We start from the raw sequence: 67681 nt of genomic DNA, 5'->3' as shown, positions 1-67681 counted from the left end.
ATTTACGAAAAAAATCGCAAAATACGATCATTACAAAAAAAACACATTCGAACACTTTTCGGATGTTCGTGGATTAGTAAATGTGCCCCTAAGAATCCAATTCAGAACTCTAGGGTGTAGTTTTCATGTCTGTGCTGGATTTGCATGATTAACTGTGCTACAAAACCTGTATGTCAACTAAACAAACCTAAAATGAGTGGCAGTCAGAGGCATGAACCATGTACAGGATCTCTTATCCAGAAAGCTCGGGACCTGAGGTCTTCTGGATAAGGGATCTTTCTGTAATTTGTATCTCTATACCTTAAGTCCACTTAAAGATTACTTAAACATTTAATTAACACAATAGGCTTGATTTGCCCCTGATATGATTGATAATATCTTAGTTGGGATCAAGTACCAAGGTACTGATTTATTATTACAGAGAAAAGGAAATAATTTCTTAAAATTATAATCATTTGTTTAAAATGGAGTCTATGGCAAATAGCCTTTCCGTAATTCAGAACTTTCTGGATAATGGATCCCATACCTGTACTACAGTCACTCATCCCAAATCTCTGGCTATCTGAGGCACACACATATCAGCCTATTGAATTAGTGACTCGATGTAGATGAAGAGTCCTGTATGTAATTTACCAATATGCCCAGAAGGAATGTTCTTGTTATGCAGTGATAAATTACATTATGTCCTGATGCTTTACTGCCTGTCAATGGTTATATATTTATTTTTCATTTTTTGCATAAAAAGGCAATGTCCACACACACACACCAGATATGTTTATCCATGGTTTCTTTAGAAAAATTGGTCTTGATCATTTGCATTTGCTTTATAGAACCAATAAATAAATTTTGTGGCATTTTAATTCAAAGGGGTGTTTTAAGCAGAGATTTATGCTCTAACTCTTAATTTAGGTGACCAGCAGTGACAAAATAGTGTTATCATTAGTTTTCTTTGGTGCACTTCACACTCAAGATCATACTGTTGCCCCTTTTAAACCCATCCTTCTAGAACATGTCTGGCTCTGCATCAAACCTTTGGTCCAACTTGGCTTTAATTTTAGAACTGCTTTGCCACTGAGCACTACCCGTGTTTACCTGGTTGTACCGCTCAGATGTGCATTATAGGGATGTGCAAGTCGACAGATTGCCAACCCTACCCAATGTTCCACAATTCCTTATACATCTGCGATCAGCCCACCCACCACTATCACCAAAGGGAGTGGGGAGGGGGTCAACATGAGTTTATAAATAAATGTGTCAATGGCTTTGACTAGGACTGTTCATCAGTAGGGCCTTCTCCTGACTGGCATTTTACAGGTCTAGACTGTAAAACACCTGCTGGGGCTGGTATTCTAAATTTACCGGTAATGTACTTGCTAGTAAATTTGTACACCCTTTTCTTGTGGAGCTGACACACCCATATAATTTAAGAAACTATAGAAGAGGTGCATATTTAAAGAAGCAGTTCACCTTCACAAAAATTATTTTTTTAATTATTTACAACAAATGATGACTATTTTCTCTTTTTTTTTTAACATTTAATTTTTAAAAATAAGTTGTAGTACATTTCTTAGTAGCTAATGTTTCAGTCACTTCTGGGCATGCACCATGAGTATTACCGAGGTCTGTCAAAGAGATACTGTCATAAACTTATACATTAATTGCTTAAACTAATAAACATGAGGGGAGGAAATTAATTTGTTTTAAAATGTACATTTTAGAAAGGTGGTTAAACGGCAGAACCCCTAAAGTTGCCAGGGGTGGCAAAAAAAACTGCTCCTGGTAACTTTAAAACCAGAAACATGGCTATTCTATTGCAGAGGGTATAGTTGCTCTCCCTGTGCAGGTATGGGACCTGGAGTGCTCTGGATAAGGGATCTTTAATTTATTTTGCCATACCTTATGTCTACTAAAAAATAATTGAAACATTAATTAAACTTAATTAGATTGTTTTGCCTCAAGTAAGCATTAATCTTATCTTAGTTGGGATCAAGTACAAGCCACTTAAAAGTAAAAAAAAAAAAAAAAAATCAACTTTTTTAATTATTTGCTTATAATGGAGTCTGTAGGAGATGGCCTTCCCATAATTCGGCACTTTCTGGATAAAGGGTTTCCAGATAACAGATCCCATACCTGGGCTAGCGATTCAGCCCCCCCGACCCCCTTCAGTGCTGGAAAGGTAAGTGTGGGGAGGTGGCATTGGGTTGACATCTTAAAAGCCATCTTTTGGTGGCACAAGATGTAGAATGGATCCTGGGGTTAAATAAAATAGAGATTAAAAAAGTTATTTTTTGTGTACTATTTAAAACAATGATTTTTCTGCAGGTGAACTTTAAATCCAAGTATGCTTAAAAATGAGCAACTAACACAATAGCATTAGTCTTTAAGACAATTAAAAAATATAGTATGGTAAATCTATATTTCATGCCTATATACATTCAGAACCATTGCATATCAGGGAGTCACAGTATGAATTTTGCACTGGATTAAAATCTATCTTGAATAGCACTGCTCTTGGGTACAAAGCAACTGGCTTGTGATGCAAGCCCAGACACTCCGTGCGCATGAATAGTGTGGGCTACAGGGCATTTCAGGGGATGCTCATATGCCATGCATTGAGAGCGAGGGAAAACTTTGTGTTTCATTCCAGGAGCACAGGGGCTACATCTTGGGGTGCAACTAGTGGGGCAAAGTGCGGAAACGGCGCTTAGAGTGATGCAACATAATAAGACCTGCAGACTTTTCTCCATAATTTTAATTGGAAATGGTTTCAGGCACTTATATGCTTTCTATTCTTTCTAGAATTTTTTGTAAGCCAGGAGTAAATTTACTAGCTGGGTGCCATAGTTGTAACAGTTGTTGTCGTGTGGGAATTTGTTAATTTTAAAGACAAAATGCTGGAGTGCTGTACAATTGTGTTAGGTAGTATGTTTAACCAAAAGCCCTCCAAACCTGTTCTAGCACCTTATAACCACTTATACAGGATCAGTTTTCGCAGACTCCACTTCTTTAATAAAGCCTCAATCGTGTTTCTATACCTTGGTTACCTGGAACTGTTGGATCGGGAAACACATAGACAGTACCAAATAATGCGTATCACATGTTAGAACTCAACACAATACTGAAAACAATACTGATCTTTGTATCATGTTTTCTTGCACTGCAATCTGTTCAAGCTGTCATTCCTGAAAAATAGTCATTCTGTCTTATAACTACCTGTAATAAAGCCAATTTATTATCAGACTTGCCGATATCAGCCTTGTTATTTACTTCCTGCTGACAGGCCTTATAAATTTTATATAGCAGCACATGGAAAACATTGGATTAAAAGAAAAACCACAAATCTAAGAGGCAGAAATGGGACTTTTGGATGGAAAAAAAGGCCGTAAAGCAAACTGAATTAAGATTTTTGTACAATGGGGTATAGGGTTCAGCTCATGTGGTGTTCTTGTGTTTTGCTGACCTCATGTGGCCCATTTCTACTACTACACTTTACTGATAAAAAAAAAAATATTTTTTTTGGGGGCCCTTTCCTGAATAGGAAAGGGCCCTTCAGGCCACTGCAAGGTTGCAAAATAATAGTCTTCTTTTGCTAAGATCAACTGCAAATTGTCTCAGAACATCACTTTCTACATCATAAATTCTAAGAGGTGAACTTTCCTTTTAATTAAACAAAGAATGAAGACATTTGTTGATTGTGTAACTAATCATCCCTCAAGTTAATGCGTGCTAAAACCATCTTTGGTTGACATTTCAGCTGTGGGTCTTTTGGGGTAAGTACATCCCAGTTTTGCACACTGGTTACTGTTTTATGCTAATCAGATGATGCTTGTGGCAATCCAGTGTTACTTTGGCATAATTGTCCTACTAAAAGATGAATTGTAATAGACTGTAATAGATTATTTTGTATTTGTCCTTGTATTTTGCATTATCCTTTCTTCCTTCTAGTCTAACAAGTTGTTTAGACTCTGCTGATGAAAAGCTGCCCTAAAGAAAGATGCGATCACCTCAGCACTTCTCTCAAATAAGCATGTGTCTTCTGTGGTATTCCATGCCATCTTGGGCCGTGTAGCAGCCCCCTGTCAGATCCAGGAGCCCTCAAGTGTTGCCTGCCTGCCTTTACCTTGGTATGTCTCTCAAACACACTTTTTACACTAACACACTATACAGGGGTATATTTATCATGCTGTGTAAAAAGTGCAGTGAAGCATTACTGGGGATGTTGCCCAGGGCAACCAATCAGCAGATTTCAACAATTAGAGAACCAAAGCAAATCATCTGATTGGATGCTATGAGCAACATCACTGGTAATGCATTACTCCACTTTTTACACAACATGATAAATATACCCCATAGACACATTTAAAAATACAATCTATTTACTTTTGTATTGTATTATTTTTACTTAATAGAGAAATTATTTTGCCTATACAGTGAAATTGTGATTTTGATTTTTTTTTTGTCTTTGCTTTAGTATTTTTTTTTTTTTTTTTTGTGAGTTGTTTTATTGCATTTCTTGTTCTGTATGCACTATTTTCATTTTGTGGGCATGCTGGGACACTAATTACTATCAAACAAGGCACGTTATACTTGCCCTTCATTGCCATCTCAACCTGTGTGTGTCAATTTGAGTGTATATTATCAGCCCAAACATTCAAGCATATGTAAGCTTCTGATAGCAACAATCTGTGTGTTTTAATTTATCATTAGGACACACATTTGTGTGATAAATTGCTTCACTTGACTCAACTCAACTTGTTTAGCAATGATTTGTCTCTGAAGCCTTGCAGTCTATAAAAGCTACACTGGTGCTAATGCTGTTACTGACACTGTGCGCATTGTTGCGCAGAAGTGATGCCTTCTCAACTGAAAAACGTTTGCCATCATTTTTATGCAATTCATGCAAATTGTGTTGGATCACATGAAACTTGGGTTGGATACAACTAACATTCTTTTGCATTGGAATTTTTTGAAAAATTATATTTTCTTTTGTAATTCAAAAAATGGCAATTTGCACCTGAAACTTGCCCTATGACCTGCATTTGTAAATGAGGCTTCAGGAATCAAAGGATGTGCAGAACTGTGCTTTTTTGGCAATTGTATGTATTGATAAATGTGAATGGAAAGGGTTAAGATGTGGTTTTTATAAACTTGCATAGAAAGTGGGTGTAACCACTAATAAAGTGCATACATATAACCATGTAAAATAGAAGTGCTTTTGTTTTAATACCCTTGGGTTCAAATATGTCAATAACTGCTTGAAAACTGTGCTCTACCCAGACCTTATGCCAGCTTCCGGTTTAGACTCTTCAGTATGTGGCTCTGGGCTGCTGGCCCTGATACACTTCACTAACACAACAGAGTTACTTAAAGGATATAAAGTAACTAAAATATAATGTGCTGCTGCCCTGCACTGGTAAAAGTTGTGTGTTTACTTCAGAAAGTCTACTATAATTTATATAAATAAGCTGCTATGTAGCCATGGAGGCAGCCATTCAAAGGAGAAAAGGCACAGGCACATAGCAGATAACAGATAAGTTCTGTAGAATACAATAGTGTTTTATCTGTTATCTGCTATGTGCCTGTGCCTTTTCTCCTTTTTTCCAGCTTGAATGGCTGCCCCCATGGCTACACAGCAGCTTATTATATAAATTATAGTAGTGTTACTGTAGCAAACACACCAGTTTTACCAGTGCAGGGCAACAGTGCATTATATTTTTATTACTTTAAAGCGCTTTCATTTCTTGGTGTTACTGTTCCTTTAAAGTGCAGTGAATATGCAAAGGGTGGGTGGGGCTTAGCGATGTCACAGGCAGTCAGTTCCTGCTCTACTCCCTCCTCCCCCCCACCCCCCCAGCAGCACAAGCAGAGAGACACAGAAGGAGGGAGGGGTTTTCCCTGCTACTGCTGAGTAAAGCCTTTCCTGTGGGAGACTGATGGACACTCCCCATGTTTCTTTTGGCTCTAGCTTCAGCCAGACTTCAGAGGTTGTCTCTGCAGCTCTCTTATAATAGAGGTTTTGAAAGTATTCTACCTCCTAAAACTGCCTTCTTTCTGCATCATGTCACATTTTGAGGGAGTATGAATATTATAACTGAATATGAACTTTATATAAAATGTATCCTTTAATAGAACAAGGCAAGCTTTTAAAAATGATGGTATTTTATTTCCATTATGGAGTGGAGACACTAGGATCAGAGGCATGATATGGAGAACAGTGGGAACCTGGAACCTGCATATGCACAGAAAGCAAGGGTAACTGGAAAAGCCCACTCGAAGTAAATAACAGTCATAACTACCATGCAAGTGTTATTATCCTCGATTACTCTGTTCCATGGCCCTATAATCTGTCTTGGTTGCTCTGGTGTTTTAGTCTTCATCCCATTAATTATCATGTATTCCTTAGCTCTGTAAATAAACGGTTGTACACTGAACACACAGTTTGCATACAATACGTTTAACCTTTACAAGAAGTATAGAGGGCCCTGATCAATAGAGTTAACTATCCTGTACATGTTATTTCACATGTAGTTATACCATGATGCCTGATCTTTTAATGTCTTTACTTGCACTTGTTCTCTATATAGCATGTTTGTGTTACCTGCAATGACACCTTACTTGGAAGAGATTCCACAGACAGCCTGGGGTTGCATTATGGCAGTGGGTTTAGGTTCACACAGAGAGGGACATTTATGAAGAATGAACAATATACAGTTTTCTTTTGTTTGTGACATCTGAATTTGTATAATTAGATTTTCCTTCCATTTATATTGCTATTTAGTATACAAGCATAATTACTTGGGGGAAACCAGGAAGTTTTCCAATTTTTACTCGCATATTTGCTAAACCTTTATTAACAACTTAATCTCCTCCTGGTACACCTGAAGGAAAATGTAATGCCTGAAAATAAAATGTACTGAACCAAATGGAAAACAGAGTGCACATATAAAGCTGTACTATTAGCAAAAGTTGTGTGAATAAAATACATTTATGTTTGTGCGAGCCCTGTAGGCAAATGGAATAGGGAAGACAGGTTTTTGTAAGTGGAACACAAATTCAGGGATACACTGTATGGTGAGGCTGCACACTTGAATTTCCAGACCTCCTTTTTTACCATATTGGAAGTGTCCAGTCTTGTGTGCGAGAGAGAGAACCTCCCCAGACAGCCTGAAATGCCTTCACTGTGACTTCTCAGGTTCGCAGAGAGAGGGACATTGTTAATATGATGTGGAGTCTGTTTATTAGTGTTAGAACATGTTCTTAGTTTTCCTGAAGTCCTGTTTCCATTCCTTACATGCCTATTCTGTATTTTTCTCTTTTTGAACTCTTGTCCATTATTCATTGTGTTCTCTTTCTAGATCTGGCCCATACAGCAGGCATTGTGATAGCCACTAATGGTAAGAATTTACACTATGGAGCCCATTTATCAATGTATGATTTCCAAGTTTTCTGACTTTCGGATCGACAATACGATATTATCGTGACTAATACGTTTTTTTCGTAAGCATTTTCGTGACCTTTGCGATCATCAGAAATTATCGTATCTAATCCGAATTTTACCTATTTCAGGATTCGAACTCGTACTTTGCAGAATCCGTCTCTAAGTCATATCTATAGACACAATTTACCCAATACCCTGTTTTTCAGGGTTGGTTGGTTTCTACCAAATGTTAAATTCCTGACAGCCTATGAATGGGAGGTAGAAGGGGCAGTTTCATTATGCCTACTATGGTAATGCATTCATGTGTAGAACGTGTAAATTCTAGAGCTTGTTTTGTTACCTTTTGCATACCTGGTTCAGTGCCACCTCAGTTTTTACTATACTTGAGAAGTCTTTCCATGTGTGCTACAGAGAGTCTCCACAGACAGCCTGGACTTTCCTAACTGTAATTTTTCAGGTTCTGTTAATAGTGCAATTCTGAGATGGATAAAACCGCTTTGGTCCAAGAGGAGTTAACTGCATAATTTCCTGCCTGGTACAGGAATGGTTAACAAAAGGTACTTGTCAGCAGCAGAGTGACCACATGGCAGTGAGAAGGGGGAGGGTCATTTGCAACTGAGAAGCTGAGACAAAGGAAAGCATGTCTGTTGAACATGATACCCTTATATACTGCCTTATGAATCTATCTTCATTGCAAATATGTTCTCCATGAGGCTGAGGTGAGTCTTTGTTCCTGGACAGGAAAACGGATATTACGTAGAGTGGATATTGAGGGAGGAATATGCTTTATAAAGACTTGCTAAGGCTAGCTCTCTCTCTTGGAATCTGGACAGTAAAGGACACACTACTTCACTGGTAGTATATTGAACTCTGGTAACACAAAGGGATAGTTTAGGAATAGTTAGTATGCTTTAAAACTATGATAAGAAGTTGTTTCATATGCGTTATCCAATAATGTATTAATTATGTTTTTGTTTTGCCTTTTTAATAAATTAGTGGTTGTAGGAAGCAAGAACTGTGAACTCCGTTTTTACCCTCAATTATAATTTAATATAACATTTTAACAATTAAATAACAGGTTTGCAGAGACAGGGATATATGTAAGGAATCTATTCTGCTTGTTTTTTTTGCTGCTGGTTTTTGTGACAATCTTCCATTTATTTTGCTTTACAGTATAGGGGCATAATGACTTCTTAAAACCTCTTGCTATTGCCCCATTTTTATTCATCAATCACCTTCCTAAATAAATAGATCTGTTTGGGAATTCATGGCTCATCTGACAGCGCAGTAATAAAATATACAGAGCCAAATGAACAGAAAGCAATGCAGATATAGAACTTTACTTTCAAAGAGATTCTATAGGAGTGCGAAAATGTTTGATCTTGGGAGATGTAACAGGGCAAAGCGCCCCAGAGGAATAGAGTTTAAGTGGAAGGCATTTATGTTGGAGTAAGCTCTAGACAAATAAAACAGAAAAAAAACACATCTGTGCTGTGATATGCAAGATATATAGGTAATCAAATCTGCGGTTTTAAAGGTGACATTTTTGTTACATGAGCTGCTTAACAGGTAAATTGAAAGTTTTTTTAGGAACAGAGGAGAGCTGAAAATGGATGGTGTGTATGCAAGCCTAAGTAATAGAGATGTGGAAGATCAGTAAGACTGTAAGCCAGGCCACACTGACCACCTTTGTTAACCACCTTTCTTTTTTTGGTATTTTAAAGTACATAGGGGTCATTTACAATTTCCATAATTACAAGTTCATGAGGACTAATCAGATCTCATTCAGGTAGCAGGTTTGCCCCAGGGAAGGGTTGTACTGTGCAGCTCACAATGGATAACAAATCAGGCGTACTCTAAAGGTGGCCATACACGAGGCGATTTCGCTCGTTGTGCGATGGACGATTATATCGACAAACGATCGTATGGCGATCGAGTTCCCATACGATATGCCATCCACGGGCAACGATAATTCGGGAAAGATTTTATCGCATCATTATCGTAAAATACCTACGATCGTACATCTACGTACGATCGATGTCGTTGCCATTATCGTAAAATACCTACGATCGTACATCTACGTACGATCGATGTCGTTGCCATTATCGTAAAATACCTACGATCGTACATCTACGTACGATCGATGTCGTTGCTGGCAATCGTGACATGCGCAGAGAACAATCGTTGAAAGACAAATGTCTGACACTCACACCAACTGGCAGATTTTATCGTTAAACGACCAAAATTTTTAAACCTGGCCGATCGATTTTGGGGACGATAATGTCTGCTCGTTTAGTGGGCCGACGATCGTTCGTACACCACCAACTATACGATAACTTAACGATAGCATCGGATCGTTCGGGAATCGGTCGTTTGTAAGTAAAAAATCGGTCCGTGTATGGCCACCTTAAGGCAGGGGTCCCCAACAGCCGGGCCGCGGACTGCATGGGACTGGGCCGCTGACGTTACCACGAGCAGCAAGCGCCGCCCAATTCAGGACGTGAATGAGCGCGCCATGCAACTGGATTCATAACCGAACGCGCCGCACATAGAGGCGCGATTGAACACGCCGTACATGCAAGGCCGCGCATTCATGTTCCCATCATCTCACTCATCATTTTCCTGGTAGTAACTGGTCCTTGGTGCCAAAAAGGTTGGGGACCCCTGCTCTAAGGGATCATGTCCCTTTTTTGAAAGGAGACCAAATACAACCCCAACTTTAATAGTCTTTTCTCATAAGTGATTGTTCTATGCCTTTTACTAGTTTCACTAGTTGCATGTCATTGCACTTTCTCCAGCTCATTATTATCCTTCTTAAGGACTGGAGCCCAAAACTGTACTGCATACTTATTGTGAGGCCTTACCAGAGATCTATAAAGAGGCAAAATTTTTCCTCCGTCTTTGTTGCTTTAGTTGCCACGGAGTGATGCCTAACCTAGGCTAGGGTTGCAAAGACTATTACCCAGAAAAACTCCTAGATCCTTCTTAAAGGGCTAGTTCACTTTCAAACCAAAAATTTTACAGTTGATTTTGGGCACATATGAAGCATTTCACTAATTTAAAATCAACGGTTTCAGAATAAAATAACCTGCAAAATGCAACTCAACTGCATTAAAATATCTGGGATCAGCAACGCTGCTCCATTGTCCTTTTTCCTCCTCTTCAGTGCGGATTACATGATTTGCATTGTGGGCTCAGCCTGCCAGATCTGTTGGACGTTGGATCATGCGCTTGAAGCAACTTGTACGCATTTTGTTCTGAAGGTGAACCACCCCTTTAAGAAGGCCCCCAGCACACAGTCGTTCACAGTATAAATCGCATTTGTTACTTTTATACAAGTGTGTAACTTTGCATTTTTTTTTCAACATTGAATCTCATTTTCCAATTAAATTGGTAACCAGTTTAATTTAGTCAAATATCTCTGCACCATGATTTAAGCCCCCTTATCCTGTCACTCGCAGTAACAGGTCTGCCACGCACTGTTGGTAATTTGCACCCAAAACCCAACTGAAATGCATAGAATCATTTCCCAAATGTCATCCTTGAAACACATTTCATGAAACTTTTGCACAAGCTAGCAGTAATAAATTAAAAAGCAAAGAGCCTTGTGGTACTGCACTAACAACACTGGTACAATTTAAAAAAAAAAAAAAAAAAGTTCCATTTAGCACAAATCTTTTTGTAATCTATCCTTAAGCCAGTTCTCTATCCACGTACAAATATTGTGTTCCTTAAAGGACAAGGAAAGGCAAAGTCACTTGGTGGTGCCAAAATGTTAGGCACCCCAAAGTGACTTTAATCGCTTACCTTGTACCCTGGGCTGGTGCCCCTGTTGGGAGAGAACAGCACCAGCCCGGGGTAGCTGCAGCGCTTCCTCCTTCCGCCTTCGTTTTACAATGACTAAACAACAGGCGCATGCGACGTAGAGTGAAAAGCCGAATTCTCTGTTAAAGTTCAGCTTTTCACTCTACTGCACATGCGCGCGAACAGGAAGGAGGAAGCGTTCTAGCTACCCTGGGCTGGTGCTGTTCTCTCCCAACAGGGGCACCAGCCCAGGGTAAAAGGTAGGTGATTCAAGTCACTTGGGGGTGCCTAACATTTTGGCACCCCCAAGTGACTTTGCCTTTCCTTCTTTCTTGGTGCCCCTGTTAGGAGAAAAAAGCACCAGCCCAGGGTACTTGTAGTGAGCGCTTCCTTCTTCCTTTTTCGTCTGCCGGCGAAATCCGTGGGCCGGCACATGCGCAGTAGAGTAAAAAGCCGACTTTCTTGTTTAAGTTTGGCTTTTCACTCTACTGCGCGCGCAAGCGAATAGGAAGTAGGAAGCGCTCGCTGCTACCCCGGGCTGGTGCTGTTCTCTTCGTACAGGGGCACCAGCCCGGGGTAAAAGGTAAGCGATCTAAGTCACTTGGGGGTGCCTAACATTTTGGCACCCCCAAGTGACTTAGCCTTTCCTTCTTCTTTAATGTAATTTGTAACCTGTTTGGTACTGTATCAGATGCTTTAGCAAAATCCACTGCCACCCCTAGGTGTCTGCTCCACGTCTTCATAGAAGGTATCCATGCTGAATTTTACAAAAAAAGTTTAAGAAATTGAGAGGGTCAGGGGTGGCAGCTATTAATTTAGTATAGCAAAAAAAGGGGAAAGTTGTGCTCAACACTACATTTTAAACCATTAGGCAGGGGTGCAATGAGGTTGAGACAAAAAAATACATATAGACAACAACAAAAGATCCTCTGCACTCACCCATTATATATATTGTAAATAATATAGGACATTAAGACATTCTGTGCATTAAGCTACCAAGAACTGCCCTCCCCTTTAAGCAAAACAGGGATTGTTTGTCCATATATTGCAATATACTTCAACCTGGGGGAAGAGGGGTGTCAAATACACTATTTTTCTTTTTTCAACTGTTAAAACTCATTTCTATTATGTGTATCTTCTGTATCTGGCAAATACATGACAGCAGAAGAATGGGAGGCGGAGAAGGCAGTTTCAGGGGTATCATTCAAAATATAGCCATGTTTCCATAAAGCCTGCCTAGCAATGCTTCCATTTACACTTTTCCTCTATGCATCTTGTGTATGTTACTTGCAGAGCTTCACCTCCTTCAAACCCTTGAAGTGTCATTGCCACCTGCTGCTCATTTTTGTTAAGTGGACACAGTCGAAAACGAAGTTGATGAAAAAGGTAATGTCTTGTGATATTTCTTTCATCAGTTCTATACACAGCAATATCAAATGGCTGTTCTTTGCTCATTAACTTAATTTTCTGAGCAAAGCATATTCTAACAAGATATTTATCTAACTTTGTTTTGTTGTCTCAGCAGTGAAGGAACAGCTAATATCTTGAAAACTTGAAAAAAATAATGGAAATTGCTGAAATTCTCATTAGAACGTTTCATTAGTTTGTGTTGATGGTTTACTTTTCTCTAGAGGCTTTTGCCACAGAAGTCAAGACAATTTCTGTTTTACTTAAACTAGAGGTTTTTACTATTTGACTCATTCCTTCTACTGTGCTTTTCTGATTTCTCTAGCCTGCGCCTTTCAAGTTATTGATGCTATCAAGTTTATTCTCCAGACTATTCTCCAGACTGTTATGTTTTATGAATCACAGATGCTGGTAAGAAGACATACAGTTTTCAGATGTAGTGTGTTTATTCCTAGTTTTATGCACACTGTCATATCTTGACTTCCCCTTTTTACCATACTGGTGGAGTCCGAGTTTGTGTGCAAGAGAGAGAGAACCTCCCCAGACAGCCTGAAATGCCTTCACTGTGACTTTTCAGGTTCGCAGAGAGAGGAACATTGCTAATATGACGTGGCTGATTTTGGTTTGTGTTAGGACATGTTGTTAATTTGTCTGAAGTCCTGCTTCTGTTCTTTACGTGCATATTTGCTATTTTTCTCTTTTTAACTACAAAGTATTTGAGATTTTGCCCATCTTTTGTTTTACTCTTTGTTCTTTTTCTAGATCTTGTGTTCAGTTCCATAAAGCAAGCACTCTGGTAGCCACCCATGGTAAGAATTCACTTTATGCCACAGATATAGACACAATTCGCCCCAATGTCCCCATCTATTTTAGGATTATTTGGTTACTTTGTAACCAATGGCAAATACATGACACTGCAAGAATGGAAGGGGCAAGGGCAGTTTCATGTGCTTTCCTGTTATTTGAAACATGCAGGCAAAAAAATGCCATTTGAGCTATAGCAGTTGTGCTTCCATAGTGCCCACCCTAGCAATGCCTTCATTTTCACTTTTCATTTACACATCTAGTGTATGTTAACTGCAGAGCTTACGGTTCATACCTTTGCATACTTGGTTCAGTGACACCTCAGTTTTTGCTGTACTGCAGAGGTCCTTCAATGTATGCCAGAAAAAGACAGCTCCACAGACAGCCTGGACTTGCCTTTCTGTGACTGTTCAGGTTCGCAAAGAGAGGGACACGAATGAACCATCTGATGTATTCCATACATGTCGTTGTTGTTGTTGTTGTTTGTGACATTAACATTTGTATTAGTGTGGTTTTACCTTCCATTCATTTTGCTATGCAGTATAAGGGCATAACTAAAATGTAACAATTCTTGATATTGACCCATTTTTACTCAAGTTGCTAAAACCCAATATACAAATAGATCTATTTGGGAAAAAATAAAATATGCAGATAGGGAACAGAAAGAAGTGCAATACAGAGCTGTAATTTTAGTAAAATGTTATATGTCTCTGAAAATGTTGATCTTGAGAGTTGTGTGATTTATATAAGAGGGCAGAGCGCTCCAGAGGAACCAGAGTTTATGTGGAAGGCCTTTATGCTTGGGTAAGCTAAGAAGGCAAATGTAATAGAAAACAAAGGTTTTTGTCAGTGACAACACATGTGCTGAGAGGTGCACTATATGGTGAGACTCGATGTAGAGAATTAGAGAAAACAATGGCTTCCTCTCTAGTTACCTCTCTGGTGACTCATGAAACAAAAGAGCCTTCAGGAGATGAGGAGAGAAGTTTTGAAACAGGGTGTATGAAGCATAGACATTCATGAGTTGAGGTTTGAAAGACCAGTTGTATATTGGAAGCCTATACATACAGGTTGCACTGACTGTCTAAGCCTACACCTTGTAAGTTTTGTTATTTTAAATTCCCTGACTCTGCCCACTTATATATATATATATATATATATATATATATATATATATATATATATATATATATATATATATATATATATATATATATATATATATGCATAAAATATTTGTACGGTGTTAATGATTCACTGTTTTCATGAAATACAGAAACAATAGTGGTTGCGTCTTTCAAAGGCTTTCTTTACAGAAATCACAATATTAACATCATATATTTCTTTTTTTTTTTAAAAAATAGAGAATTTTACTATTTGACTTATTCTTACTGTTTTGTTCCTTCTGTAGTTTCTGTAGCCTGCCCTCAAGAACCTAGTGATGATGCTGTTAAACCTTTTCTGACTGTAATGGTTATAAAGCACAGATACTGGTAAGTAATTTTAAAACGCAGATGCTTTGTAGTCTTTGTGGTGCATTTATGCCTAGTTTTCTGCACACATTTCTTTGACTTCCCGTTTCTACCATATTGGAGGAGTCCAATCTTGTGTGTGAGAGAGAGCCTCCCCAGACAGCCTGAAATACCTTTACTGTGACTTCTCAGGTTCGCAGAGAGAGGGACATTGCTGTTGATTTGTGTAAGGACATGTTCTGAAAGGAGCAGTAACACCAAAAAACAAAAGTGTGTAAAAGTAATTACATTATAATGTACTATTCCCTTGCACTGGTAAAAGTTGTGTGTTTGCTACAGAAACATTATATAAATAAGGTTGCTGTGTAGCCATAGGGGCAGCCATTCAAGCAGGAAAAAAGCACAAGTTCCAAAGCAGATAACACATAAGCTCTGTAGAATATAATGGTGTATTATCTGCTATGTGACCTGTGCCTTTTCTCCTTTTAATGGCTGCCCCCATGGGTACACAGCAGGGCAGCAGTACATTATATTTTTATAATTTTTAAAGTACTTTCATTTTTTGGTGTTTCATTTGACCAAAGTCTTGTTTCCATTCCTTAAATGCCTTTTCCATATTTTTTGAGTTTTTACACATCTTTTGTTTTGTTCTGTGTTCTTTTTCTAGATCTTGCATTCATATAGCAAGAGCTGTAAAAGCCACTCATGGTAAGAATTCACTTAGTCACAAATATAGACACAGTTTGCCCTATTGTCATCATCTGTTTCAGCATTAGTTTAATCATTTGTAACCAGTGGCAAATATGTGACACTGCAAGAATGAAAGACGGCAAGGGCAGTTTCAGGCACCTTCCTGCCATTTGGAACATGCAAGCAAATGCTATTTGAGCATATGAGTTCTATGGTTTCTCTTGTATTCTTCAGTATTCATGTTGTACCCATTATTCCACAGACAGTTGTGCTTCCATAATGCTTTCATTTGCATTTTATACATCTGTGTGTATGTTAACTGCAGAGCTTGTGTTTCCTTTGCATACTTGGCTCAGTGACACCTCCGTTTTTGCCGTACTGGAGAGGTCCTTTTAGTGTATGCCAGAAAAAGACTGCTCCACAGACAGCCTGGACTTGCCTTACTGTGACTGTTCAGGTTCGCAGAGAGAGGGACAAGAATGAACATATACATTATTTTGTTGTTGTTTGTGATATCAACATTTGTATAAGTGTGGTTTTACCTTCCATTTATTTTGCTATGCAGTATATTATAGTAGCAACAGTAGTGGTTGTCTCCTCCAAAGGATTTCTATCCAGAAGCCACACTATTACAATATGTTTCCTTTTTTTAAATATTACTATTTGACATTCTTACTATTTTGTCCCTTCTGTGGTTTCTCTAGCTTATCTTCAAGAACCTAGTGGTGCTATAAAGCCTGTTCTAACTCTGGACTGTTAGAATTCTAAAGCACAGATGCTGGTGAGAAGACTGCTACAGATTTGACATGTAGTGTGTTTATGCCTAGTTCTATGCACACTGTGATTTATTGACTTCCCTTTTTTTACCATATTGGAGGAGTCCGATTTTGTGTGCAAGAGGGAGAACCTCCCCAGACAGCCTGAAATGCCTTCACTGTGACTTCTCAGGTTCGCAGAGAGAGGAACATTGCTAATATGATGTGGCAGATGTTGGCTTGTGTTAGAACATGTTCTTTGCCTAAAGTCCTTTTTTCATTTCTTGCATGCCTATTCCACGTTTTTCTTTCTTCAGCTGTTTTAATGCTTGGCCATTATTCATTTTATTTTCTATTCTCTTTCTAGGTCTGCAGTTTCATCCAGAAAGCACTGTGGTAGCCTCCCATGGTAAGTGTTCACGTCATCAATGTAGATATGATTTACCCCATTGTCCCCATAAGCATCAGGGTTGGTTGACTGATTTGTTTGTAACCAATTGCAAGAGTCGTTAGAGTTTCAGACACTTCTCTGTCACCCAAGACATGCAGACAAGAAAAAAATGCCCTCTGGGCCATAGCCTTATGATTTGCCTTTGTTTTGTTTGGCTCTATTATTCAACAGGCAGCTGTGCTTCTAAAATTTCTGCCATAATTATGTATTTATTTACACTTGTGCAGAGGTTTGGTATGTTAATGTTTTTAACCATTGCATACCTGGCTCAGTGACGCCTCCGTTTTTGCCAAACTGGAGAGGCCCTTCAGTGTATGACAGAAAGAGACTTCACAGACAACCTGGATTGTCTTACTTTGACTATCTAGGCTCCCTATACATTTTTGTGTTCTTGATTGTAATATTAAAAAGCTTAAAGTTAAAAAATGAAGGTTTACCTTTCATTTATTCTTGATGTGCAGCATAAGGGCACAATCCTTGCTATTGCCCTGTTTTTGCACATGAAGTTGCTAAACCCTCACCAACAAATAAATCTGTTCTGAAATGCATGTTAAATAAAAGCTGCAACCTAAAAATAAAATATATAGATCCAAGTGAGAACAGAAAGTAGTGCACATACAGGGCTGTACTTTTAGAAAGAAATTCTAATTGGAGTTATATGATACAGAGGGATAGCGCTTCAGAAGCAAAGTAGCTAAGGTAGATTTACTTGAGTGGACTATGTGGGTGAATGGAATAGAGGAGCCATCATTGTGAGTGGAACACAAGTACTAAGGGATACACTGTATGGTAAGAATATTTAGAGAATGAAAGAGATCTAAGGCTTGAAAGAGTTTGATTTTTTTTTTCATAAGCTGCCCAGCAGGTAATCAGGTAGGCTTCAGGAGCAGAGGAGAGAGGTGAGGGAACTGGATGGTGGAAGAAGCAGCATGAATAGTAGAAAGTTATGAGTGGACATCTGGAAGACCAACTCTAGACTGTATGCCAGTTGCTCCCAGTGGCCTCAAAGCAGGTGCTTATTTTTTAATTCCTGGCTTTTGGGCAAGTTTTGGTTGCATAAAACCAGGTGTACTGCCAAACAGATTCTCATGTAGGCTGGCAAATCGCCAATCAGAGCCCCTATTTGTAACCCTAGGAACATTTTTCATGCTTGTGTTGCTCTCCAACTCTTCTGACATTTGAATGTGGCACACAGGTAAAAAAGGTTAGGGATCCCTGCTGTAAGCCCTGGCATACAGGTCGCACAGGCCACCTATGCCGGCAACTTTCATTTTTGTTATTTTAGCATTTGTGACGGTCAAAGCCCAGTAATATTAATGCAAAACGAGTTTTTAATTAACAAATAATTTATCCTGCAGAGGCTTTCTTCACAGATGGTGCAATAGTAACATTGTGTATTAACTTTCCTTTTTTTTTTAGAGAGAGAATTGATTTTCATTAATTGTCTCATTTTTATTATTTTGCTATTTTGGCTTTCTTTCCTGATTTCTCTAGCTATCTAGCCTTTCCCAACAATCAAGAGAGGATACTGAGCCTCTACTGACTCTGGACCGTTATGGTTATAAAGCACAAATACAGGTTAGTAATTTTGAAATGCAGACACCTTGCCTCCATTGGAGTGTGTTTATGACTAGTTTTCTGCACTCTGTCATTTCCTGACTTCTCTTTTTTACCATATTGGAGGAGTCCAATCATGTGTGCAAGAGGGAGAACCTCCCCAGACAGCCTGAAATTCCTTCACTGTGATTTCTCAGGTTCGCAGAGAGAGGAACATTGCTAATATGATGTTGAAGGTGTTGGTTTGTGTTAGAATGTGTTCTTGCCTAAAGTCCTGTTTCTGTTTCTTACATGCCTAATCCTTATTTTTCTCTTTTAAGCTATTATTCTTTTCTGTTATCTTTTAGATCCACTTCAGCTCTACATCTTATCATAGTCACCCATGGTAAGAACGTTCACTATATCACAAATGTATACACAAGTTACTCTATTTCTTCCATATGTTTCAGGGTTACTTGGTTAGTTTGTAACGCCCCCTTATTAGTCTTATCTTGAGCATTTTGTTACTGCATTAAGGAAACCTGATTGATATTCGACAAATTGGCTGCCCAATTTTGCAGACTTTTTTAGTCATTATTGCTGTATTTGCTCAGTTTGAGCTATTGTTAGTTCAGCAAGAAAAGAAGAAATGAAGGAAGGAATGACAGCTTCATTTCTGCTTGCAGTGGTAATTGATCTCATCAAAAATGTCTTTCTGAGCACTACAATGGTTAATAATTAAAGTTTTTTGTCAGTGGTCTAAAAGAAGTTATAGATAGCGCCCCAGTGTAGTCTTCATTTTTGTCAAATCTCTTTTTGGATTTAGAAAAGCATTAATCTGAGTTTGCTGAAAAACTGGACTATACTTTGGCCAGACCTCCCTCCCTGTGACTGCTGGTGTGTCGAACTGTTACAACCTGTGCCAATGACGTTCACATTTCTTTTAAAATCTACAGCCCCATCAGGTACTGCCCCGAAATATGTAAATACCCTGATTAATCCTATTGCATTTACTGGATGCAGTTTTACTATACATGAACCTAAAAAAAGTTCTGAACCAGAAGTGCCACGTAATAAATACGGTGCATTAGGAAACAGAGATGTTAATAATTTGACAATAGTTCCCTACCATAACTTCTCTTTGGTTGTTTTTACCTCTTCGTGCCATTTTTTTGGCCACCACAAGGTGGCAGAATTACTGCCATATTGCAGCTTGTAGATCTCTTTACAGTGTGCTTTTTGGCATATATAGGTCTTGACATGAAGGCCTTACTGTTTGTTTTCTCTGAAATTTGGTAAGGGAAAAGAGATTTTTTTTTTTTTTTTTTTTTTTTTAACATTGGGCCCCAGGTCGCTTCAATCACAAGTTAGTCTAATTACATGTCGCTGGCAAGAGTCAGGGCTCATTCACCCTGGCATCACTAAATCCAGCTGTGATTATTCAGAGACTGTATAACCTCAGGAAGATAAAGTTAAAAAGCGAAGGTGAATGCTGTAAATAGCCAAAGAACAAGAAAATTGCTGCCATAGATGCAGTTGTGCTATGTATTTTTCGTGACATTGACTCTTAACTTTTGTATTTAGTCACAGCGATTGAATAGCTGCATTTAAATCTCTAGTAAAATAGTAACTTGTGTTAAAAAAAAGACACATCTGTCTTTCTCCCTTTTTAAGTTTAAATAACTACATGCTTAAAAAAGAACTATTTTCCTAGTGAAATTTCCTTCCTGGTTCCAAAATGGCAGTTTGACCATTACCTGAATCAGCTTTGTTCTGAGTGCTATTTTCAGTAACGCTGTATCTCCTCACTTACTAAAAAGCCATCCGAGCCCTTCTTGAAGCTATCTAATGTATCAGCCAATTAGAGTGATTCAGGGAGAAAATTCCACAACTTCCCAAACCCCCCCCCTTAAAAAACCCTTTCCGAATATGTAGATGGAACCTTATTTCCTCTAATCATAATGGGTGCCCTTGTGCCTGCTGAAAGGACCTTCTGGTAAATAAATAGAATTTTATATGACCCACCCCCCTATATATTTATACATAGTTATTATGTATGCAGCGAAAACAATCCCAACTTGGCCAGTCTTTCTTTATAATTGACACTTTTCATACCCTTTACCAGCTTAGTTCTTTTGACCCTCTCTAACTCAATATCATGTTCAAGCACTGGAGACCAAAACTGAACAGCATATTCTAGATGGGGCCTTACCAGCGCTCTGTAAAGTGAAAGAATAACCCTCTCCTCCAGCAAATCTGTGGCCCTTTTAATACAGCTCAAAACCTTGTTTGCCCTTGCAGCTGCTGCCTGGCATTGCTTGATACAACAACATTTATTATCTACAAGGACTCCAAGAAATGTACAAGGGTATAAGTGACTTGCATATTTTAAATCTTAGGTGAGTGACCTTAGATTTATCTGCCACTTATAGGTGGAAAGCAGTTTTTTACATATGTTAAAGTCCCACATCTACAACTGCGCTACATGAGTGCTATGTTTCTTTTACTATTCCAAGCTTAATTGATAATGCATTGGATAGGATCCTAAACTAAATTGGCAAAGGGGGGGTCATGTTTTGACACATGTATCAAAAAAGGGGTTACTTTTTAAAAAGGTTTTTTTATAACAAAACAGGATGAATTGGTCTTTATTAAAGCTGTTTCAGTGTCTAAATGCATAGTATTAATTAAAGTTCACCTATCAGGGGAAAATTCTTTGCCCCACCAGAGGTATGGGCTAATGGGGCCCACACTCCGTTTGGGGGAAACCATATTCTTTTGTGCAGATGTTAATGAATGCTATAACACCTGTAAATGAATGCTATAACACCTATACTGGGAGGGAACTCCTGGTGCAGGTGGTCATATTGGGATATTAACATACAGTTGAGGCTTAGGGGCAGATTTATCAAAGTGTGAAATTAAAGCTCACTAAAAAATTCCCTCACTCTTTATGCCTATGTGGTTTTTATATGCCCCTAATAGTTTAATGTGGTGAGCTCTAATTTGGCCCCTAAGTGTGCCAGCTTGCGTATAATGTGCATGCATGTAACATCACTCATAGTGTGTGTGAGACCAAACATAGCTGGGTAGTCAGCAGTAATTTTGGCATAAAATAGTTAAGAAACAATTTTCCCGATAGGTGCTAGCTGAGTCCCCCTTCACTGTATCTTCATACTGCAGGATTGTGCATTGTCCTTTTACCCCCAGGTCCACTTCTGAACTGAATCATTTTCACAGCAAAACACAGGTGTTCTTATGTGTAATCTTTAGTCAATGAGAATACTTCTGGACTGTTTGAATAGGCAAAGGCATTTCCTGATACTCTGTCTGTATGCGAATGTGTCATATTGTATCTAACAGCTTTTACAGCAGTAAAACCACATGGACAATAACTGGCCATCTGCTAATTGTCTCTGTAAATTTACTGCAAAAAAGTGCAATGGATCTGCTGACAGTAAGAGCTGCAGACAAGTAGCCACAACCTTTTATTGCCCTTAGTCCTTGTTGGAATGCATGGTGTTTGTTTTTCAGCCAGAATTGCAGCTTGTAGCTACTTGTGGGCAATCCCTCACTGAACGGAAGTGGCCACAGATCTTCACAGAAAGTCCGTTATTTTACCATTATAGTCTCCGATATAATTAATCCTAATTCATTTTGAAATTATTTTTGAGTAGACTTAAGATATGGAGATTCTAGTTACAGAAAGAAACCAGTTCCCAAGCATTCTGAACAACAGGTCCCATACCTATATATACAGTTTATGCATTTGTGTTGTATTCTTCTATGGAGATTCTTGACTAGTACATACATACATACATACATACATACATACATACATACATACATACATACATACATACATACATAGTAGAATGGCTCAAAACCTCACAGCAGTACGCCACAGAATTTCCAAAGCACTGCAGCAGAAATTAGCATATTTTAAAGGTGAAGGAAAGCCATTTTGGCATTTTACAGCCAATAGATTAGCCACATTAGTGCCACCTAGAACAATATATTTATTCTGCATAAAGCTTTACCATACCTGAGTAAAGAGCCCTAGAAACTCTCACTGTTTGTTTAAGATAGCAGGTAACCTGTGCTGCATTTCCTTTCCTTTAGTACTAGGGTATATCATCATAAACATGAATGTAAACAGTTTGATTCTTAATATGCACTGGATAACCAAAGTAAGTATCACAGAAAGACCCCTAGGTCTAGGTTTCAAATGATCCTTGAATTCCAGAAAATCAAACCATAGTATTAGGAGTTGGGCAGGATGGAAAAGCATGTGCTTTGCCATATTTTAGGCATGGCTACAAAATTATTGCTGAAAATGCCCTTGTTCTGTTCATTATGATGATTTATTAAAAATTATCAGTGGAGCACAATGAGGCATTGCAAAGTACCCAGGACCCCTAGCACAGAAGCCCATAACCATTCAGCATAGTAATCCATGCATTTATATATGGCACACATCAGCCCACTGCCAAATTATTTTCTCATATTTCTACCCTTTTCTGAAGACTCATATTCGTAATAGTATATACATAATATTAAATTCTCCACACAGACAGGGGTGCTAATACAGGTATTTGTGGTGGCATTCATGCCTAAAAAACATAATTTATTTATGTTGCTACCTCTTTAGTTTTGAAAATACTAAGATAGTGTTCCATATGGAAGAAATCAGGGATGGCATTTCATAGGCAAGGAGCAGCAAGATTTAAGATGGGTGTTAGAGGATGTGGGCAGTTCAAGATGGTGGCTGTAAAAAGAGACCAAGCAAATGGTCAGGAATATACAGGGACACAAGTGAAGTATTGTTAGCAGAAGTATTGCAGAAGTGTATGCTATGCTTTGTCTAACATCGCACTATGATCAATATTTTAACAGAAGCAGAACAGGAGGAAGTAGGAGGATTCTAGCGGTGGTATTTATGACTGAAAGGAGGAAGCCTAGAAGGCCACGTACTTAGTAATCTAACTGGGATAGTATGAAGGCATGTGTAAAAGTTGCTGAGCTGCAAGTTGGTGTGATATCTCCCCCCCCCCCCCCCAGCAGCACAACAATGGGAAGGTAGCAAGATAGCAGCTCCCAGTAGATATCAGAATAGCACTAAATAGTAAGAAATCCAAGTGTGGCTTGGGACTCTTCCAGTTACATGGGAGTAGGAGAAACAATAGGTTACCTGAAAGCAGTTCTAATGTGTAGCGCTGGCTCCTACTGAAAGCTCAGACACCAATATTAAAGTATAAAAAATTTAATATTTTTTTAAATATTTTTTGGTTCAAAAATAGAATTTCAAATGGCAGAGTGAATTATTTGCTATGTGAACAGTGCAATTTAGAAATAAAAAGTACATAATATAATTGACAGTATCCCTTTAAGAAAGCAAATTGTGGTTTTGGTGGTTTTTCAGTTTTTAATAATATCTATCTGTTACCTAGCGTACCTCTTCTTTGGACCTCTTCTCTAAGAAACACTGCCTACTGAGTGCTGCTTTTGCACATACCATAGGATGGTTTGCATTGTATTGTGCCAATATTATGCCTTTAAAAATTGAGATTGACCCACAAAAAGCACACCTGTAATTGTGCATGCATTGTGGGTGACCAGCGTCCCCCTCTCGCCTATTCTTGTGGGCTCCCTGTTCCTCCAGGCTCCCTAGCAGTTGCCATGTCTGAGCCCAGCCAGATATCTATTGGCAGGTTTGAAAATGCCAAAGGACGAGGGATGCATTGATGCCTTGATCATCCCTTCCTGACTGCCTGCATTGGGCTCTTTTATGATCCCATTTTTTGTTATTGTGAGCTTAGGAATCCATTTGAGCTCTGCTTTGAGTTTTGTCTTAAACTTTTTATGGTAGATTTTGTCACATCTTTCCAGGGTCAAAGAAAGTGTCCTGTTGGCTACGGTCCATAAGAATATTGAGTGACAGTGGTGCCTCAGTCTCCATATAATGTTTTTTAGGTTAATTTATGCAGGGCTGTCAACCTATACGATGACTTTATAGGGGGCTATGCGTCACGTGCCGCCAAACTTTTTCCTGATACCCAGAAGTGACATCATGCGCAAAAGCCCAGCAGAAAATCACTCAATGCTTATTGCACATGCACGCCAGGAATTCGCCAATCGACTTGGAGATCGGGAGATTTCTGAAAAATCAGGAGAATGCTGTTGGGGGACAGGAGACTGGGGAAGAGCCACCAAAATTGGGTAACTCTCAAAAAAAAACGGGGGGGTTTGACGTGTTTAATGTATAATGAATGTCATTAAAAGGTAAGACATATACAACATTCACACTGAATTTTGAAGACCGCAAAGGTACGTTTCAAGGGTTCTTGCACCATGATCTAAAGTAGAAATACAGGGGAATAGGAAAATGAAAAACAAGAGCAAATAAGATAGCAGATCCTTTGGAAGGCATTAGGAACAGAAGGCAGTAAACGTTTTAGATCAGGGCAAAGGCTTATATTGTTTTTTTCTTTTTGTACAGTTTTATTTGCTCTTTTTTATATCCCTTAATATGTAGGTGATGTGCTGTATCATCTCATGTTAAGGACTATGATGTATGTAAAAGTCTAAATAAAAAGAAAATGTCACAAATATCTGTTCTTACTTCACATATGTAAATCCTCCTCAGAGGCTGAAAGGCTGTAGGCAAAATTTTTCTTCTGTGTACAATGTCCTTTTTAAACTAATTTGCCAAGTGTAACTCATTGGCCACTACAAGAATTGGGAAATTATGCTGACATGACTACTGCTCACAGTAGTTCATAGTACCTGCCAACTTCAGCAGTGGCGATACTGCTAACTAACCCAGGAGCCCTCCTGAAAAACAAATAAGCAACAAAGTAGGTTAGCCTTAGTAAAGCTGTGAGAGGCATATTGAAATAATGTGTCTTTCTGAAAATGATATTGAATAGTGTGAACTGAAAACTAATCAGGTGAAAATGAGTGTCAGACTGGGCAAACTAGGGATAGCTTTGATGCTGTCGCATAGTTCAGTTGGGTTGAAAACCCAGACCAAAGTCCATCAAGTTCAACCCATCCAAACACTTAGGCCCATACCGGCCTGTCTATATACTCACATAAATTATATATACCAATATCAATACTAATTGTAGATTTTTAGTATCACAATAGCCTTGGATACTGTGCTTGTTCAATAAATTATCCTAGTCCCTTTTATAGGCATTAACCAAATCTAACATCACTAGGAAAGACATTCTACAACCTCACTGCCCTCACCATGAAAAACCTCCTACGCTGCTTCAAATGAAAGTTCCGTTCCACTAATGACCTTTGGTGAGCTGAGGAATGGAGAATGCATATTTGTTTTCTAGGTAGTAGTTGCTGGAGACTTCAGCCATGCGCTAATCATTTTTTTGCGAAAAAAAAACACCCTTCGTCTGTAATCCTCTAATGCAGTGCTGTCCAACTGGCGGCCCCCCTCTGTGTGGCCCCCCACCTGTCTGCTTTGATGGCTTACTCTTGTGTAAACTTTAAATGGTATCAGTACTGTGATTAACTGCCCCCCCCGCATGGTTCTCACCTCAGATTCTGGCTGTAATCAGGCTGTATTGTTAAAATATGTAATCCCCTGTACTGTTCACACCTTTTAATCTCTGCATTGTTCACCCCCTGCAGTGTTCACACCTCAGGCTCAGGCTGTAATCACCCCCATTGTTCCCCTGTTCACACCTCAGGAGCAGTAGAAACCCACAAATAATCCCTGCATACTACAAAAAGAACATATACTGAGGTGGTACTGCAATTAAAAAGTTTTTTAATATATAGTTATTGTGCAGACTGTAGGAGCAGTGCCAGCATTGTGTCACTGTAGGCTTCCTGTGTGTGCCATACACACAGGCAGGGTAGGGAAGGCAGAGTATGGCACACACAGGCAGGGTAGGGCAGGCAGAGTATGGCACACACAGGCCAAGTTTGGCACAAACCAGTCAAGAATGGCACACACAGTGAAAGTATGGCACACGCAGGCAGGGTAGGGGAGGCAGAGTATGGCACACGCAGGCAGGGTAGGGAAGGCAGAGTATGGCACACGCAGGCAGGGTAGGGGAGGCAGAGTATGTCACACACAGGCAGGGTAGGGAAGGCAGAGTATGGCACACACAGGCAGGGTAGGGAAGGCAGAGTATGGCACACACAGGCAGGGTAGGGAAGGCAGAGTATGGCACACACAGGCAGGGTAGGGAAGGCAGAGTATGGCACACACAGGCAGGGTAGGGTAGGCAGAGTATGGCACACACAGGCCAAGTATGGCACAAACCAGCCAAGAATGGCACACACAGTGAAAGTATGGCACACAGGCAGGGTAGGGAAGGCAGAGTATGGCACACACAAAAGCAGGGTAGGGCAGGCAGAGTATGGCACACACAAAGGCAGGGTAGGGCAGGCAGAGTATGGCACACACAGGCAGGGTAGGGAAGGCAGAGTATGGCACACACAGGCAGGGTAGGGAAGGCAGAGTATGGCACACACAAAGGCAGGGTAGGGCAGGCAGAGTATGGCAGGCAGAGTATGGCACACAGGCAGGGTAGGGAAGGCAGAGTATGGCACACAGGCAGGGTAGGGAAGGCAGAGTATGGCACACACAGGCAGGGTAGGGAAGGCAGAGTATGGCACACACAGGCAGGGTAGGGAAGGCAGAGCATGGCAGGTTTTTGCTGTACTACAACCATTAATATGGGTATGGTCATGTGATAACATGGGTGTGGTTTCAAGTGGGTGCAGTTTCAAAAAGGGGAGTGGTCAAAACTGGCTTCCATTATCGGCCCTCCACCACGTAGGTTGGAAAAATTCCGGCCCTCGGTACAACAGAAGTTGGACAGCACTGCTCTAATGTACTTGTACAGAGTAATCATGTCCCCTTGCAAGCACCTTTTTTCAAGAGAAAATAACCCCAACCTCGACAGTCTAACCCCATAGTTTAAATCTTCCATCCCCTTTACCTGTTGGGTTGCACATCTTTGTACTCTCCCTAGTTAATTAATATCCTTCTAAAGAACTGGATCCCAAAACTGCACCGCATACTCAAGGTGAGGCCTTACAGAAACCTATAAAGAGACAAAATTATGTTTTAATTCCTTGAGTCAATGCCCTTTTTTATACAAGACAGAGCTTTATTTGCTTTAGTAGCCACGGAATGACAGCCTGGAATTAGACAACTTGTTATCTACACAAAACCCCCAGATCCTACTCAATTATGTATACCCCCAACAAACTACAATTTAGTGTGGAACTCGCATTTTTATTATTTCTACCAAAGTGCATAATTTTGCACTTGTCAACATTGAACCTCATTTTTTATTATGCTGCCCAGTTTTCCAATTTTGTCAAATCGCTCTGCAAAGCGGCAGCATCCTGCATGGAACTTCATCAGAAAAAATAGAAACAGAACTTTGTATGCCCACCTCCAGGTCATTAATAAAGTTAAAAAGCAAAGGACCAAGGACTGACCCCTGCGGTACTCCACTAACACTGGTCCAATTAGAAAATGTTCCATTTACCACCACTCTTTGTAATCTATCCTTCAGCCAGTTCTCTATCCAAGTGCAAATATTACGTTCCAGGCCAATATCCCATAATTTTCATTAATCATTAACTTTCTGTGCAGTACTATATGAAATGCATTACCAAAGTCCAAGTGCTGACATCCACTGTCATCCCGAGTTAAGGTTCCTGCTCAAATCCTCATAAAAGGCGACTAAATTAGTCTGGATGATTTGTTATGCATAAAACCATGCTGGCACAAATTTATGGTATTGTGATTTGCAATGTATTCAAGTACCATATCCCTTATTGCCCCCTTCCTACCACTGATGTCAGACTAACAGGCATATACAGTAGTTTTAAGACTTTCAGTTTGCCAGACCTCAATGAATCCTGAAAAATTAAGTGAAGAGGTTTGGCAATCCCAAAGCTAAGCTTGTTTAGTACTCGTTGACCAACTTGACTCCCTGTGATAACAATGGTTCTGCTCATTCTTGCTTCATTTTTTACTATTTACAAATTTAAAAAATGATTTTGGATTCCTTTAACTCCTTATATTCCTAATAATTGAATTCCCCATAACCACAATCTGTTTAGGCCTATCTTTGCTCTCCTCCCCACGACTACTAGAGAATCAGGTCTCTTGGCCCCTATTTAGTACTGCCAGTCCAGAGTTCACCCTCTCATGTTCGTCACACAATTTGGCAAATTGTTGGAATGTGCAAACCCACGAAGCAGCCTCCCTTTTCCCCAGACTAGATTTTCTAACTGTTACCCAGCTGACTGTCTTATCATCCTGCTGCTGTTTTCCCCCCCCAACTATCTGACCCTGATCTGAGGTAAGCACTTTGGAACTCTTGTTCCAAATCTGCATACATGTGGCAGAGCGAGTCAGACCTTCAATCTTGCCGACATTCATTACAGGGGAAAAGATTTAATAACAAATGAACTTTTTTCAACCCCTTTTGTTTTTAACTCCACTTAGAACTCACTAACTCCTGTGTTTATAACTCCACTTACAGAGCAGTTAACCACTAGAGCAAGCTCCACTGCAGTCCCAGGGGTTTTATTTATACTGTCTTTTCAGGTGCAACTAACCAAACCCCACCCACCTCAAACTGAGGGAAATGTAACTACAGCTAAGTAATACAACTTCTGGCAAACTTGCTGTAAGCGATACAGCCCACCAAACTGTTATTTAGTGCCCAAACAGCAGAAAACATACTACAACAGTTAAATAAACAACACTACTTTAAAAATGGTTAATAAAATATACTTCTCCTTTTTTGTTAGTAACCAAACAATCCATAATATCATCTTCTCTTCTATCATATCAATAAAGGTGAGAGAACAGGACTGATGTTTTGCTTAATATATTTGGACACCCCTTTATATTATCAAAAATGTATTATCTTCTCAAAACTACTATTATTTTATAACAGATGTGAATTAACAGGAATACATGGTGATGCAAGTGAATGTGCCCAAAGCTGGTTTCTTGCTCCTGTCATGGAAAAAATGTGGTTCAGGGAGACTGAAGCTACTCCATGTTTGGTCCTTGCAAAGTAGATAACTAGTATACAACTGTGACTGTTTTGTTAGCATAAGTTATATGGTGGGAAGTGGAGTTAATCTGTGCACTGATAAGCTAATAACCTTGCAAGGACCAAACATGGAGTAACTTCAGTCTCGCAGTTTGACCTGTTTAGCTCAAGATTAAAACTAGTATGTTTAGCCCAAGCCCACTTTAAAGGATCAGTAATACCTAAAACCTAGTGTTTTTTTAAATAATTAAAATATAATGTACTGTTGCTTTGCACTGGTAAAACCGGTATGTTTGCTTTAGAAACACTACTATAGTTTATATACATAAGCTGCTGTACGGCGATTCAGTAGAAAAGGCTTAGGTTACCTACATAGCATAACTGCACCTAAACAGCAACAAAAAAATGAGAGTTTAAAAGGAAAGTATGACTTAGCAAGTACAATTTGGACAAGGCCTTTTAACTTTTTTCCACAAAAAAATACTAATAGGCTATCATATTGAAGCATTAAGGCAGCACACCAAAAAATAGCCCAACCTTTTGGGGGTTGTACCTTGCCATCTTTTGGAGATGATTATTATTATTATTATTATTATTAACATTTATTTATAAAGCGCCAACATATTCTGCAGCGCTGTACAATAAGTGGGTTTCATACATTGGACATACAGAGTAACATATAAAGCAATCAATAACCGATACAAGAGGTGAAGAGGGCCCTGCCCAAAAGAGCTTACAATCTGGGAATAATAAGCTACAGATAATGATCTGAAACATGTTGTGCACTGCACAATAAACTAAAATGACATGAGAGCTGGAATTGGTTCTCCAGAGTAAACCAGGTTAGAAGCACTACTGTTACAGAAAAGTTATTGTAATTTGCAGAATAATTCCAGCAATAGTGGAAGCAATACCATCATCTTCCACTAGTTGGAGCTCTTGAGTTTTACTTAGAAATTGATGCTGACTCCGTAAGGGCAAGAGTGAAGCCCTTTAAAGATAAAAATACCACAATCGGTTAAAAAATATAGTATTTAGCAATTAAGTAAAACCTGCTAGGTGTGAAATAGCAGCAAAGCAAACACTGTTTAGGTGAAAGCTAAATTTCAGAAGCATGGGAAAGGCATATACACAGAATCAGGTCAAACATAAAATTCTTTGGGACACTCCCCCATCCCCCAAGTTGTTCTGGAGAAGTGTGTTCACCCTGAAATGTGCATGCCCTCTGTGTCTTGCCAAATAAACAGGAGAATTTGATTTATATTTGCTTGTGAATTTCTGTGGAGCGGTTTGCATTTTAGCTGTGGTGTGACAGTATAACAGTCTGTACTGTATCAGTGAGATGTATTTGTAGCAAGAGGAAAACCTATATATCCCTTCTATGTAAATTATCTCCTAAACCGCTCTCTAGAAAAGATGCAATTCAGTTTTGTGTCCCAAGAACCTTGTGGAGGACAAAATGTCCGCCCACCACCATTCCATTCCCACCCACATTCAGTGTAAGGAAGAAGAACCCTCTCTGACCTGGCATTGCAAAGGTTTGAAACCAGGTTATAGGCTAAATACATATACTGCTTCAAACACTGCTTTAATTCATGTCTATAATACAGAGGTTGTGCTTATTTTATGTATTGGGTGCTCCCTACTTTATCAGAGGCCCTGGCACTTAGGATTCTGGAGATAAAATGGTGACTGTGGGTTGCAATTCCCTGTTTCTATAGTTCTGTGGCAGGCACAGCAGCAGTTTGGAGAATGCTCCATAGGGGGTGTTACTGTACCTTCTCAGGGTGCATGTGTGTGATAAGATGGTTTAGGGAAAGAGCCAGAGCTTTCTTTAAGCAGCTTATGTGATGCTATATTGGTTGAGAGGCTGTTACCTGTCAGCTCAGTGTGGAATTAGAGGTTGGTAGGATAAGATGACATGGACGGTTATGCCATACATTAAAATATTGTTGTAATTAGTTAAAAAAAAGAAATGTTTTAATTAAAACATGAAATAAGCTGCAGAACATCAGTGCTACTGCTGAATGAATGCTTTACTGCCGTGTTTGATTCTTTAGGCTTTTATGGATGCGTAAGCCACACCATGGCCAGGCAGAAGCTGTCTCCCTGATGGTCAGTATTGAACAAAAAAGGAAATGTGAATTTCAGCTTTGCCCTCCCTGTGTGCAGCTGGAGCCCTTCTCCTCTCGGCGCGCCTCCTCTCAGTGCTAGTTACAAAGAAGCTATTTTAGGACGCTTTATAAACCAGAGATGGTCCAGGGTGCGCCTTTCCTCCCCAGAGACTGCAAATCCGCTTTGGGTAAATGTTCCTATAAACACAGTTGTGTTGTGCCAAGGGAGGGTTTATCTCCCTCTTTTATTCCTGTAGCAGAGTAGCTAGGATTTTCTGCCTTTCTCACTGTGCCTTTTTATTTCTTGCTTTCTTATTGTTCTTCTCACCTTGTTTTCTCCACCCCTCCTTCCCTGTACTCCCAGCTTCTCTAGTTTCATTCCCCTCCCCCTCTAGTTATCATGTTTTACTCCTCATACATCATCTCCTCCTATTATAAATATGCCCTCTAACCATATATCTCGTCATTCATGTCTGACCAGTCCGTCTCCATGGAAACACTGAGCCCTCCACCCCTTTCTTACCCTCCCCCATGTCAGGAGGAGGCTGGGGATCAGGGAAAGTTTCCATAGCAGCCATCTGACATGACATCTCACCACTCCCCTGGCACCAGTTCCTGTGGCAACGTGCCCAGAGCCTCTCCTACTCTCTTTCTCCTATGAACTGTAACAGCAACACTTAACCCTTTCACTGGCAAACATGCATTGTACATGATACTGAATCTGCAATGCTATAGTAATGCAATGTGTAATTTACAGTAAGCATTCATCTGGAAACAGACTGTTAGCAAATGCTTAACTATGATTATGATACTTTGTCATTCTTTCTCAATGATGTACTTTGAAGGCCGTAGGCATTATAAACAAGATAATATGGTAATGGCATTTCCCTTTCCTTGCTGTGGTGCCATTGCACTTTACCATAGAGAGGAACTGGAAGTCTCTGTTTCATTTTGTTTTATCTCAAAAGCAGTTTGAGACCTTTGCTACAGGCTGTGTCCTCCTATTACTCTTATGCAGTAATAAAGGAGGGGCTCAGCACTTTGGCTCTCAGTGGTTGCTGGGAGCTGTAGATCAGCAATAGCTGGAGGGATGCAGGTTGGATAATTCTGAATTACAGTATTAGAACATATAAGAGGGTGGCAGAAGAGGCACGTTCCTAGGTGCAACAGTGATAAGGGGGCGCTAGCCTGTCTGCTTACCCCTAGTTCAGAGTCCTGAGGGATCTTGGATGCATGCATATTTTTGCAATTCTCTCTGCTCCTGCCCCTCATCACTCTCCCTGTGGCTGTGATCAAGGATTGGTTGCCTCTGGGTGGCCTTCTAGCTTGGCCGAGCACTGGATGGCAGTGTTGCAAGATGCATTGAAGGAAGCATGCATTGTAAGAATTGGTTGGATATCTGTACAAGCTGGCTACACATTTGTCGTTCTGACCAACTGTCCCAGTCTAGATCTGTTGAATCACTAATTGCAACCGTCAGTCTGATATATAGTTGCTATTTTTTTGTATTTTTTAATTTTGGCCAATGAAATGCTCTTACCGGACAGACTAACAATTTCCTAATTGTATTTCTGTAATTAAATCTGGTATACAAAAACTTGCTGTTATATTTCACAAGTACATGTCCAAAGCCCAATTACATTGCCAAATGGTGGCACTCCGGTTCTTGGTGAAAGTGATGGAATTGTAGTTGCTGTTGTGCACATTTATACAAGCATATATCTGCAGAAGGTGTATTAAATTGTCCATACTTAAAATTATACATAGCTTAAAGCTTTATGGGATATATAGATTTGTATATAAAATAATACGTTTGTAATTTATTGGTGGAATATTAGCAGTGATAGTATTCTGTAATATCACATTCTGACATTTAAGTAGAACCTAGTCCCACAATGGCATCCTGCAGGTACTGTGGAAATGATGCTGGGTAGGATAATTTCCTCCTCCTCCTCCTATAAAGACTGCTCATGCTCATTGGTTTCTTTTACAGAGGCATTTTCTAGCCCAACAGTAGGTTGAACAGTGAAAATGATTTCTGCCATCTAACTAAGCAGATAGCTATGTTCTTTGGCAATGGATAGCTCATTAGCTCTTGTAATTACATTGCAAATCTACTTACTGGAAAGGGCACATTAAGACATTTATATAAGAAATGCCTATAATTTAAATTAAGCAGTTGTCCATTATCATTTCTTTAAAGTATAATTTATACTTGTTTGTCTCCTGATAATTTTCCTCCCTCGTGTTATCATTTCTTGACCCTCTTATACAGCACTAATCTGTTTCTGTCGTCTTGTTAGCTGCCTTTACCCAACATAATAATGCACTTTCAGTGACTGCTTTGTTTTGTATTATCATCATCCCTTAGAACTGTTCAGTTTCACAGACCCTTCCAGTGTATCATCTCACCCCCCACTCCACCCCCAAAAAAGAGAGGAGGGGGAGCCTTTATTCAACCCAAAGAGAGAGGAGCAAACTGCAGAAACAGAGAAGAAGGTAGAATAACCTTGGCTAGAAAGGAAATGTGAGAGGAGAACAGTAACTGAGAGCTGACAGATACCAACGAAATTACATCTGGAAGAAACTGGAAGAGAAGATAGAAATAGGCAGAGGTAAGGGAAGGAAAGAGAGAAGAGGCAGATAGTAACATAGTAAAAAAAAAAATTACCTTTTTTTTTAAAAAAAAAAAATAATTCAAAGAGCAAGGCATGGAATGTACGTTATAGCCTAAGGCTATTTTGGAGTATTAAGGGAAATACTCAAAGGGGAAAGTCTGGGCAAAATCTACAGTGATAATAGAAAAAGGAGCAAATGCTGGGCTGCTTTTTGGACTATTGAGCACAGACACACATGGTGGTAGAAGCTAGAACATGAATATAAGATTGTATACATATAATGTGTACATTTTTATTATTATTTACAAGAAACACTGATAGGTTAAGTATGTTTCAGTCCATTGGTTGTACATTTAAGTATACCATTACACCTGCTAATTGAATGAACATATATGATATGGCTGTGTAACTCATTTTTATAAATGATTATAGATGCACTTTTTACAGTTAAAGGATGGATATATGGTGTTTATACTGTATTCTGATATACTTATTTTTGATAGGAAATTACAGATTGATGGGTACCTTCCATTTTACTGGAAATTGTTTTTAATATCTGTTTTAATGTGTTTTTTTCTAACTATTGAGGTAAGAATATATTTATTTGCATTATAATTGTGTCTGCCTCTTATGAAAAGAGTACAATTATTAATAAAGTTGATTTTGGGGTGGTGGTCTGTGCTGTTTTGCATAATCTGACACACCCATCACATCTGTATGCTGGTATTAATGAAAATAAGGTGTCATTGGACATATCTGTTACATATGTACTTGCCATCTGTCTGTGAAACTGTACACTGGTCCATCTGTCTTCTAACTGCGGCAACCCTGAGCATACCAGTGCTTAATGACATATCAGTCACCTGTATAATATTGATGAACTGACCTCTTATTTGTATGCTTATATAAGCTCCCATCTTCGTATTTAGAACACTGTTCTTCTAATTGTTGCTTTCATTTCAGGCTTGTTTGTAGACAGAGGAACCTAGTTCTATACCTGGTTCTTGTCTCTGTTAATAAACACTGATCAACTTGGAATCTTGTTTATAGGTGCATTAATTTTTTAGATTTGACAGCTGACATTGTATATTAACTTCTAATAAAATGTGTATTCCTTAGCCTAATCTGATGGCATATGTGCAGCTTGGTTATATTTTAGTGTACAGCTAGGATGCAACCTTTTTTTTATTGTAATACCTGTACACTACTTGTCATTGAGGTAAAATAATTTAAGGTCACCTTTTTTTGCAGCTGCTGCTAGATTATGGGTTTTTAAAGCCAATCTTCATAGATTAAGTTACTTGGTCACCGAGCTTGTTTTTTTAGACAAAATGTATAGAAAATGACCTATGCCTAAATCAACAAGTGGAACTGGAACCTACTTCCCTTGCAACCACACACCCTTAGAAGACATAAACCTGATTAAATTATCCTGCAGATTACAAAAAAGCTTTCATCTCCCAAACTGCATCCAGTCAAGTATAAAACACACATGCCCAAACCCTAATTCCAAATAAGAAAAAGTTTTACATTGTACAACTAAACTGTACAACTCCCATGTCACAAATGGCATTATGTGTCGATCCCAAGTCTGTATATAGACACCCAAGACCGAATATCATGACATTGTTCTGAAGGAAACAAACCAAGGGATGAAGAGCAAAAGGACTAAAGTTCATTGTGTAACTACAAAATGGGAAGTCATGGACATTATAGAAGTGTCAAATATTTTAAGGTTGCTTTAGCTGTGCTATATTTGGTGTTTGGCTAGCCAAAAGTCACCAACCAAAGTCTCTGTTACATTCACATATGCTATGGTCAAATTTAATGGGAGCCAGTTAACCTGCCTGTATGTTTTTGGAGTGTGAGAGGAAACCATAGTACCCAAGTAAGCACAGAAAGAACATACAAACTGCACATATATGGTGTTTCAATGTGTACAGCCTTAAAAAGGAGGAATTTTCCCTGTGGCATTGACATCAGTGTCTTTCAGACAAATGAGGGTCAGAAAGATGGTGCCATTATCTTACACATACTAATCTCTTATATCTCTTAGAAATGTGATCTGCAAACATGGTCCACTCATGAGTAACAGGTGGCAGCTTTATGCATTGTGGCATTGTGGGGTCTTAAGTTTTCCACATAAATAATACAGTTCCCTATACGGTATTTGCATTCCTATAATTCAGATTATCTGTCTGTCACCTCATCTTAAGTATAGGATGCAAAACTGCATGACTCAGATGAACCATTACGGACTGACAAAGTAACATAGAGATGTGTCTCTTTCCCTGTCTTGGGATGGAAATTTCCGGTATGAAACTAAAGAATTAGAATATTCCTGGCAGTGATGAAATGTAAATACAGGACTGCACAGAAGGTTGTGATGTATAAAATAATATACTTTAAATTTATGCATGCACTGGTCCATATGGACTAACTCTTGTGTGTTCTGTAAGTGCTTCCTACAGAAAAGAAGGCTTCTGTGCATTGTTTCCTCTTTAAAATGTTTCTTCTTAAAGGGGATGTAAAGCCTCTTAAAAACTTTTTTTAAATAGACATCGCAAGAGACTGGCATCACCAATATGAGTCAATCGGTTAGTGTATGGTGGAACTCTGGCATTTACAAAGAGCTTGACTAGGGTATCTTCTCTTTCTGTAGACCCAGTAATAAATTAAGAAGACTTTGGTTTCTGACCATCAGAAGTCTGGTCATCTCTTGTGCTGGCTGATTAATGGTGTGAATATGAGAGGTTTTGAACAAAATAATAAGTAATAGAAGTTAAAAATAGCAAAAAAAAAGTGTAGCCTCTTAGAAAAATAGCTGGCTGCCCAGGTAAGTGACCCCCATTTAAAAACTGAAAAGAGTAAGAAGCAGAGGGCATATAATCCAATAACAAAAAAAAAAAAGACCAAGTTGAAAAGTTGCTAATATAGGCCATTCTATAACATACTAAAAGTTAACTTAAAGTGAACTACACCTTTAAATGTTTATCGAATTTCAGTCTTGAAATGAAAGCTATGCACATGTTAGCAATGTTTGCAGCTACACAGTCTAGGGATTTCTACTAAATACAGTAGCACTGTGGCATTACAAATGTTTACCTATGTGTGTGGCCTTGTCATCCTGCTTTCACTCTGTCATCACCATCTCTCACTTAGGGCTGTAATGCACAGTGCTACTTGCCACTGCTAAAAAATGCCAGAAGACACCCTGCCATGGACAATACTGGGAATAGTATTTGCTAAAACACACATAGAGACTGTTATCAGTATTGTACATTTTCTAGCTGCAACAAGAAGCTCCATGTGTCATTGCCCTTAGTGTATCTTTGTCACCCCTGTAATAGTAATTAATTATAAACTGTTTTTTTCCAGCAGACGTGTTTTATGTCTGTGTAAATCTATGCCTCGGTAGGAAGTAAATACATTTATGCAAATAACAATAACTGATCCTAAGGCCAGTACTGGTTTGTTCCAAACAATGCTTAATGAACACTTAATAACCTTGTAGTTCCACTGCAGTTTTTTTTTTCTTTTTTGCAGCTTTTAGTTCCTCTTTGGCATTTGGGCCACTTGTTTTCTCAATCAGTAAAAATAGCTTAAGACACATAAAAATTAGGCCCTTTTCTGTGCCGTATATGTGTCCAAAGACAGGACTGGATTCTGCCTGGCAGGTGGATTCTAATTATGTAATTGCACACAAATATGAAGTGGAGGGGTTCAAATCAGAAAACACTGCATATTAAGCCAACTTTCCCACTAGCTCTATAATATCCAGAACAGAAATATTTATACTTTTCAGATATCGCTTATAGGATGGCATTTCAGGAATATCTAGAAGAACAAAGAAACAACCATGTGAAATGTTACACCAAATTTGATTTAGACTAGCACTGTCACCCACCTCTTCCAAGACCCACAGTTTGGAATCCTGTGCTGTAACTTCAGTGCAGTTCAGCAGGTCCACAAGGCTTAATCTTTGATTTCTCATGCAAATATAATTCCTTATTATATATTTATACTTTTCTCAGATAGTGTACAAACTGTCTTGTTCTACATGAGCTATGATAAGCTTCAAATGGGTCTTTGAGAATCAAGCCAATGAAAGAACATTAGTTGTTTCAATAAATTCCAAATTGATACCGGTACCATATGAAGGAGAGATTTTAGCCAACTGTATATGAGTTTAGACCAGATTATGCCCTTGCACTACCCCATCCCAATACTCACAAACTCTGTGTGGACAGGATGGTGGCAAGTTTTGAGCAAGGTATACAAAAAAACATTGCAAACTGAAATTCAAATGGCCAAACTGCACTGTTTCACAGTATGTAATTGGACAGGCTTTTGCCAGTTTAATTTATGGTTTGAGACAGAATTTCTATATCCGTATGTTGGGAGGTAAAAAGAGAATGTTAAGATGCTTCTGAGGTTCCAAAGTTACATTAAAGGTCATTGTTTGTGTAAAAATAATTTTTGCAGTTGCAGCAGGACCTCGATGCCCAAACTCTTTTGCATCATACTTCAGCATTAAACAGTCTCCTTTTAACCCTAAGAACAACAGAGCCAGCTGCTGCACTGATAGATGGGATCACAGCCAAGTACTATAGCACAGTGCCTTTGCAATGGTGCAGGTAAGGCAGCATACTTTTACATGTTTTTATTTGTCTATCATTTACATTTAACCCTGCCCTAGTGGATTTTAGGAGCTTACAATCTAAAGTTCATATCTCAGTCACACAACAAGGACAATTTTATCAGGAGCCAGTTAACCTGCCCAGAGTCGGACTAGGATGTGCAAATCCCAAGGGGCTGCTACCCAGGGCCGCCATCAGGGGGGCACAGGGGGTAGAGTCGTCCCGGGCCCGGACGATTTTAACTTTAAAAGGGGGCCCGGCTGTGCTACAGTTTTCTTAGTAGCTTGGGCCCCCTTAAATCAATTCCGGGCCCTGTCTTTGGTGGTCAGCGGGTGATCCTATTGGTCACCCCCCTGTGCGTACATGCACGTCAGCGGGTGGCTACCAATGTACTAGGGGGGCCCTGCTGGCTACCAATGAACTGGGGGGGGAGGGCTGCTGGCTACCAATGAACTGGGGGGGGGGGGGCGCTGCTGGCTACCAATGTACTGGGGGGGGGCACTGCTGGCTACCAATGTACTAGGGGGTGGGCCCTGCTGGCTACCAATGTCTCATGTCTGGGAGTCCTTTGTACTGGTGGAAGGGGGGCCCGTGATTTCTGATGGCGGCCCTGCTGCTACCCCAGGTGCCCCCACATCCCCTCTTGGGCCCTCATAGCCCACCAGCCCCTTCCCCTCCCTGTGCACCTTATACTTATTACCTTACCTTATATTATTACATGGGGTTTTGTTCCTGAGCCAATTTGTATGGAAAGGGAGTTTGGGCCTCTACTGAAAAATACATTACCACAAAAGAAAATAATGACACACAATTACAAAGGACCATCTATTTCAAGCTCCAGCATGAAGACATCTATAGAAAAAATAAAAATGAGGAACAAGTCACTATGCAAACATGAATCATGATTTGTAAAAAAAAGAAACTTTAAATGCTGTTAAATAAAGTGTCTACCATCAGGCCTCTTATTATTGGGCTGTAATCTTCTAATCTAAATAATCAGATTAAATAAATACTTTCATGAAGAAAAGCTAGATATTTTGGAAGGTTGTCTACTTAAATGTGTTGCAATTTTCTTCTTTTAGGTGAGATTGCTAAATTGTAAGTTGATATTGGTAAGGTGCGAATGTACTGCTTATAAAATAAATAGATTTTTAAGAAAAAGTTTGTTAAATTGGACTAGTTGATGGTGGGGTTATCAATTATGTACCAGAGAAATGCAAAACTTCCATTTCTAGGACTACAGTAACTTATCAAACTCTATACTACTGAAGTACAAGTCTGTGTTATTGAGACATCACAATCCACTTGGCCATGTACACCCCACACTGGGCCTCACCTTGCAGCTGTGCTACAATAGGGATGCCTTCAAGTCTGTGTTGCAGCACTTTAAGCTTTTGCTAAGACACAGGGCTGCTTACTCTGAAAAAAAAAGCAGCATTCCTCGAAACATGTCTGGGCAGCACCATCAATTGAGGATGTATCATTTCACTCCCAGCACACCAGCTTGGTGCGTGAGCCGAGCAGAAAATAATGATAGATTATAATGGTCTATTAATTCTGTGATTTGGCTCCTGAGCCGGGGCTTAAAAAATAAATAAATAAATGGAACAATTTTAGCGGGCAGTTTATATAGATTGTGAATTGGACTGGCACCACATGGGCCAACGTCCTAATATCAGATAAATCATCCTGTTGGAAATTTGCAACATATCTGTATTACACTGATGCTGTGGATCATTACCCAATCTGATCATTTGGGTTACTCATTGAAAGTGTGGGTAGCATGTAAAATCATCAATGGGACAAAATGGCAGATGCTTACTTTGCCAATGGGTGTACTTCAGGCCCAAACTGGGATTCAAAAAGTCCCTGGCATTTCAGCTCCACAGTTTATGGCAGGGAACCCCAACCTTTTTTACCCACAAGCCACATTCAAATGTAAAAAGAGCCGGGGAACAAAACAAGCATGAAAAAAATGTTCCTGGGCCTGGACAATGATTCAAAATAGGCCCTGGCATTTAAAGTACACAGAGGCCCAAACAGCCCCCCACCAGCCCAATAAATAATGACTATGGCATTTTACAGCAGCCTCCACATTGCCAATCTGGGCCTTTTTGGAAAATTCTTCTTTTGGCAGTACACCTGATTTTATGTAGCCAAAACTTGCTTCCAATAAAATAATATGCACCACCTTTAAGGCCACAGGGAGTAACAACCAAGGGTTTGGTGAGCAACCTGTTGGTCATGGCCTACTGCTTCTTACAGCAGCCCCTCTGGTGTTTTCTAGAATCTACTTATTGACATGTCCTGCTATCCTTTAAGTTTCATTTGATATTTGAGACCTATGTGCATTGCTGGCATGATAAGGGCAATGGCATTAGGGCACACAACAACCTAATAATAGTAGTTACTCTGTGGTAACAGTACTGTCATGTAGTTCTCTTAACTTTGCACGTAAATACTAGTTAGGCTGCAACAGGAATGCAAACTCTGTGAATCAGATGATGAGTAACCTAAGTTAATTTTTTGACACACCTACAAGAGTGCCTGTTGCTTTATGATTGGCAGTTTCTTAAGGAGGCTGATAAGTCTGTATTAGGTGCTGTGCTCATTTTTAGGCTATGCATGTCACTACTTGCTTCCACAGTTTGGTGTTAGGTTAAATGTTAAGAAGGCTCAGGGAAAGCACAAACTTTTGCAATATGAAGGACAATGTGAATGATTATCTGTCGCCAGATAAAAAATATAAAATACTTGCTTTAGCTATAATAGACAAAGAGGTTACTTATTTAAACTTGCTAGGTGTGCAGCTCAAGGTACAAAAATAGGGGTATGTGTACCCATTAAAACACCATACACAGCTGCATAAGCCAGCTCTTAGGAGAGTATTTATTAACACTGGAGACAAACCTCACCAGTGATGTTGCCCATAACAACCAATCAGCAATTAGATTTGGACGGTCACCTAGACTTTAGAAGACAATACCAAAAGTATTGTTTCAGGAGCAAGGCACTGTGCACATTTTGGGGGTGGATTTCCCCTTTAAATTTAGGACCAACAATTATTGTAGCAAAAAGAAATAACATGGTTGCCATATGCCCCATCAAAAATTGGCCAGATATTGTTTGGACAGCGCATCAGCACTTTGAGGACATGATTGAATCGGATCTGCCCAATATTTATTGGGAAAACATCAGCTTGTTTAGGCTGATGCCACACGAGGCGTAGGGCTGATATTTTCGGCAAGCGGAAAAACGATTGGCGAAAATTCAGCCCTACGTCTGCTACTTGTGCCTGCACCCGATTGAATGGAATACGCTCGGGTGCAGGCACATGTAGCCGATATACGCATGAAAACGCAAGACTTTGCATTCTCACGTGTTTTCATGCATATATCAGCTACATGTGCCTGCACCCAAGCGTATTCCATTCATTCGGGTGCAGGCACAAGTAGCAGGCAAAGGGCTGAAATTTCGCCAAGCGTTTTTCCGCTTGCCGAAAATATCAGCCCTACGCCTCGTGTGGCATCAGCCTTAAGGACCTAGTCAAATGAGTGCATCTTTCAATGTATGGCTCTGTTTGTTCTTATTTCTCTTTGTGCTTGCACAATGGACATAAGCCACTGAAACTCTGCCACTGTTATTAAGAAAAAGGAAACGAGAAGATATAAGGCAGCCAGTAGTTTTTCTCAGAAGTGATAGCAACCCCTTTCATTTTTGGTATCCATATGCACAGACAGGGTAGCTACATGGCCAGCATTTTACTAGCCTGGTAGAAAAAATGTTGCTTGATCCCATTGTTATAAATAGGAAACATAAATTAATAGGAAGGTTGATTTTTTTTTTTTTTTTTTGCACTAAAGGTGGCAACACCATGCAAAATGCACAAAACTGTAGCAAGGGCAGTTCAGTCCCATCATTAGACAGGATTGCCAACTTTTCCTATATTTTTATATTTCCTAACAATTTTGGCATTAAGAATCATAGCCTTGTAGCAACCCTATCGGAAAGGTGTATTAACCTTCAGACCTTTGTGTAACAAGTAGTCATATATAATAATAGTTATATATGTTCGCTCTTGTATTCTGATAGGTAAAACCCTCATTAGGTAAATGCATTCAAGCATTCATTTACGTTTGCGCCACAAACAGCAGCTCACACACTGTGCTGCAGCTGAGGAATCTGGACGTTTGTTTCGCAACAAAAGAGCAGCGGCTGGAATGTTCCATGTCGAACGATGCTATGTCAATAAATAGAAATGGCGCTCTTGCTGAGCTCATGGTCTACATGAACCGGTTTTGTTTCCCAAATGTGTTCTCAAAAAAGCAGAGTTACGTTTTACTGAATCTATCCTAGAAGGGGTGTATAACAATCTCACTCTTGTAGCGTAGAAATGATTTATTAAACCAGATTTTGGCAAATAATTCTTTCCTTGTTGTTACTGCTCCCCCCCCAGTCCACGTAACAAAATGGTACATCCTTCATCTTCTTACCATATTGGGAGAATATCTGGCCTCCCAGCATCAGCGGACTGTTCCAAGTAACAGAAAGAGGGGAACTTGGTTGTTGATTACAAGAGCCCTAGCTGTATTGAAATGGCTGACAGACGTGAGAGATGGGAGGAGGAACGTTGTTTTGTGTGACTCCTTTCTGCTACAGGGAAAGGGCATTTGCAACGTATATGATTCTTAATGAACCCCGACTGAGAACGTATTCAAAGGCAGGCTAACGTCGGTTTTCAGTAGGACGAGCCGGGAAACCACAGGATGTTTTATTCGTGGATAAATAACCACCTTGTATGGTATTTCTCTTATCAGCTTTATACAGGAGGACATTATGCAACGAAGAAAGTATGTCCAGGGATTTGTAGGGTTTCTCGGTACGTAGGGCAATTGATATTAATATACATAAGTCTAGGAGGATAGTTTTGTACATGTAGCTCGCAGTATGGCGCTATTAGATTGCTGGCGATAAAAGCAGATATTGGAAATAAACAGCAGGGCTGGCCGGAAACCATTGCAGGCGCCCAGTCATTTGGGGATGACTGAAACCCGTACTTGTAGCTTTTATTTCGCTTATAACATAAATGTGATGGAAGTGATTGTGCAGCCCTCCCCCGAGACGCTTTGATATTGAGCTCCCAGCTGTACCTCAGCAGGGACAATTAAAGAGATGCTGACACCAGAAAGTGTAGTGTAGTAAATCTTTTTTTTTTTACATCTATCATAACATTGTCTTTACAAGAACTTTATAATTTTGCCATAAAATTATTTGCCTGATGCTTTTACATTACCTGTCTGATCCTCTGTTCCTCTATGATGGGCAGCCATATTTGTCTGTTAGCATTAGAAGCTATAACTGACAGGTTGGGAAGGGACAGTCAGGTTGGCAAAACAGTCAGGTTTAGGAACTTCAAGTAACAATTACTTACAAAACCAAACCTGTCAGCAAAAAACCCCCAACACGACCTATAGGTAGCTTTTTATGTATATTCATATTTTGAAAAGTAGTTTTTTCGTGTCAGTATCACTTTAATAATACTCGCCTATCTTCATCATTTGAACACTAAAAAATGAGGGTTATTTGTATGAGTTGGTACTGTGCCCCCTTTGCATCACACTGAGGGTGATTCTAGAAATGTATGTACGGGATAGAGTAGTACAAATAGAAGCAGGGAATTGGGATTTAACATATTAGTGTTTGTGCCATATGGCCGCACAAAAGGGGGAGGAAATATGAGGTTATGTCCCTTTAAGCGATTAGAGGGTTAGCTCATCGCCTCATGGTTTGCTCTGTACTGTAACAGACAAAGGTCATAGCTGCCCTGGGAATTCCTGGGTCCTAGTACATGGAATGGCTTGGGTCTATGGAATCCCTTCAAATGAAATCCTGTTCCTCTAAGAGTTAACATGAAATGCTAAATGCCTTCCCATGGATTATTATGGATAGGCTCAAACTCAGACAGTTTCAAGTTTCTGGTTTTCCCCTAATACATTATTCGGTGACACACGCATGTGTGTGTATATAAAGAGAGAAGGAGCCAAGGATATTTGTTTATTGTACATTGAGCTCCTGCGTATAATCAGAAAACAGACCACGCTGTACAGAAGGAAAACCTAGTGACTATATAAGGAGTATGCTCACACTGCATTGGATTTTTAGTAGGACACACGCTGATTTTGTGCCAATTTAGTGCAGTTCCCTAAACCTCTGATCTTATGGGACAGCAATAAAAGGCAAATCAGGCAACATTCATGTCATTAAAGCTTATGCGTTAGTCTGTGAGCTGAAAATCATACATTAATATGATGAGATCTCTCTCAGAAGACCACGTGACTGCTTTATATTACTTGTGCCCAGTGTTTCAGTGAGGATGAATGAACTACAGAAAATCTAAAAATCTTCAAAGTGTCCCTAGATAAAGGAGATTATTAGCAGTTGCTAGATTGTTCCTTTATAATAGCACACACACCATATGGCTGATAAATCATTACTTCAGTTGCATAGAGACAGATCCAGTTTGCGTTATACATATCAACTAATTGCTAGTCCATTTGTTTGTTAAAAATGGCAAGCATAGTCAATTGGGATACATATTTTGAAATAATTCCCATTTAAAGGGGATGTTAAAAAAAATAAAAAATGCTTGATCCAGGCACATTTCAAATACAATGACTTTGAATTTTGAAGTTGTATAGTGGTGACAGTACACAGCACTTTAGGGAATGTTTACCTTTGCGTTAACTCGAAGTATGATGTAGAGAGTAATATTCTGAGACAATTTGCAATTGGTCTTCATTTTTTTAATATTTGTAGTTTTTTAGTTTACTTTTTTGTTCAGCAGCTTTCCAGTTTAGTGTTTTAGTAGCTATCTGGTTGCTAGGGTCCAAATTACCATAGCAGCCAGGAGTGGTTTGAATGAGTGACTTGTATATAAATAGGAGAGGACCTGAATAGAAATATAAGTTATGAAAAGTAACCAAACTGCAGCTTCATGGAGCAACAGTTTTTTGTCTGTCGGGTCAGTGACTCCCATTTAAAAGCAGCAAAGAGTAAGAAGAAGGCAAATCATTTAAAAACTATAAAAAAATATATAATGAAGACCAGAGGTATCTGCATACCTGCCTTCCAACATCTCATTCCGAAACCCAGGGTTTCAATAGAAAAGTTGGTCTGCCTTTTATTTGTATAGTTTTCCACTAGCTGTGGGAACATTGTTGGTGGAATTCTTCCCTAAGAGTAGAGGTCCACTATCTTTTTTACCTGTGAGCCACATTCAAATGTAAAAAAGTTGGGGGAAACAAAGCATAAATAAGTTCCTGGGGTGTAAATTAAGGACTGTTATTGGCTATTAGGAAGCCCCTAAATGGTCTGGTAGTCTACAGGAGGCTCTGTTTGTCAGTATACATAGCCTTTATGCCTCCAAAACATGTCTCCAAATCCAAAATGAGCACCTGCTTTGAGGCCACTGGGAGCAACATCCAAGGGGTTGGTGTGCAACATGTTCCTTATGTGCCACTGGTTGGAGATCACTGCCATTAGAGCATTCGAAAGGTTTGGCACTTACGTTGGGTGATTAGGTCTAGCTTGTATTTGGTGTTCCAGTTCATTTCACTGGTGTTGAGGCTACTTCCTTGCAAACTGACTCTGTACAGATCTTGCTTTGTGCATAGGGGGAATTATTGTGCTGAGACAGGAAATAACCTTCCCCAAATAGTTGCCACAAAGTAGGAAGTGCATAACTTTCAAGATTGTCTTGATATTTTGTAGCATTAAGGTTTGCATTTACAGGAATCAAAAGTCCCTGGCCCAACCATGAAAAAAATCCTCAGTATTCCTTCTCCACATAACTTTAAGGGGGCCATACACATTCAGATTTTAGTCTTCATCGATCTTACGTTTACATGCAACGATCTAAAACTAACATTCAGACTGAAATTGTAGGATAAAGCCCTAAAAATAATAAATTGGAGGATGTTCTGAACATGAAATAGTTGGCAGACACCAATTGCACAAAAGTAACTTCCTGGAAATGCATGGAAGGAAACTGTCCGATTAACAATGTTACGATTATTGGGACGATAATTTAGAGCCCACACACGGTCTAAAAAAACCCCCAAAACTACATTTCATACGATTATATTGGTGCGTGTATGGGCAGTTTTACTGTTAGCTGCACCACCATGTTTAAAATGCAATCATAGCACTCATAATTTGTTATACTTAAAGGAGAAAGAAAGGCAAAGTCACTTGGGGTTGCCAAAATGTTAGGCACCCCCAAGTGACTTAAATCGCCTACCTTTTACCCTGGGCTGGTGCCCCTGTTCGGAGAGAACAGCACCAGCCCGGGGTAGCTGCGATTGCTTCCTGGTTCCGCGCGCGCATGCGCAGTAGGGTGAAAAGCCGAACTTTAACAGAAAAGTCGGCTTTTCACTCTACTGCGCATGCGCCGACCGCTGGCATTTTAGGAAAAGGAAGGAGGAAGCGCTCTGCTACAGGTACCCTGGGCTGGTGCTGTTTTCTCCTAACGGGCACCAGCCTGGGGTACAAGGTAAACGGTTAAAGTCACTTGGGGGTGCCTAACATTTTGGCACCCCCAAGTGACTTTGCCTTTCCTTCTCCTTTAACAACTGTCGTAAAGCAGAATTGTTAAGAGGGTCATTGGTAAATGATGAACCCCCCCCCCTACAAAACTATGAGTGTCCCCCATTTCCCACCCACTAGAATAGTAATGACTGTTCTAAAGTCTTGCTTGTCCCTCCACCCAGGCTCAGTTCCCAGGTGCCCGAAAGACAAGGATGAGCAGGATTAGGGTGCCATTATTTTTCAGATCCTACCTTCAGTAAGCTGACTGGCAGACTTACTCGATATGATAATTGTGTGGGCAGTCGTGTCACTAATAGGCAGGACCCTGTGTGGCTTTTCTGCTACCCTAGCACGAGAGCTTGAGGGCAGGTCTGATAGCATTACCGTCATACTAAGTGAGTGATGCTTGACAGGTCTGCCAGAGGCCATTGGACATGGGTACTTTTAAATTGCGCTTCATGTCTTGTTGCAGAATTGTATGGTTTAGTGCTCTGATAGCGAGCAAGTATAACTCAGGAAACAGTTTTCAGCAGACCTGCAGTTTTTTAAGGGTATATCAGGGATAGATCCCCTAAAAAGAGGAATTCTTAATCAAGTTGTCAGGACACAAAACAGGTCACCATGATGTTTAGTGTCGGTTTTCCTGATCCCCTGTAATACATTAAAAGCTATACATACAATACATATTATTTATCAAAATGAGATGCATAATGATTTTTTTCCCTTCAGTTGTCCTGCTAACCTTTAAAACATGTAATTCAAAAGTATCCCCAAATAATTACTTTGCAGCAGCTCAGTAAGCCTGGTTGCCAACAACAGTTGGATTCATAAGTTGATTTAGATTGCAAGCTCATGTGAGTAGGGCCCTCTGATTCTTTTTTCTTGTTTGTTAAATTATTGTAATTTCTCTGATTTTAAAATGTTGCATAACTTGCTGGTGCTATATAAATAAATGATGATGATACACTACTTAGCCAAAGCTTTAGCCCCTACTAAGCATGCTCTCAGAGTTCTGTTGATGGTGTTTTCCTACTGTAAGAAATGTATCAACTAATATATAAAATAATATATTAAATATTAACAGCTAAGAAGGTAGCTAGCCTGGCGACAAATTTCATTGTTAAAAGCTACACTTGAGAAAAATGGTGAAACAAAAAAAAAGTGAGGAAAGTCATCATCTGTGTTATACTTTTTGAATATGTTCCATTTTATAAAGGTGACCCACCCTTTTAACAGCATGAAATGGAATATTGGGGCTAGTAAAAATCATAGAAATATATTATAAGTGCAGATCTAATTACACTCCAGTCTAATCGCTCTCTACAGCAGCCATTCTAATCCTTTTTGTTTTCTTCACTGTAGGGTCACTGTAGGTTTAAAGCCATCCAGACAGAAGCCCTTCACACCTCTTGCTGCAGTACCAGCTTTAACTCTTTAAGTCTCCATGGTGTTTTTTTAAGCAACATTTAAAACCCGTTCTATTCATAGGGAGATGTAAATAACCAATTTGCACTTAGGCAGAGCAGCAGGACAAGTTGAATAGGCAGTGTGAATCTCTGTCAAGTGCTGGAAGGATGTCCTTAACTCCTGAACTGGCTGGAAAAGAAGAAAACCATGACTGTGAGGCTTCATGTAGATTTTACATTGCATGCTAAGCAAGCCAGTCATGCTTATTTATTAACATTGAGCTAATAAGAACCTGGGCAGTAACCATAGCAACCAATCAATGAGTGTTTTTGTTCCACCATCTGCAGGTAGAAAAGTTAATTTGTTACAGTGAGTTACTACTCAGATTCAGATTTTCCCTGTATTGGCAAATGAGCTGGGCATTTACCTCATGTCAATGCAATGTGCCTCAGGGCAATGTGTTTTGCTATTCACCAGAACGTGTGAGAGAAAGGGTAGAACTCCCAATGTGCAACTAGCCAACTGGAAAATAAAATGGCAAATAATAAGCAAACATTCAACTCTTGTTATTTACAGTAGTTTAATACAATATATATGGGGAATGAATGATGGTAAATTGATCCTGTAATTCAGGATTATATATACAGGCAGGAGGGTAGCATTTCCTAGATCAGTGCTGTCCAACTTCTGTGGTACCGAGGGCCTGAATTTTTCCAGTCTACGTGGTGGAGGGCTGATAATGGAAACAGTTTTGACAACTCCCCTTTTTTAAACCACACGCACTTGAAACCACACCCATGTTAATGGTGGTAGTACAGCAAAAACCTGCCATACTCTGCTCTCCCTACCCTGCCTATGTGTGCCATACTCTGCCTGCCCTATGCTACCTGTGCCTGCTATACTCTGCCTGCCCTATGCTGCCTGTGTGTGCCATACTCTGCCTTCCCTGTGCTGCCTGTGTGTGCGCCATACTCTGCCTTCCCTATGCTGCCTGTGTGTACCATACTCTGCCTGGCCTATGCTGCCTGTGTGAGCCATACTCTGCCTGCCCTACCCTGCCTGTGTGTGCCATACTCTACCTGCCCTATGCTGCCCAGGTGTGACACAGGTGAATAATGTGGGTGGTTTACACATGCAGGGGGCCAGTTAATCTCAGTACTGATACCATTTAAAGCTTACTCAAAGGTAAGCCATCAAAGCAGCCAGACAGGTAAGGGGGGGGGCCATACAGAGGGAGGTTGTGGGCCGCCAGTTGGACAGCACTGTCCTTTAGGGCTCACTAGTTTTGCCTTCAGCTTACAGAGTACAATATGATCTGGAAGGATAGGCTTTGGTTGTTCCTGCATTTCTTTGCAGTGGAACTCAGGATAGATCCACTGCAGGGGAACACAGCCTGAAACGCCTGTAAGAGTGTAAGAGCCCTTAATGAAGGAGCTTTTAGTATCCATAAAATGGTGTCAAGATATAGCCCATTAACTTCCAAATGGATTGAAAGTAAATTCAAAGCAGCCTGCCTTAAAGGAGAATGCAAGTCAAAATTTTAAAAGCATACTGCCCAATAGTCCTCCTATTGTTTAGTAAAAAAGCCACCCTTTTGGCTCACCTAATCAAATATTTACTCAGTCACACTTACTTCACATTTTCTAGAACAGGCAGCCATCTCTAAAAAGGTATTCTCCCTTCCTTTCCCTCCTTGCTTCATACTGCACATGTGTTTCATTCCGTCGTCCCCCCCCCCTCCCCTCTGCCAGATCCGCTTCTGATTGGCTGGTGGGCATGTGTAGCTCAGAACAGGAGACAGGATCAAGTTACACACATGCTCAGAGAATAGGAAGGCTGCCGCTGGCACCTACAGGAAGGGAAGAGAGATTTCAGTGATGTCACTGTAGTCTTCACACTGCTGTAGGCTGCCAGCACCATTTCTCAGAGAAGCAAGCAGGGATCTGGGAATTTAGATATGCAGTAAGTACTTAAAAAGAATGCCTTTAGACTTACTTTTAATTTATATTAACCTTTCATTGTCCTATGGCATATATATGGTTGGTTTTAGAAATCACATTAAGTTTTACCAGATTTTATGTGGCATTATTTATTTTGCGGCTATCATGGTTCTTTTTCAGCACAAAGGGTTAAGAAAAGAAGAAGTGACAAGCAGGCGGCTGGTGTGTAAGAGAAATGAGCTGGCTAGTTTGTTCCTGTGATTAGTAGCTGGAATTCCCCTTGCCTGTAGCATTCTATTGTATGAAGAGCAGATGCTTCCGGCAGACTTAGTGAGATTTGCTCGGTTGCAAAGCATTGTGGGAATCCAGATTCAAGCCAGGGAGAAAATCCATGGTGTGTTTTTTTTAAACTACTCTAATATAGGTCAAAAGGAGCTTTCATTTAGTGCCTGGCTATGGAGAATGACTTGTCAGTACCATGCAGCAATGCAGCTCAGGTCTATAATATCTTACCATAAGTTATACTGGAACTGTGAGCTGAACTCTGGTCGTCACATTGTGAGCTGGGTTTGAGGTTGCATGGCTATATTCAGGCCTGGACTGGCAATCTGTGGATTTTGGCAAATGTGAAAGGGGCTGATATAAGATACCATAGACAGTTTCTATTTAGAATCTAGTAGCAAAACTACTACTATTTGGTTGTTGTATGCACTAATGCCATTGCCGTAATCATGCCAGCAATGCACATGGGACTTTAATATCAAATTAAACTAAAAGAATGGTGTTGCATAGGTATACATAAGCTAGAGCTACTTGGAATACAAAGAATGATTAGTACTTATTGCACACACCCTATAAAAGTGTGGTATGGGTGTAGATCTGCGCTCTGTAAGCTTTTTTAATTACAAACTGCAATTTCAATTGCAGTATCTGTTATATACAGCAGATGGCATGGTTGCCTTACAAACTCGAAAATTAAAATAGACTAAAACCAAAGCCCTTCTCTGCACTGAACAAGGTGACACTGACTACACAGTTCCTTTAAAAATGCTTTACAAAGAAACAGGGTTATTGAGCAGCCTTGCCACCTCTTCTGCCAGATATAGTCATCAAATACAAGTTGTGGTCTTAAAGGAACAGTTCAGTGTAAAAATTAAACTGGGTAAAATAGGCTGCACAAAATAAATATATATACAATTAATTTCTACAGTAATATAATAAATTAGGCAAAAATGTAATCCATAAAGGCTGGAGTGAACAAAAGTTTAACATAATTGCCAGAACTCTACTTCCTCCTTTACAGCTCAAGCTCTCTAAGCTGTTAACAGTCAGTAACCAGTCAGTGACTTGAGGGGGGGGGGACATAACTGTTCAGTTGCTTGCTTTTGAATCTGACCTGTGTGCTCACAAACTAACTGAACTGTTATGTCCTATGTGGCCCCTCTAAAGTCACTGAATAACTAAGAGATTAGAGAGCTGAAAGCAAGAAGTAGTGTTCTGACTGTTATGTTAGACATCGGCTCACTTCAGCCTTTATAGATTACATTTTTGCCTGATTGCCTATATTAGAAATATTTGTAATTTTGCGCAGTCTATCTATTTTACCCAGTTTCATTTTTACACTGAACTGTTCCTTTAATATTCTGTCAGAACAGCCCATTACCCCAGGTGGCAATTCATGCACTTAAATTTTAGTAGCTGAAAATCTCTTTCTGAGATTTGTTCCGGAACTTTATGAATTCAGTATGGGTAATGGGTATATAAGTATACAATAGGGGGCAAATTTTATTTATTTAATATTGTTAAATGTCCCATAAAACTGCTTTACACCCCACAGAAAACGGTAGGGCATTGATAATCATTATTTCATGACCCAGGGTGTACAGTGTAAGATATTTCTATCCCTCTCATTAATGCTATGCTATTACACCCACAAAATAGCGTCCATCTATGTCTATAGCATCTTACTGCAGCTCCTCTGGCATTTGCCAGAATCCACAGATTTCCAGTCTGGTCTTGCAGGCCACATTTGAAAGTTGTTCTAGCTAGGCAATGTCCATAGCATTCCTATACCCAGTGCTGCTGTGCACATTATCATGTCAAGAACTGAGCCTGAAGGCAACTACTTTCCTGTAGCTGGCATGAGATTATACTGGGGTTTGGTGGGAAAGTGTAAATTATGTATAGCATGTAAAGATGGAGGTGCATTGAGCACCAGGTTTTTAGAAAATGGATGCAGCCATCAGTATCTAACTACAGCCATTTTTGTAGCTGGGGGTGCTAGCTTAAGTGTTTGGGTATTACAGTTATTTAAGTACAGGGATTTGCATGGGTTTGGCAGAATTTACAGCCATAAAACAAAAACTAGTTGCAATAATGGGACTTGTATGGTCACGGGATGTAACAAGCTTTAGCACCCCTGGGGCATGCTGGAAACTCTTTGGGATGTCCTTGAAGATAATGAAACCTAGCTTAACACAGGCCTTGCTGACTACAGTATAGAACTTTTTGTAATGTATTGCTTTATTGAAATATAGTGTTACTCAATATTTTTAAGCTTCCCAAGTGTGCTGAAGCTTCAGGATCCTAAGGAGGCCCTGCCTGGAGCAGGTGTATTGTTGGGGGAACACATATGTTTTATTTTATCAGTATAGATAAAGGCAGATACTGATAAGTAGGAAAGGCATAGTGTTGTGGCAGTGCCATCAATATCAAACACATAATAGGCAACAGACAGTATATATATACAACTCAGAAGAGAGGGGCAGAAAATAAAATATCCTAGAGGAGAAGCAAGTTGCAACTACTGACAAAATGCCACTATCAGTTAAATCAGATCATAGCTTATATGGCATATAGTTCCCTGTTACCAGTTCATTGGAAATTAAGATGGCCAAATTGTACTGATCAAATCTGATACAGTGCTCATGGTTTCCAGCTGGCCAATAACGTGATACACTGCTGAATCAGATCATTGGTGGGCTGATATCTTGGCAAGATCAATTTCACTTGCACCAAGGATCATATAGTAAGATTAGACCAATTAAACTATATGAAATACCTGCAATTGTGTGATCACTATTAGTCTTAATATATAAATATTGTATAAATGTTTACGGTTGAGTCTTTTATTTGCATTCAGAGCATATTTATGGGCAGATTGTATTTCACTGGGTGCCATTTACAGTTTATTGTTATAGGGGTTATTAATTAATGCAAGGCACAAACACCATTAACACTAATTAAGACCAATTAATTGCTAGAAATCTACAAATCGGTAGTAACATGGCAAAAATTATTTGCTTTTCAGAGGTAAGCATGAGTATCACTTGAAACAAAATATAGTGCTGTACAAAGTGCTTTATAAATAAAAAATATGCATACAATTACTGCTCATTTGTAAATCTCCCAATCTTAAAATATATATTTCTGTATAAAATTGCTGATTAATTGTTAATCAGGTCACATACTGGACAGACCGGCCAGTCCAGTGATTTTTTTATTTTGATTTACTTTACATTGAATTTCTGTATGAAATTGAAGTGGATTCCCTCCCTGAGCCTTGGGTAGGCAGGAGGCCTAATCTTTTGAAAGACCAGGTTGTGGTTTCCAGATGGAGACTGAAATATTAAAGAATAAGGTAGATTGCTCCAGGGCAGGGATCATCAAATTTGGAAAATGATATCAGACTATGGATTGGCTGCCCTCTGCTGGCAATAAGTCACCTGAAAAGAACAATGAATGAAACACATGCACAACACATCATTCTGAAACCTTTCTCAATTTTAGGAATTTAATCTGTATTAAGGAACTTGTTTACTAGAATTAAAAATATATATTTTTTCACCTCAAAACTAGATTTCCCTGTAGATGGACATTTCACATAAAGGTAAAATACTCCATGGTATTGCTGCAGATTATGCTAAGAGCAGGGGAACAAAGTAAATTTAGGAAAAACTCATTTAAGAAAACTGGGTGGTGCTAGAAAAAAAAATATTTTCCAAATTTTTCATAAATTAAGAAATATTTGCACTAACCAAAACTAAATGGAATGAAAACTTAAATGTATGATATATATACACGCAGAAGATTGTATTTATTACCTCGCTATACTATTATTATAAGAGTATTTTCTTAGCTATTAGCTGCTAGAGTGTTCCAGTACTCAGAGCCAGCATTTGAAAGTTTTAGGATAGCCTTACAGGACAACAGGTGGATAAGGCAGCAGCCCAGCTGGATGGATGAGTCAGGCACATTTCAATGCTCCGGTGAGCATGTACTGAAACATGCACTATTGGTAGTGCTGATGTCATTGAAAATGGATCTGCTTTGTAATATCTGTAATATACAGGATCCATTAATTCAGTGGCATAGAGGAAGCAGACCCAGAAGTTGCACAGAAGCCCGGACCGTTGGGTCTGCATCTTCTATAGGTCTAAAAACTACCCCCTCCCCAGCTGCTCTCTGGCCTGGGTGCAGGGGACACAGGTGGGCAGGGTGGAGGCACGCCAGGCCACTGCATTAATTACCTTTAAAATCTAACCCTATAAACAGTCTTGTTGTCAGGTATAAAATATAAGCATATTAGAGGTCACCTTGGTGGTTCATTATGTACATAAAATCACCTGGATTCACACAAGTCGGTTTTACTCACATATATTACATGATTTGTTTCTTTTATATTATTGTTATCCCTTCCAGTATAATTGCCCAGCCCTGTTATCATGCTTCCTACCACATCCATACATTGCTTTCAAGTTACTGCATCACTGACTGCCTGTGCTTTTACAAACCGAACTGATATCTAGAGGTTTGCTTTTCTGTTGTGCTAACCTTAATTTCATTTATACAGAGAAGGAAGAATAATAGAATAATTCTGTGGCAGTTGTGACCTGATGCAGAATAGTAGCAGAAGTGTAGCACTATATTGTGGTCAGCAGATGGGGCTGTAACATAACACACTGGTGACATTGTTGGATATTAGAATGTCAAGCAGAACTGTAAATAAAAAAATATTTATTATATTTCAAAATGTATTATCTTGCTCATCTATTTATAAAGGTTTCTCATCATTCATTTCCCCCCCTGTAGTTTACAGTCATTAGCTTTCCTATATATTTGGGGAGTGTGAGAGGGAACAGGAGTCCCGGGAGGATATAAGAATATATAAATGCCTTGTTGCATTCCCTGGTTGCAATTGAATGGAACTACAGCACTACAATACAGCAATATTACCCACAATGCCATCAAAATGTGTTTATTATTGGTATTTTTATTGATCCAAGTCTATTTGATATGATGTTACAATTGTAAAACATTACAAGCGATGACATATTAATTAGCACTGGCCCTTGATTGCATTCTATAACAGTGCTGGCAACAGTGATCTGTAATATACATTAGTTAATATTACAGCCAAGGTCAGAGTAAAATCTGTGGAACGCTTTGGCATTCTGGAGCTATAAAATGGTACTGTATTATATCCAGACCTTACGCTGCCAATGAGCAGGCCTTATCTAGCAGTACAGCTACGGGATCTCTTGTGCAGAAAACCCGATAAATCTCCAATGTCCATTTTAAGCAAAAAAATAAAATAATAAAACAATACCCTGTACTTGACAGAAACTAAGCTACATAAATCCATGTTGGTTGCAAAACAATCCTACAATTGGGTTTATTTAATGTTTTTAGTAGATTTAAGGGATGGTGCAGAAAGATCCGTTATCTAGGAAATCCTAGGCGGGGCGCTGTTGCCTGCCATGAGGTGAGCTGAAAAAATTGCCTCAAAGTTACCAGGGGCGGCAAAAATCGAGGTTTCCAGTTTTTAAACCGTGCAAGAAAAGGTAAGCGCCGGAGGGCGCCTCAGGGTGGCTCTGGGCCCAGAAACGCCCCTGATCCCAGGTCTCAAGCAACAGATTGTATACTTATGTAATTTTAGGTGAAATATGAGCAAATTAAGGCAGAGTTTGACCATTTCTTTTTAAAAATGGAGGTTTATAAATACACATTTTTTTAACAGCATACAGGTAAATAACAATACATTTAGCATTGCTGACAATATCAAGTATCTACAAATGGCTTACTGTGCCATCCTCACATTGCTGCTCAGTTCTTCTTAAAGTGATACAATCTACATAAAAAGTTCCCTATAGGTCATGTTAACCTTTTTTTTTTTGCTGATAGGGCTGATTTTGTAAGTAATTGTTACTTGAAATTCCCAAACCTGTTTTTTGCAACCTGACTCTCCCTTCTCAGCCTGTCAGTTACAGCTTCTAATGCTAATGGACTCCTGCTGCACAAATATGGCAGCCCCCATAGAGGGACATGGGGGATCAGATAGGGAATGTAAAAGCATCAGGCAAATACTTTTAAGGCAAAATTATAAATAATATGCAAAGACAGTGTTATGATAGATGTAAAAAAAGGTTTCACTTCTGGTGTCAGTATCTCTAAGTGTGTGGAAATTACTTGATGGTGAATTGTCTCTAGTGAGGACCTTATGAGACAATGTAGAAATAAAAGGACTGATAACTTGTAGTAATCAATCTTACAGTTTTTTGCCTGCTATATGATGTACTTTATATTTGGTATAAACTGGGATGGTCTCTATAGAATAATGGTTAAGAGCTGCAGAATACTTCTGATACTTCTGATTTTTTTATCTTGATGCCTAATAACATATGGTAGATAAGATGCAGTAAAGTGCAAGCTGTGAGGTGATTTTTAGATATTTCATCAAAGCCACTTACTTTGGCTTTGCAGTTTGGAGTAAAAAGAAAACATATTTACCCATTTTAGATTCGGGAGAATGTGTATTTTGCATAAATATATGGTTTTCTGGGTGAACATTCTTTTTTGTAGCTTTACCCCATATAAAATACATTAAATGTGTTGATTTCACATTAGCTGAAATTACCTCTCTGACAGTTTGTATTTATTTCATTTTTGGTAGTCTACCAGATATGTTGGTAACCCTATGCTTCTGGGAATCAATCTGTTCAGAAGACCCTAGATATTCAAATATATGATGTTTCACCATTGTTCCTGATCACATGTAGGAGAAAAGATTGCATGATTTGAAATAGATTCTCATAAATATTATAAAAAATTAAAAAACCTTTGCATTTTAGTAGTTTGGAGTAAAAAGACGTATTTACCCATATTAGATTTATTGGAATGATATTAATCAGAATGTGTACTTTTCAAATATATATGGGTTTCTTGAGGAAACTACTGTAGAATTTTTGGCTTTGGAGTCTGAAGTCTGCCAATCTGCTGTGCAGGCAAGATCCCTTGATTTACAGTTTAGCAAGCCACGTGCACAAAAAAAGCTTCTAGTAGTGCATGAAGCAATTCATGAGGCAACCAGGAAAGCCAGAAAGGATGACCAGACCCTCGCAGAATTCTGGTGAGCAGATAATTGTAAAGGATCTTAAGATGAACTAATGATCATTTATTTATATAGCACCAGCAATATACATTGTACTTTACAGTATCACAAACACATACAGGGTTCCTACAATAATGTAAAATACAAGGTTTACAGAATAAAATTAGGGCTAAGAGTTTCAGTCCAAAGGGTGAGGTTACCAGCAGGACCAGGGCAAACATTTCATTGGTGGGCCGCTCTCTGCCCCCCCCCTCTCTTGTTATAGAACAACCCTCAAGGTCTGCCATCTTTAAGGATGCCCCTGTCAAAAGGTATAACAGATAAAAACTCTGTCCTGGTGGGCCCTAGGCAAATGCTTCTTTTACCTGTTTATTAAAATGGTATTGGGTTAAGGAACAGTGTTACTGATAAAGAGGATTGTGCAAAAGGGTCCATAAGGCTTTAATTACATTACTGTCTGTATGCAGAAAAAGGGTTCATAAGTGGTGAAGGGTCCAGGTTTTCTGACCCTTCAGTATTCTGCATTATTGGAAATGATTAGGTTAACTAGTACAAGAATCAGTAGTAATTCCAGCAGTCGGGTGCACTTTAAAAAGCAGGAATTACATTACGTTACACACATGTGACATCATCACACACATATCAGACTTTATTATTATAAGAAATTAATTTACTTTTTACTTTACATTTCTAACTCAGAGTAAAAGATTAGTTGTCTCATTTTGAAGCTAGTTTATGGCATGGCATGTAACAAAAGAGGAAGAGTATTAGTAATACCAAAACAGGTTTATCAAGCTCTGTCCTGGTGAGTAGATGGTATGGAATGAACATGTACCTCCCTACTGCAGCAACTCTCTCGGTAGGAACAGGGAGATTTAGTTTCATCCACCTCTTCTTACACCAAATAAATCATAAAAGACAAAGAGAGAAGTCAGGTTTTTCTGTTGCTCTAGTACCTTCTATATTTGCTGGGTGTGGCATTGTCTCACCATGCTGACTATCTGCAGGTCACTAGGGCCTCTAGTCATAGAGCCTATGCAGATCTAGTAATTTTGCTGCTGGCCATGTGTGCATTAGACAGGAAATATGCTTGGTAAAATTACACTTGACTGGGTCCAAACTGGGATTCAAAATAGGCCCTGGCATTCAGGGTCGGACTGGGCCGCCGGGACACCGGGAAAAATCCCGGTGGGCCCTGGCGGCCCAGTCCGACCTTTGCCGGCGCTCCCCCTTCTGACTGTTCCTCCCCAACACGTTCAATTTATGTGCGCTCGGGGAGGATGTCAGGTGGGGACCCTGCGGGGGGGGGGTTAGGGGGGCCCCGGGGGGTAGGGGACACGGCTGGCTGGGGCACCTGCAGGGCCCCTGGGGTGAGAGCCCCGGTGGGCCCTGCACCCCCCAGTCCGACCCTGCTGGTATTTACAGTAAAGTACACCCCCACCAGCCTAATAAATAGTGACTGTCTATGGCATCTTACAGAAGCCCCTCTGGCTTTAGTCACAATTCACAGATTGCCAGTCCGGGCCTACTTGACATTGTATTACACAGCACCAACATTGTGCTAATCTAAAGCACCCAACCCCACCCAAGATAGTTAAACCTGCAAGATAAAACAGAACTTTGCTAAAACAGAAATAATATAATCTAGAACACTCCTGTCTGGCATAATCATTGTATTGGGCCAGATGTGCACCATACCAAGTTTTATAGAACCACATCATATTAAACACACACAAAGATTTGTGGAGCTTTTGCATGGCCACATCCACCTTATGGTCCTTCTGTCAGAGAGTCCTGACTTAGAGCCAGAGGCGGGCCACCTTGCCACCTTGCCCACACTGCTTCCCCCTATAGCCCCCCCTCCCGCGTGTGCATGCACACAGTCATGCCATGCAGGGAGGGAGTGCTGGGAAATCCACTGTGGGGGTAAAAGATGGGGGTTGGCAACAGAGATACCTGCCTAGTGCCCCCTCACTGTTGTGCCCCAAGCAGGTGCTTCTTTTGCCTACCCCTTGTTCTGGCCCTGCTTAGAGCAAGGTAACTACTCCACAATTATTTGTATTTGCAGTTTCAAGCCATAGAAGACAGCATGCTCCAAGCTAAAAATTATTAGAGATGTTTTGTGGCAAATAAGGTATATAAATATTTATGTGTTACTGTTCCTTTAAAGCTACTCAAGGCAGTAGATTTATATGGCTTATGTCCTAGGGCCCCCACCCACACACACACTGTTGTGCACCAGGCCTGTGCCTCTTCTGCCTAACCCTAGTTCCGGCCCTAATGGCAAAAACTGAAAACATTTTGAAAAAACCTATCCAAAAGGCCCAGCTGATTGGACTGATGATCAGTAAGGTGATGCAACCTCTTCTTATTAGGTTTACATGTATTAAAATGTGCCCCATTTTTCACATGACCTGGTAACCTTAACCTGCCTGCAAGATACCAAAGTTAATTTCTTCTTCCATTTTACATATCAGGTTGTGTTTTTTTTAGGTATTTGATGTGGTATTTGGAAGTATATAATGTTTGCCATCTTAGTCCTCTTAAAATATATCTGTGGTTGCCACATATTTTCTTTTACACTGAGAAGACATTTTCCCCCCATAATAAAGGATAATAGCTGCATAGTTAAGTTACTGCTCTTGCCAGGTCACCTGTTTTTCTTTTTGCTTCTTACACAACACATAAACATGGCCTAGATTCATGAGCCGATGTTCTGTTTGAAAATGAGGTGTAAAACATTTACTTTATTATCCACATCATAGTTAAGAAACTCTGAAAGAGTACAGTCATGGCTTTATGCTATGGAGGAACTGATTGCTTGTTAAACCATGCCTCACAAATGAATTGGAAACAACTATGGGAAACAAGGTAACATAGAGGGCCTGTTGTGGTCGTCTTTAAAGATAAGATATTGGGAAATACTGTACAACAGTGATCCCCAACCAGTGCCTCATTAGCAACATGTTGCTCACCAACCCCTTGGATGTTGCTCTCAGTGCCCCCAAACCAGGTAGTTATTTTTGAATTCCTGATTTGGAAGCAAGTTTTAGTTGAATAAAAACAAGGTTTACTACCTAATAAAGCCCCCTGTAAGCTGATAGTGTGCATAGAGGCTGCCTAATAGCCCATCTTAGCCCTTATTTGGCACCTCCATGTACTCAGTGTCGATGCTTGTGTTGCTCTCTAAGCCTTTTGTGATTGTGGCTCATGAGTGAGAAAGGTTGGGGATCCCTGCTGTACAACAATGCATCCTGCTGTCTATGAAGGTAGCACTTCAGCATCTGTAGTAATAGTGGTGATAATAAAAAACTAGAAAGGTAAGTTTGAGAACAAACTTCATGTTGGTTTGAAGTCACTGAATGAAATCTGATCTGTTGTTGGCTCCGCCCACTTTTTCTAACCTTGTACCACAGTTATATAGAAAAAAAATCACTGTGCACAGTTTGTGGGCCCTCAATCAATTTTCTGACGGTTTTAGCATACCTCCCAACATTTGAAAAATGAAAAGAGGGACAAAAAAGCAAATTTTTTGACCACGCCCACTTTGTGGCCACGCTCCAATTACCACACCCCATTTTTTTAAATTCATTTTTAAAATAGTTGATAGTGCCCCCAATGGCCCAATAGACAGTGCTCCTTATGCGCCTCCTTCTACGGCGGCGACAGGACCTTTTATAAGGTTGCGCCCCGTGCGTACGTGTGACGTCACACGTACACACGGGCGCAACCTTATAAAAGGGCCTGTCGCCGCTGTACGAGGAGCCGAATAAGAAGCAGGAGCCAAAGGACGAGATGGAGCCGGAGAGCTCGGCTGCAGCCAGCGCATCCCGCTGGCCTGGATAGTTTAATGAATGTTCTGCATTTCCGTAATGCGGGACATTCATTGAACAATCCGGGACAGCGGGATGCGCTGTAAAAACCGGGACTGTCCCACGAAAAGCGGGACAGTTGGGGGGTATGGTTAGCTTTTCTATAAGAAAACATAGGTGGTTCGCCAAAGAGTTTACCGTACTTGGGATCAGATTTTAAAATGCCCCAGTATTTAAAAATTACTCCTTTAATCATTCTGGCATTAACATCATAAGTGGTCCCATACCTGTAGGTCTCACTGTTCTTTTTAACACCTGTTCCTCCTTTTTGTACGCTTTTTCCAAGAATTTATTAATCATTTTAGATGATTCCTGCTCGTACAATTCATCACTAGACATAATTTGCCTTGTCCTAATCATTTGGCTCTTAGGTAAACCCTTAAAAGCTCCTGGAGGGTGCAAACTGGTGGCTTGTAACAAGTTATTCCTGTCAGTGGGTTTATTGTATAGGGAAGTGGTGGACCCCAACCCTGTATAGTGAATATTTACAAAAAGTGTAAACAACTGTCCTGTGAGTCAAGAGTAAACTTAATAGTGGAGAGAACTCCATTTAAATACTCCAAAAATTCAGCCAATTTATTTCTGGTCCCAGACCAGAGAAAAAAACTGTTGTCCACATAACGCATGTACGAGTGGATATATCCATTAAAGCCATTATTAGTGAATATATAAGTGCTTTCGAACCACTCCATAAATATATTAGCATACGCAGGAACCATATTAGCACCCTTTGCGCAACCTTGGAGTTGCAAAAAAAATTCAGTATGTTCAGAACATAATAAACAATGGTTATTAGGAGGCACTATTTATTTAAAAAATCTGTGGTGTCAGATAAACAAGGTTGTAGGGTTGGCAAAACCTCTTGCAAAAATACATAGTAACATAGTAAGTTGGGTTGAAAAAAGACAAACGTCCATCACGATCAACCATAATGCCTATATATAACCTGCCTAACTGCTAGTTGATCCAGAGGAAGGCAAAAAAAAACCATATTCTAGATGGGGCCTTACCAGCGCTCTGTAAAGGGGAAGAATAACCCCCTCCTCCCGTGAATCTATACCCCTTTTAATACAGCTCAAAACCTTGTTTGCCCTTGCAGCTGCTGCCTGGTATTGCTTGCTACAGCCAAGTTTATTACCTACAAGGACTCCAAGGTCCTTCTCCATTATGGATTTGCCTAGTGCAGTCCCATTAAGGGTATACGGGGCTTGCATATTTTTACATCCCAGGTGCATGACCTTACATTTATCCACATTAAATCTCATCTGCCACTTAGCCGCCCAGATTGCCAGTTGGTCAACATCCTGCTGCAAGGATGCCACATCCTGGATAGAATTGACTGGCCTGCAGAGTTTTGTGTCATCTGCAAACACTGATACATTACTCATAATACCCTCCCCCAAGTCATTTATGAACAAATTAAACAAAAGTGGACCCAGTACAGAACCCTGAGGGACCCCACTGAGAACCTTATTCCAAGTAGAGAATGTACCATTAACAACCACCCTCTGTACCCGATCCTCTAGCCAATTTTCTATCCATGTGCAAATGACTTCACTAAGACCAATAGACCTTAGTTTAGAAAGCAGTCGTTTGTGGGGAACAGTATCAAATGCTTTGGCAAAATCCAAATAGATTATATCTACTGCATCCCCACTATCCAGCTTCTTACTTACCTCATCATAAAAAGCAATTAAATTGGTCTGACATGAATCAATATAAATAGCCAGAGGTTGTAACAAAGATCCCACATTAGAAACTATCGGTCTACCCAGTGGATTATCCAAACTTTCATGGATTTTGGGTAAAAAATATATGGAGCCTTATGATACTTACAGAAGAACTCTATGAATGATTGTATTGTAACTACCCCTTCCATTACAGCAACATTTAGGATAATGTAAATCTCATCCTTAAATTTCAGAGGAGCATTAATTTTTTTATAATGTGCCACATTGAATAACTGCCTTATTGTTTTCCTCTCATAATCATTTTTGTCCAAAATGACAGTACCACCACCTTTGTCAGCCTTAGTGATCATGATGGAAGAATTCTCCTTAAGAGATTTTAAAGCCATTTTTTCTGAGTAAGAAATATTATTTGGTTTGCTTATTTTATTTTGCAGCTTTTTTTCCAATTCCATCATCACTCATGCTTCAAATACATCTATAGATTGAAATTGACCCGGGGGATTAAACGTGCTCTTAACATTTCGTTTAGACTTCAAAGACATATTGGCATTATCCCTTATTGATGTAGACCCCTATTAATATGCTTTTAATTTAAATTTCCCCACTGAAAGTCAACGAGTGACATCTGATTGGCTTTTTTTGACCTGGAACTGCAGTTACCCAGTGACTAATTCTGCAAAGTTTAGGGACCCTAGGATTAATAGTTAAAGAACGGCAGCAGTTTAAATTTAAACCAATAAAAGTCAATAGGTGAATTGTGATTGGCTGTTAGTGGCCCAACCCACTTTTCCTATTTTTGAACTGCAGTCCCCCAGTGACCAACTTTACAAAGTTTGGGGACTCAGGCATAAAAATTGTGGGACTGACAACATTTTACACTTCACCATTTAAAATAATTAGGTGAAATGTGATTGGATGTTGGTGTCTCCGCCCACTTTTTCTACCTTTGACCAGCAAATACCCACTGACTAACTTTGCAAAGTTTAACAACCCTGCAATTAATACTTAAATAATGGCATCAGTTTAAATATAAACCAATAAAATTTAATGGGTGGAAATGGATTGGCTGTTGGTGGCTCCGCCCACTTTTTCTAACCCTAAATACGTAGTCAGCCAGTCACTGACTGTGCAAAGTTTGTGAACCCTGACATAAATAGTGTGAGAAAGGCAGCATTCTAAATTTAAACCAAAAAAAAATTCAATAATGGAAATCTGATTGGCTGTTGGTGACTCCACCCACTTTTTTCAAAACTAAAACCGCAGTCCTCTAATGACCAACTGAAAAGTTGGAAAGTTTGGGGACCCTGGTGTTATTATTGTGAGAATGGCAGCAGGTTGAATTTCCACCAAGTCAATAGGCAAAATCTGATTGGCTGTTCACAACTCCGCCCACTTTTGGGCATCCAACAGTCATCATATTTTATTCAGGCTGAGCCCATGACTGTGTGATTCAAGTTTGGGGAGTGTAGTCTCAAAGCTGTAAGATTGGCAGCAGTTTCAATTTCCCCAAGTCAATGGGTGAAATTTGATTGGCTGTTGTTGGCCCCTCCCACTTTGGGTAATCTAACAAATGTTGCTGTTTCACTCGGGGTGACCAAATGATTATGTTATTCAAGTTTGGGGGCTATAGCTTAAAAGCTGTAAGCCAATGTGAAATTTGGGGTGATCAGAGCAGTGCCACAAAAAGACGGGGGGGGCGGGATCACTTAGAAAAGCACAAGCAACCTGCTCTGTTATAGGGCAAAGATGTGTGGCGAGTTTGGGTATTGTACCCCTAAAACTGTAGGAGGAGTAGTGTTTAAAAAATGGGGGGTGCTAAGAATACAAAGAAAAAGTGGAAGAATCAGCTGAAGTGGAAGAACAGAATGTTGGGTTTTCCAACATAATAACTGGCAAGGTAGTGGAAGGCGACTTTATATTAGTGCTATCCAATATATGACTCTTTAGTTATTTTAGGACAAACCCACAGTTAAAGCCATTTGGTGGTTCTGAAAGCTGTACTGTAACTGTGAAAAGGTTGTAAGGTGGATAACCCTACTTTATTTAAACATCTGGCCCCTGCCCCCCCCCCCCCCCACTCTTTAGCTTACCTACTATTGAGTTCAGACAAAATGCAGATTCTCCCCTTAATTATAGTGCAGAATTCACCTTTATCATGTGCATGTCTCTACAGTACTAACTGCTGAACCATGCTTCTCTACCTGCTAAGATATATGTATACCTATGCAATGCTCTTTATACTTATATACCGTATATACTTGAGTATAAGCCGTTCCGAATATAAGCCGAGGTACCTAATTTTACCTAAGAAAACTGGAAAAACGTATTGACTCGGGTATAAGCCTAGGGTGCCTAGTAGCAGCTGCTACTGCTAAGTTGTTTTTTTTTTTAACTGTCAGGCAAGTTTGGGGAGGCAACCTTCACAATTACAGTTCAAGCATTTAAAATGCTTATATATGTTCTGAAAATCATCTCTTTGACTTTGTACTGGCTGTAAACTTTCATCGGAAGGGTTAAGTAAGATAAGGCCTAAATGTATCCCTAGGGATTCAGTGTCAGAACATTCCTGTCCAAATTCTGTTAAATCACTCTCCTCTCTCCACTCACTCTTAAATCAATCTCCTCGGACATCAGAATTAAGAGGGTCTTTCATAATTTACATGGATAATAAACATCATCAATGCATATTTAGTCAGTGACAGTCAAGCAAATCTTAGGGAGCAGTGAACCCTCTGACTTCCACATTTGCTGATACCATGTTGACATACATTTCATTTTCAGTCAGGGCAAACACTGCAATTTAGTTCATATCTAGAGTCAAAAAACCAGAAGGACCACAAGGTAAACCTCCCCACAATACAACATTCTGCAAAAGTAACAATAAAGAACAATAACCAGTAATAAACATTATATTGCCAACTTTAAATTTAAAATTTTGTGTCTCCGCATGTTCCTGGCCGACTCCTTCGTTCCTCACAGAGCAATCGTTTGGTTGTGCCCCCCACTACTACTGCGGTTTCCCGCCTTAAACCTTTCTGCCTTGCTGCCCCTTACATTTGGAATGCCCTCCCTGATTTCCTCCGGAGAGAATCCTCCCTCAGTGTTTTTAAAACTAAACTTAAAGACTACCTGTTGGAGCACTCACCCAGCACCTGATCTGGGAACTAGCACTTATACTGTAATGTCACCCACTGTGACCTACAGCACTTATATTTGCCTATTTGTGTCTGTTAGTTACCCCTCCCATATAGATTGTAAGCTCTAATGGGCAGGGACCTACATCCTCTTGTGTCCTCGACTCTTAACTTATTGCAGCTGTATTTATCTTGTATTTATTGTTATACTTTGTATTTATCTATTATTATCTTATTAACACCCTGTTTGTATTAATGTATTCTACTGTACAGCGCTGCGTACATAAGTAACACTTTATAAATAAAGATATACATACATACATATACATACAGACAATCGATATACTCGAGTATAGGCCGAGGGTGACTTTTTCAGCCCTTTTTTTGGGCTGAAAAACTCGGCTTATGCTCGAGTATATAAGGAGCTTCTTCATGCAATCCTGTGACACATCATGGAGCATCTTATGTGTGTTTGGTGCTTCAGCGCAGTCCCATTGGCAAAGGCCTCATAGAGGAGAACAGGGTATTTTAACTCACAGTGTAACAAAACAAGCCTTCATGAGGAAACACAATATCCATTTGAAGAAGCCCTTTTCCACTTTGCTGGGTTTAAAGCAGAGACATATTGACTAAATTGATTGGACTGGGAAGAAAGGCATACAAACATGTTTTTACTGTCTCATTTTTGGTAGGAAATGAACAAAGTTGGTTGAAGGACCAAGCCAACTGAAACTGACACACTGTAAGGCTAAAGTTACCAATTGTGTAGGGTTCACTTCTCTCCTCCTGCATTTTGTAGGCAGAAGCGAATCCACTTTCACCTACAGCTCCATGTAGTTGCACTGACAGGCACAGTGTTGGCCTGAGTGCAG

The 67681-nt window shown here is 39.7% G+C and overlaps 1 long non-coding RNA gene and 1 other non-coding gene across 13 annotated transcripts; both read left to right on the top strand.

Annotated features, from left to right (window-relative positions):
- The first annotated feature begins 7069 nt into the window (after window positions 1-7069).
- On the top strand, window positions 7070-35187 carry pde6d. 12 transcript variants are annotated; one of them, XR_004222680.1, is made up of 12 exons: window positions 7070-7394; window positions 7896-8157; window positions 12536-12628; window positions 12975-13060; window positions 13412-13458; window positions 14865-14946; window positions 15593-15633; window positions 16320-16396; window positions 16738-16779; window positions 18316-18399; window positions 18726-19322; window positions 24331-24966. It is a non-coding gene; the product is annotated as a phosphodiesterase 6D (transcript). The 12 variants fall into 12 exon arrangements; XR_004222681.1 differs by having other exon boundaries at window positions 7071-7394; window positions 7980-8157; XR_004222687.1 differs by lacking the exon at window positions 7070-7394 and adding an exon at window positions 20659-20756 and having other exon boundaries at window positions 7405-8157; window positions 18726-18763; window positions 24374-24966.
- A 7642-nt stretch (window positions 35188-42829) lies between these two features.
- Window positions 42830-49335, top strand: LOC105947374. The gene is made up of 2 exons (XR_001170774.3): window positions 42830-43668; window positions 48738-49335. It is a non-coding gene; the product is annotated as an uncharacterized LOC105947374 (long non-coding RNA).
- Window positions 49336-67681: the final 18346 nt, after the last annotated feature.

Source organism: Xenopus tropicalis, chromosome 5 (assembly GCF_000004195.4).
Source record: "Xenopus tropicalis strain Nigerian chromosome 5, UCB_Xtro_10.0, whole genome shotgun sequence".
Classification (NCBI taxonomy): Eukaryota; Metazoa; Chordata; class Amphibia; order Anura; family Pipidae; genus Xenopus; species Xenopus tropicalis.
The sequence above is the reverse complement of the archived record's forward strand: the minus strand, read 5'-3'. Positions and strand labels throughout refer to the sequence as shown.